The sequence below is a fragment of the Melitaea cinxia genome, chromosome 9, assembly GCF_905220565.1.
Source record: "Melitaea cinxia chromosome 9, ilMelCinx1.1, whole genome shotgun sequence".
Taxonomy (NCBI): domain Eukaryota; kingdom Metazoa; phylum Arthropoda; class Insecta; order Lepidoptera; family Nymphalidae; genus Melitaea; species Melitaea cinxia.
The window spans coordinates 8112889-8184977 of NC_059402.1; the positions used below are offsets into that span (position 1 = coordinate 8112889).

At 31.2% G+C, this 72089-nt stretch overlaps 1 long non-coding RNA gene across 1 annotated transcript; it reads left to right on the plus strand.

Moving 5' to 3' along the window:
- Nucleotides 1-13949: 13949 nt before the first annotated feature.
- On the plus strand, nt 13950-18809 carry LOC123656450. The gene is made up of 2 exons (XR_006743543.1): nt 13950-13992; nt 18447-18809. It is a non-coding gene; the product is annotated as an uncharacterized LOC123656450 (long non-coding RNA).
- Nucleotides 18810-72089: the final 53280 nt, after the last annotated feature.

The following is a 72089-nucleotide window of genomic DNA, read 5'->3' on the forward strand; positions in this document are numbered from 1 at the left end:
CCAATAAGTTATGTAAAGTGCGAGTGCATCGCGTTACTACAACCCCTACATGGTTTGTTGGGGTTGGGGCGCATGCGCGTGCACCGTCGGCCGCGCACGGCATATGCGGAATATTAAAGGAGGAAAGAGAAAAAAATTAACTTGTGAAGCCATTTTCGTCTATCGGTACCCCCTCGCCCGCCACGGGCTTCTCCGATGCAGGCAGAGCGCCTCGCGCGGCTGTGGACGGTAAACGTCGCTTTGTGACGGTCCGCGCTCTCATTCACTCGCACGAACCGGTCTCCTCGGTACATGTGATTACGCTATCCCGTTAAAAATATTATTGTGCAGTGTTTTGTATTATTAACTTTTTGAGGATTGTAATGTAAACAGAGTGCTCCGATCGATACCTAAACTTTTTTAGTGCTTACGTTTAGTTTTATACTATCGGGTGAAGTGTAAGTTTGAAAAAGTTTTTTTTTTGTGGTCGCATCTGCTTAAGTGACGTAAACTTTTTGTCAAAGGGAATTATCATGATTTATGTGCCGCGTTGAATCGTTTGGATTTGATAACACAGCCGTATACAAGTTTAGCGAAAGAAGTTAAACTTTAAAAGTTTTTGCCTGCTTGCGCAAAAGAACAACGACAGAAGCATCATTGGAGGTCAAAGTTAAGAAGGTAGGTACGAAAAAGTAATAAAAGTGCAGTTGAGCTATGTATAATTGCTTTTTTTGGATCTGAAAGCTAAACTACTAGCCATCATTTCTTCGAATCCCTTTATTTGGATCTTTCGTTACCTTATAAATCAGTTTTGTTTATAGCTTCTTTTTATTACTGTTTATTATCACATGCATCTTCCTCCAACTTGTTTTATTGTCTGTTTATGTTATAACTATCATTGTTGTATAGATACCATATTCATGTTTTTTTATTTATTTTGTAACACTCAATATTAAATTTTAATTTATAGTTATATAACTTTAGCTCATCCAAATTTTTAATAATAATAATCATTTATTTGCAAAAACATGGTATTGTAGTTGTGCAAGGTTAACATTAGTATAATCCAAACATATTCTACTTAACGGTGTGCAAATATTAAATATAAATGAGGCTCAATGCAATATTTTTAACATTATTAACAACATAAATTTAACAAAACATTTGTAACATTACTTATTTTCAGTTTGCTTATTAAATCTTTGGTTTAGTATTTATTACGTATTTTTAATTTAATAAACTATTTTAACAACATTAAATTTGAGACTCAATTAAAAAGGTGTTATGAAAATTAAAAAAAATAAATAAATCGGTTGCACAATGTAGGTAACTAAATTTTTAGGCCTGTCATAAATAATTTTCGTTATTTATGATTTAATAACGGCGGCGGTGAGCACTCTAAAATAGACAGACGTAATAAAATTCCATACTGCTTCTAATAAATTATCGGAAGACGTTCTTTTTATTGGAGTAACGAATGGTGAGATGAGTAATGGCACAAGTTTTACCGATAAATCATGCTTTCCCCGTTCGAGTGCAGCTTCCGCCCTGGGGCTGGTAAGTATTTGGCAAGAGATATCCTTACTTGTTAGTTTTGTCGGACACTTTTATCTAATGTCTGCAATCGATGACGAAAAAAATATCGTCTTAGCAAGCTTTCAAGTTAGGTGTGAAACGACTTTTTATTTAGCGTTTGCTATGTCAATATTAGCACGAAGTTAGTTAGTTTTATTAAAAAATAACATTTAATTAAAAAAATAGAAATATTTACTAAAACGGCAAAATATTGTTTTGTATTTTTTATAGAAAACGAATAGCAAAAAAGAGAAACGTTGATCCAAAATCGAACACCACTTTCTACTTCGTACTTCGCATTCCGTCAAGAAAATTGAAGTGCTAAATAGACCAGAAGCCGATGGGCCGTGAAATGACGTGTCGGACCCGAGGTAGTTGATGAACTATTGTTTAGAAATGTGGAGATGTAGTGGTGTTCTCCCGAGTCTTATTGATATTGGATCTATCGGATTTGGGAAATCTATTCGGCTTTAGGTACAAGAGTTTAATTAAATATGTTCTATTTGAATGTTCATGGTACGTTTCATGGGGTCTCTGCTGTTTAATTTCGATCAAATAAATGAGTTAGTTGGAGTTGCGTGGGTTTCAGTTCACGACTGATTAAAGTTCATACCTTTATAACGAACCTATTAAGATAAAGTAAATTCGTTCGACGTTAATAAACCTATTTATTTAGATACTTTCTAATCAGACAAGTAATGTGATATAAAGTATTTGAAAAAGTACTTAATTAACAATTCTTTAGGGTGTAATAAGTGGCGAGGGTGCTAAGATATCATGGAAAATATTATCGGTTATAAAAAAGGCGTTCCCACGTTAAAGGAAGCAGGCGCTGGATCGCCACGCTTCGATACTCCGCTCTTTAACTATTGTCCCTTTGTTCCTACTTAGCTTCGTCAGGCTCTCAAAAGAGCGGCGCTTTATTCAATGGATCTAGTTTGCCGCACTTAATTCGTATTGCATCATTCGTTCTACACCATTTTCTTTTTTCATTTTATCGATGGTATTTGTATACTCTCATTTTTGGAAACTTTGGGACAGAAAAACTAATTTAAAACAGGTCTTCCTGTGGATGAAAAGAACAATATATTATCAAAATAAATAAAAAATATAATATCTGATTCTTTAGATCTTTTTATAAATTACACAATCTTTAAAATTCATTTACCGTCTCCTTTTCGCATTACCTAGTAAATCAATATTAAAAATCAAATCTAAATTTACCCGGAGGCTGTATAATTTTTTGTCAGAATTAATTAGTGGTTCTTGTAGCATACTTCGTTTCAGAATACAAATAAAATTTGCATTCTTGTTCCTGTTTTACTTCAACAGTCAGCTCGTCTTAGACCACCCGCGAAGCCTCATACCTACAATTTAATACGAACTTTATTTCAAGGAGGTAGAATTTCGTATAGTTTTTAAAGTAATGCGCAGCAGCGCCTATTTGCTTGCAATTCTTTATAATCATCTCACTCGCACAAATCATTTTAAAAAGTGTGTTTATCTGAATTATATGCTGCGAAATATTCCTTGTTGGATAATCTTTGAAATTATTTTAAAAGAAGAAGACCAAGAAAAACGAAGTTAAATTACAAAGCTCCCAATAATCTTTCGATAAGATTTTTAATCTTTTTCCAAAATCTCGAATAACAGTTGCAGCATTCGAATTTCATTAGTGAAGAAAACAAAGAATAAAAACTCGAAGTAATAAATTTAGCGAGGCTCAAGTCGAAACGCTTACGGTTCCTTTTAATTTGGTTGCCATTGTTGAGACGTCCCGCTGGGCGCCGCCCGTTGGATTCCTTGCTGGAACTCCAGCTGATTCAAACATTAGTTACTTCTTATTAGTCCATTATGAATAGAAAGTAATTTTATGTCCCAATATTTTCAACATGTTTAGAGAAATAAATGACAACAAGATTTTTATCTAAATAAATCGAGTGATTAAACCTCAGGTATCTATTAATCAAAATAGTTCGTTCGGTCGGTCAAAAGAAAAAACAATCTGCTACCGCAAAAAGGATTTCCAAGAAACGATATTTATTTAAACGATCAAAGTTGCTGGGGGCCTAGCCGCTGGTGCCACATGAGCAGATCCAATGACTTCGCATTATTAAATTGACGCGGCGAGCCTACGCTCTCTGATAAAATTAATAGTTGTCCGGCTATCGATGGCAGCGATAAATTTGTTCGTGTATGGAAAACACTAGATACATCAATCATACAGGTGGACGTAATTGAAAACATACAGCTGTAATTTAACGATATAATGACTTATGATAAACAGGCTCTGTGAGAGCGTTTTTTCTGTAATGTATCTTACATATTCCTGTTAAACATAATCATATTTCAACACATGTCAACGTTAAAACAAAAAGATATACTCGTCTACTTTTATGACTCGGACTACGAATAAAGGCATTTAAAAGGAGTATGTCTAAAAACAAATTGATCCCCAAAAAGTGTTATAACCAATGCTTTAACTAAACAACACGTGTTCTGCCAATAGGCACCAAATGTGGCACATCTGCGGATGAAAGAACGTGCCGTTTTAGGTTCATATTAAAATTCCCACACGTAAAATTGAATAAAAAATGGTTTCCTACGGCCCCTTCGCGACGTACAACAAACAAACAGGTAAGCGAATCTTTACGATCCTCGAAGAATGAAATATGTACTTAATGCTAGAGAATTTTACGTCTTATTATGAGACACACCATAAACTCGGTATGAGATCTTGAGACTCCCGAAACAGTGTCTCAAAATAAAAAGATATCTACATTCTTTTTTGTATGTTGGTAGTTTGGGATTTTTTACGAATTAATTGGCACTAGAATATAGTGCTAAAAACACGTTCTGTTACTTACTTTTTAAATTGAAATCAGTCATTCTGTACTTTAAAACTTATCAGACAAAACGTTCATGTTTACGTATCAAGGATGTTTTCTTGATAATATCACATCTATTCTTTTATTTCGATTCGATGCTTTGACAGGATTTGATCCGCCGTGATCGCGTACGCGTCTACGTGTATTCATCGCTAAAATATCTATATTTTTTATTTCAATGAAACAAAGATAATAGTTATTAATTCTAACAACTTTTTAGTTATACGAATCATTATCGTACAACTTTCTAAAATAATGAAAATTTTGTAAATACACGGAATCTTTAGTAGAAGACTAATTTATTTTACATTTTAAAGTATGTAAATATGTATAGATATAGATTTATCTTATATCTAATCAGTCCTTTCTAATATATAATACAAAAATATCGTTTCAGGTTAGTTGATTACAAGTATAAATACATATGAAAGTAATAAACTTAAAATTTAAAATGTAAATTTATGTAGAATTGTCACCGACAGCGCAACGCTATCGCTACGTGTAAATAGTTTACCGACAGAGTCTAACACTTCATAAATATCGATGTAAATATTTGATCTCATCTCATTGTAACCTTCGAGTGAAACCGCCTGGGTAACATTCCAGTCATCGGTCAATAAAGGACCAGTATCAATGAGCTTGGGAAAGTGTCATGATGCGGAGTGTCTATAATTGTGTGATATTTAGTGAGTAAATGTTGGACGATATTTATATTACAAAAATCATCCATGTAAAATTTGTTTGTAAAATTACTATGACATTAAGTTTAAATTGTGTATATGTTGTAAGTAAGTGTTAATAGTCATGTGAAAATGTAGCGTGATTTTATACTATGAAATACGATGACTTTTTGATGACAGATTCTCCTTAAGTAAAATTAGACATGTTCGATGTAAAACGTGTTTCAAATTTTATATTTATTTAAAAATGGAATGTATAAATATGCGTCAAATGATGTGTATATACATAATACATTAGTAAAGTTTACGTAAGGTTACTTCTCCAGGCGTATAATTACTCTTTGTTATGGAATCCTGTTCAGGCTAGCGTAAGTTAAAGTTTACATAATAACCCAGCTATCGTCCAGAGTGGTCGCAGTCAAAACAATAATGTTTTGATAGGAGTCCGTCCCACCGCCGCGCCGTTTAGAATAAACACTCCGTGTATGACGACCCGATGAGGGCAGGTGTGACAGCAGCGCTCTGAAATATCATAACTTAATAGTTGACAGGTACTTTAAACGATTTTAAACCAAAATTTGTTGAATATTGACCTTGTATTACTTTACAACTAACTTTAACCATACTTTTTTAATTCACAGAATTATATAAAATGGAAAAAACTTTTAATATAATTTCATTAATTATAAATTACAATTTCAATAATTTAAAATAAAAGACGCGATTTTCTACATAACTGTTTACAATATATATATATATATATATATATATATATATATATATATATATATATATAAATATAGTGTGTAGTAAGTTAACATACACAAATCCTTTCCCATGTACTCTACGTAGCCTCTAGCTGTATGTTTTACTTCGTTGTTTTTGTTTAACGACCCTGTCCTAACCAAAAGCGTCCATATAAACAAATCTATAAAATATTTGATAATAATATTACAGTTTGTGGTAGAATTTTTTAAATGATTAATCTAAAATATTCCTTTAAAAAAATTCATGTAAATATAAAACAAATTCAATTATATTTAGCGTATATAATTTTACTTTACCTTATATTGCTAACCGTCTATTTACTTTTATAGGTATTTCAAAAGTTTTCGTTAAATTAAAAGGCACTTAAATCAATACCAGTAACTCAACATTCCAAACAATACATTCCTTTTACTAATGAAATCTAAAATATCGATATATTAATAGAAAATATAGTTTCGATTAGTCAATTAATTTGAAGCGTTTCAACTATAAAATACTATTTGTTATAGCGATGCCAATAAATATATTCAAATAATATGCTAATGGCCTGATCACACAGTGACGGCACCGTTTTTTAAATAATTCCCAGATTTCTGTAACCTATCATTCAAACTATATAAATAAATTTGGATTGTCTGTTTGTAATATTAAAATAACAGCTTTTTACTAATATTCATATGGATGTGTACACGGTACATATACCAAAATAACATTTTTTACAATTTTTGTCTGCCCGTCTGTCTGTCTGTCTGTCTGTTTGCTCCAGCTAATTTCTGAAATGGCTGGACTGATTTTGACGAGATTTTCACTGGCAGATAGTTGATGTAATAAGGAATAACTTAGGCTACTTTTATTTTAGAAAATTTATTTTATAACTGCGAACTGAACATATACCTTATTAACCAACTACCCCTTTTAACCGACTTCAAAAAAGGAGGAGGTTACTCAATTCGACCGTATACGAAGTTATCCCCGAACATACATTAAAAAATATGTATTTATTTTTTAATGTATGTTCGGGAATAACATCGTCGTTTATGAACCCATTTTGATAATTCTTTTTTTGTTGGAAAGGAGATATCCTAAGCGTGGTACCATTATAAGGAAACCAGGATCTGATGATGGGATCTCAGAGAAATAGAGGGAAACCCTCGAAAATTTGCATAACTTTTTACTGGGTGTACCGATTTTGATGATTTTTAATTTAATCGAAAGCCGATGTTTAATTTTAGTTAAATTTCGTCGAGATCTGATTACAACTTTTGGAGTAATCTTTGATAATGCGTATTTACTTGACTATTTTTACGTCTACTTACGTTGTATAACTTGTTGATGTAATTGAAGTTGTTTTTTTTCGTTTGCCAGCAAACACAATTCATCATTACAGCCTATACAGTCCACTGCTGGACATAGGCCTCCACAAGTTTACGCCAAAAATAACGTGAACTCGTGTGTTTTGCTCATAGTCGCCACGCTGGACAGGCGGGTTGGTGACCGCACCTGCTTTGTCGCACCGAAGACACTGCTGCCCGTCTTCGGCCTGTGTATTGCAAAGCCAGCAGTTGGATGGTTATCCTGCCACCGGTCGGCTTTTTAAGTTCCAAGGTGGTAGTGGAAACTCTGTTATCCCTTAGTCGCCTCTTACAACACCCACGGGAAGAGAGGGGGTGGCTATATTCTTTAGTACCGTAGCCACACAGTACAAAACACAATTATTATTTGTTAAATTCCACGTTGACGAAGTCGCGGGCACAGCTAGTCTACCAAATAAAATTATTATTTTCTGCCGCTTTAAAACTTCAACGTTGACTACTTCAACGTTTGCTGCTTTAAAACCTAAACGTTTACTTAACAAATATTTTGATTATTATTAATACGTGAAGTAAAAACTTTTTACCCCATTTTATGAAAATCGCGTGGACGGCAGAGTATGAAATTTCGCACACTTATAGTTTATATCGAAAAGAAATGCAGAATGCTAATAGTTTTTTAAAATTATGCATAAAAATATATTAAATCAATAAAAAGGAAAAACATTACACACACTACCATGTATTTGACACACACACGCATATTTGTACTCTTTTGATGATTGTCAGTGAAGTCAAATTATTTTTTTTTAAAAAGGTTCTTTATTCTCATAATTTTTTTGTTTTCTTTAATTCAAATTTTTAATTATGGCCGAATTTCGACCTCTGGGCGACAACTAGTTTTCATCATTATTCAAGTGTGGCAACAAAAGATGTCGCTAGTAGTAGTATACATAATATGTGCACGGTATAAAATTTAAACATAATTTTAACTAAAATTAAGATAGCAAATAAAAAAAAAACTATAAAGATAGTTTGTATTATGCGGAGACACATTGTAAATCTTAAACAACTGTATTGCACTTGTAAACAATTTAACGATTTCACGGAAATTGTATAGCTGTTTTAATTTAATATGTTTTTATGTGGGGAGTAGCTAGCAAAGAAGCAGGTGGTTTACCAAATGTTAAGTGGCAACTACCGCCCATAAGCTTGTTAGGAGTAAGGACGGAGATAGGTGTCTTACGTTCTCTCATTCACTCTTTGAAATGCAACAATGGTCTTCATGTTAATTTCATATAAAGTGTATGTAACCTAACTCAAATATTTTTTCTTCAAAGTGATTATATTTGGAACGAAGTTCCTTACGGCCGGCTTGGAGGAAATAGGGATTTTGCTGAGCGACAGAACTGTTTTAGTATAATTAGTCAGCCATGATATATTTCAATGTATTTACCGTTATAGACATTATCAAAGCAATATATATAAAATAATTACAGTAAAAGTGTTCTTAAATGTGTATGTGTATCGTAATAACAATCTAATTTGCATATGTTATTATGTTACAGCAGGAAAATGCATTTTCTTGTCTATATAAGTGCCGAACTGTTCTCGAGGCACACTAAACATAACGGTAAACGGCAGTTAATATTCGCTTTATGTCTTTATTATCTGTTACCTGGGACAATAAAACCTTATAATTAATTTTATATCTGTAATATTGTGACATAAAGACGTGACACCGTTTCATGTGTATGCCTTAAATATTTTTATCGTTTTTATTAAGGAAAGTTGTGAATGCATTTTTGAATTGCTAACGTTAGTTTCTTTTTAGTTCTATATAAAAAACAAATGAAAAAAACTTCAGTAAAAAAATATATATAGCATATTATTAATGAAAGCTAAATTATCGTTAACTAAAACGAAAAATAGCTACAGTATCATTGCAGTATATATTTATATATATATGTCTATATATTTCTTAAAAGTATTCGTTAAATAATTCTCGGAGGTGTGCAGTTGACTCCTGGGCGACGTGCCGCAAGATCGAAGTTTACTGCCTATAAAGCCTTTATTGCCCATTGTCAACCATTATTACTTAACCCTCATGACTTATGAAGTAATAAATTTGATCCATAGCTAGCGTGATACGATTCCATCTGTTTTAGTTTCGATCGGAATTTCGAAAAACTCGTATTCTAAGGTATTTACAAATTTAGGTACATAAAACTTGCGACTAGTATTAAAAAGAAAATTGCAGAATGGTAATAAGCTAAAAATGAATGTAAAACAAGATTCTTGTATGTCAAGATTACCCATTCCGGCAAAAATAGGTATAGAATCTAGACAGACAGACAAATAGACAATTATATTTTACTAATAAGGACTTCTGTTTACTGAAAAAAATTTTATTAAGAATTTTAAAACAATATTTTTTCAACAAACTATTAATAAAAAAAAAAAAAACAAGATTCGCGGGGGAAAAATCATTATCCTAATATGGCGAATATAATTAAGGAACTTATGAGCTTACTGTTTTATATAAGGCTGTTTCATTTGTACTATTTGCGCCATATTTATACTCCACTCCGTAAGAACAATAAGTAGTTACAAATCGCTTGTTTGTAGAATCAAGCTTTCACCTTTAGAAATTAATATAAGGTATGTACTATGATTTTTCGTTATAATGTGTAAAAGAATTTTACATTTTAAAATAAAGTAATAATAAAATCGAGATGGCAATTTATACCAAATAAAAGAAAGTACATTTGAGATTGATATAAATAATGAAAAAATATATTCAGAATATTTATAAAAGATTCTTGAAGATTGAGTATCGAGTTTAATCAAGACAGTTTTATACATTGGTATAATGTCGAATTTTTACAATTATCTTTTAATATTAAAAATAAAATAATATTACTCAATAGTTATTTTTAACACATTACTTAAGAACGATAAGCCGTTATTTTTAACCGACTTCAAAAAAGGAGGACGTTACTGAATTCGACCGTATATATATATTTAAAGTATGTTCGGGGATAACTCCGTCGTTTATGAACCGATTTTGATAATTCTTTTTTTTTTTTGTTGGAAAGGAGATATCCCTAGTTTGGTATCATGATAAGGAAACCAGGCGATCTGATGATGGGATGCTAGAGAAATCGAGGGAAACTCGAAAATCCGCACAACTTTTTACTGGGTGTACCGATATTGATGATTTTTTAATTTAATCGAAAGCCGATGTTTATCATGTGGTCACATTTAAATTTTATCGAGATCTAATTACAACTTTTGGAGTAATCTTTGATAATGCGTATTAACTTGACTATTTTTTTCGTCTACCTACGTTGTATTACTTGTCGATATAATTGAAGTCGATTTTTCTTCGTTTGCCTGCAAACACAATTATTAAGTTTTCGAATTCAATAGCGAGTTTTATTAGAAATAATAATTTGGAAAGTTGACAAGATTGAAAAAAAAAATTCGACGTTTGTTTATCTATTACTCTTCTTAATATGTAAAGTCAAACCAAATTGAAAATTTAAATTTGTTTTTTTCCAGTAGTACGTTTTTAAAAGCAATTTACGGTTACAATTTTTTGTTGTATGCACTCGTGCGTCGCTTCTTTCAGTTGCTAAAAAATGGAAAAATTATTATTTTTAAGAAATATAATAATAGTGAACAAATGACTTTAATATTAATTTATTTTTTAACTGGCAATAACAATGCAAAAAATGATGCGTTCGACTATTGAAAAGTTATCTTATTTTTTTTCAGTGCTTTGAAATAAAACCTTGTTCTTAAAAATATTTTTTAATATTTATTTGTTTGTAGATATTATGTAGGTATTTTATAAATAAATAATGTAATCATTTGCTAACACACATGTAATTCTATATTACACTTATTTAGACAATTGTATTTTTCGTTTAAATTGAAATTTGTAATAAATTGAATCTAAGTAAATTTTTTCTGCATTTTCTAAAGCATAATGATTATGTAATTTGAGTTTTAAACACATTGCAAACTAATTATCATCAAAATTGCTTATCAGTGATTTGGCATTGTTAATTAAATCCTTTGTTATATGAAATTAATGCGTAATACCAAGCTAGCGCAAGTCAGGGCATTATTTTATACGGTATAAATTATTAAGCCATCCACATGATCGCGCGTCTAAAATCGCTGAATACTCTCTATTTCAATTTAATTGGAAATTCCTCATTCGGTCGTGTTCAGAATTTAATATATTAAAACAAATAACTATATAATTAATAGCAAAATTTAAATTCTGTATAATTGTTATTATAAAAACAGATTCATAAAGTTCGTTAATTTTGGTGTAGATAATTATGAACTATGGACAGCTTTATGAGTTTATTGGTTATTAACTGTTATTGATATTTATATTATATTTTTTAAATTCGATATAAAAATAAATATTATATAGGAGTCTGCAAAATTGTTTATTGCACAGATAATAAATAGTGAACAAAAAAATACTAAATCACCAGTAAATCCCTAAACGACAAAATTAAAAACCAAAGAAACTTACTTATTAATGAAGTCATATGAAAGTTAAAGGAGCATCTTCTTTCGATTTTTTAAATTAAAGCTTATTAATTATACGTTGGTTTCAATACGCTTCTATATTTCTTTTATTACTTACCTGTAACTTGATCCGTCGGTGACTCGCTTAGTCAACTTGCTACATTCGCTTTAAATCTACTTACTACATATTCACTTTAATAGTCCATAATTATTGCAACTGTAAATATAAAGAAAGGTATTTACAAAATCGAGTCTTTGCTAGATGTTTACCAAGCCAGCAGTCTAAAAGACGCTGTCTAAATGTATATAATTCTAATATTTATTTAGTGATTAAGGGTCAAGCATTCAATTTTCGCGTCTATAATATGAAGTAAAATTTATTTTTCTGCTAGTTAATATAAAACTTACAGTAATTTAATTTTATCGTTTATCATTATGATACAATTTTTTTTGGCCATGATAATTTTGAAGGAGTATCAATTTACAAGAAAAAAGGGGGATTTGTGTGATTGGGACTTTTTAAATTTATATTATATAAATACATTAGGACTTTGGTAGCTACAGTGCTCTTGATGATATATTACTCTGAAATACTTTATTCAAGTATGTACCTAGTAGTAGTCCAATGAAATAACGCTATTATAAATAATTTAAAACGACAGTAAATGTTGGGCAGCTAATTTAGTTGGGTATGCTAATGAAGTTTGCAATACGTATTACACATTAAACACAGAAACAGTGCCTATACTAAGGGTAGCGTGTGACATGTAGAGGCACATTTACAAAAAAATATTATCGGAATCATATATAACTAACGTAAATATATATTCGGTAATCTTCGGTGCAAAAAGCCAGCCCTGCGGTCACCAACCCGCCTGCCCAGCGTGGTGACTATGGGCAAAACACATGAGTTCACGTTATTTTTGGCGTAAAACTGTGGAGGCCTATTTCCAGCAGTGGACTGTATAGGCTGTAATGATGATGATGAAATATATAATTACGTTAAATTAAACATGAATGTTATCAAGTATTCAATAGTCGCTCAACGATTATGACGTAGTTAATATTAATTGTTATGATATAGCTTAGTAATTACATATTGTATTAATTTCTTAAATCAATAATTATTATTCTTATTTATAATTATATTCGTTTAACATTATAAATGTAAGTTAATCAATAATTAGCTTTGATTTGACACATCGATAAAATTGTATAAAAAGGGTAGATAATCATTTTAAGCATTCATTATTATCCGACTTGTTAACAACGTTACGCTGTTCAAAAATATAGACAGATTGTGGTAATCGCCTTGGCTATTTAATTTAGAAACCCACCAGTGTTTTACATCTCAGAAGTGGGATTGTGCTCAAAAAATGTCTGGACCTTACTTAGATGGTTTGGGCCAACGCAAACGAAAAAATAATGAATCAAGCAGCTCGGAAGATGAAAACAGTGATTTTTTTTTTCTCTGACGGTGGTTGTAAAAAGAAACTGTACAAAAAACGACACGTTGCTCCCAGTGATGCGGTAGTGATCCCTAAATTTCGACCGGAGGACACTAATAGCAATATTATAGGTTGGCTGCACAAAATAGATCAATTGGGCGACGTTTATGGCTGGGATCACACCGATCGAACATTTATTATGCAATTACGGCTACGTGGCTCCGCCCGAGAATGGTACGACGATCTCGATAATTATGACCTGACATGGGATGAATGGAAGGAGATGCTGCAGACTGCCTTTCCACGATCGACTGATTACGTGGACAAATTAGAACGGATGTTGGCGAGGACAAAAGAAGACAAAGAGACTATGACGAAGTATTATCATGAGAAATTGTCTTTAGTTAAGAGATGTAACATCACCGACGAAGATGCTATCTCGTGTATAATTCGTGGACTACCTTATGAACTGAGAGCTAACGCTAAAGCATATACTTGTAATACTCCTGAACAATTATATTATGGCTATTTATCATCATTAGAAAATTTCAAACGAATGGAAACACAAACTGTGCGGAAATCAACGTGGAAAAGAGGAACCAATAATGATGCGCTAGGTTCAACATCAAGCCATCAGCTCCAGCCGAAGATATGCTACATGTGTCGGCGGCCGGGTCACGAAGCACGAGACTGTAGACAACAACAGCACTGCGGAAAATGTCGCCGTAACGGACATACTACCGCAGCCTGTTGGTTTGGTGCTGGGACATCGCGACCGCAATTAAATCAGGTTAGTCAGGTGTTACATATTACTTACGATATTTATGCTGATATTTACAAACGAATAGTGATAGTAAATGGACGACAGTTAAGAGCATTCATAGACACTGGCAGTAAAATTAATTTGCTTTGTATGTCACAAGCTAAGAACTTACAAATTAAAATTAATCCAAGCACCACTGTTATGAAAGGTTTCGGAGGAGCCTGTGTAAACTCACTCGGTTCGTGTTACTTAAGTATTTTAATAGATAATGTCCAATTGAATGGAATTGTTGAATTAACTAATTATATAACATCGGATATTGATTTATTAATTGGACAAACAATGATTAATAGTAAAAACGTTAGTTTAGTCACTTCTGATTCATCTATATGTTTTGTTCAAAGTAACTTTGTGCAGGATCTGTTTACGAACATTAATCTACAGGCATCTGATTTTGTTGTAAAGTTTCCAGTTTATTTGAAAGATAAAGTTGTAATACCAAAACATAATCAATTATATGTAGAAGTTTACGTTGACTGCTTTAAGAATATTGGAAAAGAGCACACATTTTTAACAAATACAGTATGGATGCAGTTAGGAAATGTTTCTTATATGATATCATCAGCTGTTATTAAACAATTTAGTTCTCATTTGAAAGTTGTCAATTTAGGAAATACAGATATAGTATGGGAGGCTCATAGACTGATAGCTAGAGCGGAGTTGGTAACGATACCAATTTGCGATGAGGGGTCTAGAATACTGGCTATAGAAAGTTCAGAAACTACCGACATGCGAATTAACTTATCTGACATTAAGAAAGGTCAGCTTAGTGATTTGGAAAACAAACAATTATTATCACTTTTAAATAGGTATAGTCACTCATTTGCTAGAAGTACAAAATATTTAGGTTGCACCGATCTTATTAAGATGCACATCCATACAATTAGTAACAAACCTGTTTGTCGTAAGCCCTATAGATTATCGCATAAAGAAAACGAAATTGTTAACGGAAAAATCAAGGATTTATTAGAGGCAGGTATCATAAGGGAGTCAATCTCAGATTATGCTAGCCCCGTAGTCCTGGTTAAGAAGAAGGGTGGGGATTATAGACTTTGTGTTGACTATAGAGCGTTAAATGCTAATACTATTAAAGATCGATATCCCTTACCACATATCGAAGATCAGGTCAATAAGCTGTCCGGTAAATTGTTTTTCACAACCCTTGACCTTGCTCAAGGGTATTACCAAATCAGCCTACACGAAGATTCTATACCGAAGACTGCATTTGTCACTTCATCGGGTCAGTATGAATTTTTGAAGATGCCCTTCGGTTTAGCCAATGCCCCAGCTGTATTCTCTCGATTAATACAAATGACACTAGGCAGAGTGGATCAAAATATAGCTCTTTATCTTGATGACGTGATGTTGCCAACAAGTACTGTACAGGAAGGCTTAGTACTATTAGAAAAGGTTCTTCAATTATTAACACAGGCAAATTTAAAATTAAATCTTGGTAAATGTTCTTTTCTAAAGCGTACAGCAACGTACTTAGGTCACGAAATCTCAGCCGGAACTATACAGCCAGGGCAAGCTAAAATAAAATGTGTAGCAGATTATAACAGGCCACGTAACGTACATGAAATTAGATAGTTTGTGGGTTTAACGTCATATTTTAGGAAATTCGTTCAAAATTTTGCCCAAATTGCTCGCCCTCTTACTTTACTTACGAAAAAGGATGCTAAATGGTATTGGGGTCCAAACCAAGAAAATGCATTTCAAACTCTTAAGCAACGGTTGATTGAAAAGCCAGTTCTAGCTATTTATAACTCTGATGCAAAGACAGAATTACATACCGACGCTAGCAAAGTAGGTTTAGGCGGGATTTTAATGCAGTATCAAACTGATAATAGTCTAAAACCAATAGCTTATTTTAGTAGGGTAACAAGTAACGAAGAGAAACTCTATCATAGCTATGAACTCGAAACACTCGCTGTTGTTGAATCTCTTAAAAGGTTTCGAATTTATTTAACAGGTATTAAAGTTAAAGTTGTAACAGATTGCTCAGCTTTGAGAACGACTCTTGTAAAACGTGATTTGATTCCACGAATAGCTCGTTGGTGTCTTACGATACAAGAATTTGATCTTGAAATTGAATATAGGCCAGGCGAGCGCATGAGGCACGTGGATGCGCTGAGTAGAAATCCCGTGACTTATACGATATGTATGATTGATAACTCCGACTGGTTGATGACTTTACAATTGCAAGATGATAATATTAAAAGCATTATTTCTAGACTTCATGATAATTCTGATACAAAGTTATCTGCAAATTACATTGTTAAAGACGATATACTATATAGAAAAACTGTTGCAGGTGAGCGATTTGTGATCCCTAAACTAGCCAAATACGGTCTGCTACAAAAACTTCACGATCAAATAGGTCATCCCGGTTTCGAAAAATGTGAAAGTGCCATTAAAGCTCAGTTTTGGTTTGAAGGTATGACAAGATTTATAAGAAAATATGTAAACTCTTGTTTACAATGCGCGTTTAATAAGGGTAACTATGGTAGATTAGAGGGTGAATTACACCCAATTAACAAGCCAGCCATACCTATGCATACGTTGCATGCGGATCACTTAGGTCCTTTTGCTAAAACTCGTAAGGGTAACACTTATATTCTAGTAGTTATCGACGCTTTTACTAAATTTGTATTCGCCCGACCTGCCAAAAATTGTAGTTCAGTAGAGACGATTAGGTTATTAAAAGATATTATTATGCAGTTTGGTTATCCAGTTCGAATAATTACAGATAGGGGCAAAGCTTTTACGAGTAGATATTTTAAGCAATTCTCCGAAGAAAATCAATTTAAACACGTTTTAAATGCGATTGCCAGTCCTCGCTCAAATGGACAAGTTGAACGAGTTAATCGCACATTGCTTAATGGTCTCAATACTATGTCAGAAAGCGAATGCACATGGGACAATAAGTTAAACGATATTGTCTGGGGAATAAATAATACACCAAATGAGACAACTAATTTTTCGCCATTCAATCTTATGTTTGGTCACAAAAACTCTAGATATCCATCCTTTCCTTCAAATGCACCCACAAACTCTGAAACCCAACAAAATGAACTTCAGGCTAATAGAGAAACTGCTAAGCTTCGTATCGACAGAAACATGACTACTATGAAAAGACAATTCGATAAAAATCATAAGAAGTGTCTCAAGTATACCGTAGGCCAATTAGTTCTCTGGAAAGGTGGTGTAACTAGGGATGTAGCTACTGGCGTTACTAAAAAGTTAAACGGGCTTTACACAGGCCCCTATAAAGTATATAAAGCGGAGAGCTCATTAGACCGATACACGATTTCGAGTATTAAGGGCATGAAAGGTTACAAAAAATTCAGTGCTGTTGTTCGTGGAGATACCTTAAGACCATACAAACCAACCATGTCCGAAGATGATAGTTCAGGCAGTGACCGAGAAGTAGATAGAGACGATTTGATTGATCTTCTTGAAAGTTAATTAAGATTTAGAATAATATAATTTTCTTTCTACTATATTAGATTAGTTACCGGTTGTTACAAATGTGTGCCTCTTCATTAGTTGTACTATAATTACAGTAAAAAAAAAAATACACGTGTTTAGCGTTACGGTTTATTAGTTGATTAAGTTGCAAGAGTATGTACAGTATATAATTGTTTTCATATATTATTTACCACTCAATATACATAATTACAAATGATGAGACTTCTTTTTCAAAACAATTACCTTATGATGATTGCTATTTGACGAGTCCATATACGATTTAGTAAAGACTGCTGTGTGATCAAGTCTAAATAAATAGAGACGGCTATGTGATCAAGTCTACATATTTTATGACAGCTTTGTAATCAAGTCAATATAAGTTATACTACTGTGTGATCAAGATTAAATAAACTGAGACGGCTATGTGATCAAGTCTATATGTATGTTATATATACTGACAGCTTTGTGATCAAGTCAATATAAGTTTATAGTACTGTGTGATCAAGATTAAATAAACTGAGACGGCTATGTGATCAAGTCTATATGTATGTTATATATACTGACAGCTTTGTGATCAAGTCAATATAAGTTTATAGTACTGTGTGATCAAGATTAAATAAACTGAGACGGCTATGTGATCAAGTCTATACGTATATTATATATAATGACAGCTTTGTGATCAAGTCAATATAAATAATATATACTAATGTGTGATCAGTTCTACATTAATAATGACGGGTATATGATCGATATCAATCCATATAAATAGAGATAACTTATACGAGTATGATCAAGTCTAATTAAGGAAAATATGTTATCTTAACATATATAAACCGACTACAAGCTGTGTGACGCAATAATTTATTAGATAATACATTCAAAAATAAATACGTTTAAAACTGTGGTTATTACAAACGACATATTACTGCTGTACAATATTTTCGTTCCAGAATTTGGGGATCAGCACTGGAGAACAGCAAAACAAGGACCGTGGGACACGGCCTACACAGGATGGCCGAGTGTTATCAAGTATTCAATAGTCGCTCAACGATTATGACGTAGTTAATATTAATTGTTATGATATAGCTTAGTAATTACATATTGTATTAATTTCTTAAATCAATAATTATTATTCTTATTTATAATTATATTCGTTTAACATTATAAATGTAAGTTAATCAATAATTAGCTTTGATTTGACACATCGATAAAATTGTATAAAAAGGGTAGATAATCATTTTAAGCATTCATTATTATCCGACTTGTTAACAACGTTACGCTGTTCAAAAATATAGACAGATTGTGGTAATCGCCTTGGCTATTTAATTTAGAAACCCACCAGTGTTTTACATGAATTATGATAAAGAAAAACAAATTTTTTAACATACACAATAATTGTTTATAAGTCTGACAAGTTAATGCCTGTGTAGTAGCCGATTTAAAAACAAAATATAATATATATTTAAAATAAATACCTAATACATAGTTATGTAAATATTATATATCCAGACATGAGGTGGGAAACTAGCCATAAAGCGGCAAGTAGAATCACTGGTAAGTTTGCTAATTGGTTAGTTTTATATACCTATGACATAAAAAACTGACTGTATAACAGAATAAAAATGACAGAATCTAACCAAATCAGTAAAACATCCTGAATTTCGACTGAGTACTGATTTAGATCTAGTAGTTAAATCAAGTAGGTACCATGACAGCAACACTCCGCAATTAGGTTGATATATCGAAATTTGGATAGAATCAACCGGAAGGTTAATTCAAATGTCAGTCTATGGCATCCGTGCTGGTAAATGGTTTCCGTGAGGGCTCAAAAATCAAACGCCTAACGGTGGACGAAGCCCTCATGAACCATTTCGGAGCCATAGTAATGGCCGCCCGACTATCGGGAGCAGAGAAGGTAGTCCTCATTGGAGATATAAATCAGCTGCCGTACATCGACAGGGACAACCTGTTCGAAATGCGATACCACAGACCAACCCTGTTAACAACCATCTCATGTGAGTTGTCATGCACGCATCGTAACCCCAAAGACGTCGCCTTTGCCATCAGTGAGGTTTACAAGACCGTGTACAGCTCAAGCACAAAGATCCGATCTTTGCGAGTGGAGAGCCTCACGGGCGCGCGCATTCCTGTAGGAAGGGACCGGACCTTGTACCTGGTCTTTACGCAAGAGGAGAAGAGATTGCTGACTGACCAGGGATACGGGTCCGGTGAGGGATCGCGCGTCTTAACCATCCATGAGGCGCAGGGCCAGACCTATGAGGACGTCATTGTCCTCCAGACGGAAGACAAGGAGGCTCAAGATTCACGACAGCGTCTCGCACGCTGTAGTCGCGGTGACTAGGCACACCAACACCTGTGTCTATTACACCGACGATCGTGACGACGCAATTGGTCGCTTTGTGGCGAAGGCAGCGGAAACTTCTGAAAAAGACATCCTCGAGCACAGCCCCAGGATGGCGATTCACCACAGGGATGCCGCCGTCATTGAGGGTGTGCTCGAAATGTTAAAATTGTAGCACACCTTATTCGTAGGAATAAATTGTAATTTAATGTAAGTAAAAAACTTAGGAGTAAGAAAAAAAAAAACTAATAATAACATAGGTTAAGTGTATATTGTAAGTAGGCCAAGTAGGCCATAAGTGTACATATACGTTAGCTAGACAATAAGTGTACATATATTATAGATAGCAAGTAAGTGTATATATAAACATAGATAATAATAATTATTATAATAGTGACAACAATAATTAAAGTAAGGCGCAATATAATTCTATGTCTTTTTGCATGTAAGATATCAATTAAGTTTAGCATAATTTTGGTCGGTGGACTCACGTCTGCATTAGGGATACTAAGATAGAATAATTAGGTCTCTTAATGTAAGCTGCAGTAGTGTAACAAGTAAACGATCAGTAATAAAACTAAAAATCGGAATAACAAAAGCATGGGCACTTTAAGCCTGTGGACATAACTTTATTTATAAAAAAAAAAAAAAAAAATACAAATGTCAGTTACAATACGAGTAAATTGTATGTATCATTAAATTGCCACATTACTCGTTGATTCTTATTTTCAATGATACTTCAGATGAAAAGCAAATGCTACGGTGATTTCTTTGTTTTGTATTTTCATGATCATTCTCTTGTTTCGTGCTTTTTAAAATTCATTTTAAAGTATATAGTAGTCTGCGGATAAAAAAAATCATACGAAGGGTTAAACTAACAAATAAAGATACCCCAAGCCAACATAATTGGGACGCAAAAGGTTATTGTTGAAGAAGTAGGTAACTAAAAATATAAATTACCTACAATTGAAATATGTGCAAGTCTAGCGTTAACAAAGGTAATTAATCTCTAAAAATATGGATGTAAAGCTTAATTATAAGATATTTATTGTATTCGACCAATTGAAGTCTTTATTAAGATAATGTAATCGTTTTCTCATGTGAAATACAATAGGCTTTATAACAATAGAAAGCAAATAGAATATTCTACTCAAAAACGTATAGAATTGCATTATTCGACAAAGGATATGAATGACAAAAGTATAAAATCCGTAAGGGCCAATGGCTTATTGAATCCCATGTACCATGGCCTCAGCATAAAGTTATTTTCACAACAAAGCAAGCGAGCCTCTGAGCTCCTTATATTGGAGCTCTCTTGAACCGAGCTATTGTCATCTTAATGTCGTATTATATTAATGCGATAAACATCTCTTAGGCGGGATCTTAGCTTTTTTGTGAATTACTCGAGTCCAATATTGGCGTAGTGATAGTTTGAGATACTCGACAAAATTGTTGATAAGGTTCTCATGGGTTTAAAACTCGATCTAAATTTGACATTAACAGGAAAATTAACGTGACGAATAGGTTTCATTTCCTTAATGACCTTGAATTTTCAATGTTTATAATACTTAAAGCTGAGTAGGTATCTTTGTTCGTTGGTTATTATAGAAGGGGTCATTCAATATTGGTCTCTTGGTACAGCTTTTTTTTTTTCATTAATTTATAAAATAAATTAATTTGTATACATTTATTTCGAAATTTTGCAATATTAAACATATTTACAATTCACAGCTTAAGAACTAAATATTTACAGATAGTTCCGGTATAAATCAAGTCCGCGAGGAATGGTGCCAAGATTCTGGCAGCATTTCCCCGTTGAATCGCTTAATGCTGATTGATTCTCTGGGCAAAAAATGCACCAGCACTCTTGTCACTAGTGGAAGCAATAAGACGAGGAGTTCATCAGTTATTATTGAGCTCATGTAATAAAAAGCTCATGAGGATGCGCTATGTTCTATGGTATCTATATGTCTCTGTATCTGTATAGGTCGGCAAGGTGCCTGTGATGCTCCTGATGTTGCTGAACTCTGGTAAACATTATTTTAACACGAGAAAATAAAATAAGTTTTTACAGCAACATAAAATAGTATCATTTATATAAAAAACTGATTCAATGTAAAGGAAAGACAAAATACAAGTGTTTATCGGTAAGCACAAAGCTGTAGAGCAAACTAATAAAATCATGTTAAAAGTGCGCGGCTTATCTTCGGCAATTCTGAAAAGTATTCATTTGCCTTTAAGAAACTCCGTAATGTCTCTGGTTACGGAGTTTTTATCTCGTCAACCGATCAAAGGAACTATCCAATTCAGTTGAGAAATCTTTTCAAATTACATCCCGTAATATTGTAATGTCTGTGGTTTCATATCGATTTTCATCAATTACGAGCGAAGATACTCTATTGAGTTTATTATATTACGTTAAAAAGGTTTTTGCGAATACGATACTTTCAATGTCTTTGTAGCTTTTTTTCCTGTCATTTGTTTGCTTTGCTTTGTGAATTATTTCATTATTGATAAACAGTAGCAATATATAATGTTTTATAATACATTTGATTAAAATGTTAACCACTAATTATTACAAATCCATCCGGTTGTACGAATGACATCGTTAGCGGATTCGGCTTATACTTAACAGCCTTTTATGTTCATTTGTGTATCATAAACATAGTGAAGGCAAGAGTCATATTTGTATAATTATAGCTAAGAGGTAAATTTTAGTGTTGAAAACAAAGTAATAAAAACTCAACGGAGAATACTTGTGCACCTTCTCTATTGTTTTGTTGTGGTTAAAAAAAGTCTCTATATAAAACTAGATCAATTTTTTTTATAACACAATATAAATAAGGTAAGGCTACATAACACATCTTTTCTAAGGTATTGCCCCCAAGACATCAATTAATGCCTAGCTAAGATGATGGTGTAAGTATTAAAATATTTGGGTTGGATGACACGGCATGAATCTTCATATTTACTAAGCGTTTGTAGAGCGACCATACTGCCGGGCACGTACAATGAAACTTGTGCCTTCCTCGAATAATTGCCGTATTTAACTTTGAAGATTTACTGTACCCGTCACACAATAGGTTATTTAAAGCGAAAATTTAAAAGTAAAACATATTTCAAGACACTAAATTGTTGCATTTGATTTATGCTTGACTCAAATTGAACATTATCGACGTTTATTATGCTTTGCGTAATTTGTTTGTGCAATGTGTATCTTTATATATATATTTCTTGTGCGTGTGTACCTATGCTTTTTTGCGTGTGTACCTATGTCACTGAACTCCTCCTAGACGGCTGGACGGATTTTGATGAAATTTTTTGTGTGAGTTCAAGGGGATTCGAGGATGGTTTAGATTCACAATTTGGTCCACTGGAAAATGTCCATTTAACTAATTTTTCATTTATAAGTAGTTGTTAATTTTGGAATGTTTTACATTGGATCCGGTAGACTGCGCTACCATCGCAGCATCAAACATTAAATATTATTCTATTTTAATTTCAGTTTGTCCCGACAGTCGGTGCTGCGATCAAATTAAGAAAAATATTTGAAATTTTGTGTTATGGCAAAACAACGTTTGCGGGGTCAGCTAGTATTTACATACAATAGCTATGCAATATAACCTAAGTTTACATAAATATTTAACACTTTAATCGGTAATGAAACAAATAAACCACTGTTTATAATGAGTGTCATATATGAATTTTAAAAATGTCTGACAAATGTACACAATTATATAAATCCAGAGACATTGTCCACAGCTTTACGTCGCGATGAGTAATCGGCGCTCGAGTTATTTTCTTTTATATACATTTCAACTTAAGCTACAATGGGATATTAAGGTGGGAGAAGGGAGTAAAATTTCGATTTTCTTTGCAATATATTATTTCCACGTGACACGTGAATGGCTTTCTCAGGACATCGTAGCTTCGGATAGTCGGTAGATTTTAAGAACTTCAACGTCTCGAACCACTGTTCAGACTTAAAACTTGGGAACTGGAATAAAACGAAAGTTTCCCTTTATTTCTGACTGGAGACATTGGGGTCAACGTCAAACTTATATAGCAGGAATATAAAAAGAGTGGAACTTGTTATGTACTCCTTTGTTTGTTAAAAGGATTCTTTTATTATATATTAAAGGTACATAAGGACTGATGAGTTTCTAGTTTAAGCACCTTCCGTAGTTTTCTAATTTTTTTTTTTGCTTCAGCTGAATGAAATAATTCTGGGTAGTTGCAACATTTTTTTTAATCAAATATAAAAGTCTTCAAATAAACTTATTTAAAAAAATTTAACAATATTGTAAACAAAAAATCACCATTTTTCTTTTAACTCAAATATGAAGTGAAAAGTTTTTCAGTAAGCGATAGGTACATATTTAGAAATATATTTTACAAAGGATGGAATTAATAATTAAATGGAAAAGAAGACATTCGATATTTGTGGAGCGCTCAATTTTCGATTTATTTCATTATAGAAATACATTGAATTTTATAAGAAAATTACGAAACTATGCTATTAAACTTTCTTCTATTAACGATGTAAATTTAAGTTTAACTTTGAATAATAGTCGTATCAATCATTAGGTATTAAATTACATTCTGTGATGTCCCCCATGCGTCATACATACACGTAGGTACATATGTTTAAGAATGCTACTTCTGCATCCGTTTTTAAATGTACAGTAACATATACTGCATTGTTCACAATTCAAAATTTACCAATATTAAAGTCGAGAAAAAGTGAATATCTATACAAATAAATAAAATTGGAGTGTCTCTTTGTAGTATTAAAATAACCGCTTTTTACTATATGGATATATACACGGTACATATGTATACCAAAATAACATTTTTTAACATTTTTTGTCTGTCTGTCTATTTGTTCCGGCTAATCTCTAAAACGGCTGTACCGATTTTGACAGGACTATCACTGGCAGTTAGCTGATGTAATAAGGAGTAAGTTGGCTATTTTTATTTTAAAAATTTATTTATTTTATAACTCTGTGAACTGAATAATAACTTTTTCGTTAAATTCCATGCGGACGAAGTCGCGGGAACTAACTTGTTTCTCTATATGCACCTTAAAAATCATTAAAATGTTAGAAAACAAATATCTGCTTATATGCTTATTTATTGTTCATTGCTAGCAATATTTAATGATAATCTGCTATCAACAAGTAAAGTACTGTGGATTCTTACATAAAATTTAATTGATTTGATAATATAGTTTAAAATTTTCGATTTGGAATGTAGATTAGAATGAAAAATAAAAGAGCCTAAAATTCTTAAAAACTGTTAAATCTAATAGTTAATAAATAACTGTTAATTAAAAAATATCTAGCGGAGTCACGGGCACGCACTAACATGCTGAGTGTTTTCACTCGTGCCACACGCCTTCTGAATCAGCTGTCAGATCAGTTGGGCCTATTTTGTTCTACTCTGAATGAATTCACGAGGGCTCTTTTATTTTTTTATGTTATGGTTAGTGATTATTTACTATCGCATTAGGAAAAAACATCTAATGGTAGTATTTTTATGGCAATAAATAATAATAAAAAACTCAACTACTTTGAAACAAATTAAATAAAAATTTATCGCTTAAATGATTAACTCATATTATATAGGTACATATTTGAAATGAATCATAACATACTATTTATGAATTACTCATGTCACAAGGATGTCACTGTTATGCAATACATGTAGCAGTAAAGGCTATGTGTAGTTCTATTTATCCTTCCTTATACATACAAGATTACTAGTAATTCTCAATTAGGCTGCGTCGATCGACCGAGGTTTGTCTGTGAATAATAACGAAGGTGAAGTAGGGCGTTATGTCCATCGATTATTGTCTATCCAACTTGCATTATCATTACTAGAAAACATGCGTGGCTTTACTCGCGTTTATGTTTATAACTGCAATATATAGCTAATAAGATTCTGAGATAGATAGGCTTTGTAATGTAACGTATAAATATGCTAAAACCGGTTTAGTAAATCCTTAAGTGAGGTAGGGCACAGCAGGAATTTCTTGCCCAAAATATGGAGCAGCCCGACTGGAGAAGTACCTCGGCCTTACAGAAGATCACAGCTTCAAGTAGTATTGTGTTCCTGTTGATGAGTAAGGTGACCAGAGCTCCTGGGGGGAATTGGGGATTGGGTCGCCAACGCGCTTGTGATGCTTCCGGTGTTGCAGGCGTCTATAAGCTACGGTAATCTCTTACCATCAGGTGAGCCGTACGCTTGTTTGCCGAACTAGTGATATAAAAAAAATCCTAGAATTATAAAGACACAAGAAACAGTATCGCAGAGATTGCTCCGCGGTAAAAATAACGCAGAGCAGTAATATTAAAGCTCGTTTGAAACAAAACTTTTGAAAAACGAACTTTTATTTTAAATGCGCTAAAAATAATAAAATTAAGTTTTCTTTTCAAACTTTTTCTATCAATATAATACGTCACTATACATTTTGACGTGACAAAGCTTGTCGCGAGATTCAAATACTCGTATTTACTCAGTTTGGAAATTATAATAATTAAAATCAATTCAATTAAGTTATTTCATTTATTTGTTTATCTACATAGGAAAATTCCGCTGTGATAACGTTATATGTTGGTAGTAAAAGTTTTAAAGTAAAAGTTATTTTTATTATATTTAGTGCATTTAAAATAGAAGCTTGGTTGCTTTAATTTGATACCCATAATCTATAAAAACTGAGTCCAGCATCTTTGGAAGTCTGCTATATTTGATTTTGAGTAGCGTCACTTTATTGTTCAAGTAATTTTACGCAAGCTCTATCATTTGGTACCAATATTGTAGGAGTGCATTAAAAATAACTAATGCTCTATCTTTAGAAGTCCGCCATGGTGGATTTAGAATTACGTCACATATCTAAACATACATTGTCATCTAAACTAAACGTGTATACAAAATTTCAGCTCAATTGGTTCAAGATATATTCTTAAAATTTGAATTGCAAAATTCTACAGGATGGAACATACATACATACATACATACATATATACATACATACTATAATTAATAATTCTCAAAGGTATGTATTGACAGTTTGTAACCCATATTGTTATTTTGTTTTAAAAATGAATTTATACTAATTCTTGTAACCATTATATCAATAAAATATAAAAAAAAAAAATTAACGAGAGTACATTTGTAGAGAGAATTATGCTAGTGGTACACAAAAATATGCATTAATAAGTAAAATAAAAGAATATTTTTAAACAATAATATATTTTAAAAGCTTTTGCTTCAAAACTAGCCTGTAAATTGAGTAAATAAAACGCATTTAAACCTGGGTGTGCACTTATGGCTTATCTCTGCAACAACACGCCAACATTCAGTGTTGCCAATTAAATTGATCGTTTGACTTCTATTTTAAAATATTGCATTTTCACAATACCCAACATTACAAAAACATTTTTTATATAGATTCAGAACGCAACCTTTTTTATATTATACCTATTTTTATATATACTTTTTGTATTTATAATTTTTGTATTGATTCTTTTACGATTTAAAAAAAATGTTAATAAATTACTTAATTTTTTTAAATAAAATAACAACCAAAAGGTCATGTACACTCTACGATCTTTGATCAACGTGATCACGTATTCGAATTTGTTGTTCTTATCTCACATGCAAGACACGCAGCTGTCAATTAACGATGCGTTTCCTCCAAGTAACAGACCGCTTTTAACACAAACATTTACCATTTTAATCCTTTCAAGCTTTATTAGTATGCAATTGACCCGTAAGCCGTTTCAAACCTCACTCATGAATCGCTTATATTAAGATTTATTTGGAGATGAAAAATTAAAACATAATATGACTCTTAATTCACTGGAATATGGACTATAGTCCTTTGCGAAAGGTTTAGACTGGTAGCCTACTGTATATCGCGTGTTTATCTGCACACGCTATGCACTGCCAATTAACTGAGCTTACCTCGCAGAAAAATAACATTTTGCGAATTGATATAAATACTTTCGTATTTTACTTCCGTTACTATATTTATATATTCCCAATCGTCGAGTAATTGAGTTTTATAGTTGTGTAAATTTGAATTATTAAATAAACGATTTATATGTTTCAAAGTTAAAAATATTAAAATAATTTTATAAATATAAATATGTTAACGTGTTTCTTTTTTTTATATTTATTTTATACAGGTGCTTGATTAATAATTCCGATTGTACAGAAATGAATCACACACTCAATCAATTTGAATCAAAGGTTCACAATCAAAGAATTAATGTCAGCATTAATTTTTAAAACGTGGTTTTTGCCAAGTACTTACCAAGTATTACCTTTAAACATATTTTTTAAAGTAGTACATTTTTATCTTTGGGTGTAATTTTACGTATGTTTGTAAGGGTGAAAGATCGATGGTTTGGTACGTTACGGCTGCATTTACGTTAATGTTTAATATGTTATGCATAAACCATATAGTACAATATTTAATAAGTAAATGTATGTATATATAGGGAAATGATTATCGATAGAAAATGTCTGATAAAGTATGTTGTCATAAATTGTCATAATAAGCTGTTTCGATAGTCTATTAATAATGTCAACCCCAACTTTTGTGTCACCGTAGCATTACTTCTTCACGTTTAACCTACTGGATTGTTTGCGACAAAGCAAGGTACGTAGGTTGTACTTAATATCGCGGAATTTAATGACATCGTGGGCTAAACGTTTGAAATCAAACATAGCTACTAATATAATTTCTCAAAGTTTTTTTAAAAATGTATTTTTAATATATTGTTCGTGGTTATTTTTGAAGATTTATTATATTCTATTGAAATGAGGGCCTGGAACTTGATGCTGTCTGAGTTCTTTTCGACACTCGAAGTTCTTTTGTACGAATAACAAGCAATTTGTGAATATGTTCAAAAGTTTTGTACTTCAAACTTATGTTTGTTGGAAAATTTTTAATTGTCTTTTGTTCTTGACAATAATTCTTTATTTTTCGGTGAACAAAAGAGAATATGTACTTAAACTCGACAATAACTGAAGAATTTTTTGCAGACAGTTAATACACATTTTTTGTTGTTGTTTAAAAACATAAAAAATACATTGATTATTTGATATCAGAGCTTAATTTAAGATAATTTAAAACTTGACCTATTATAACACAAATAGAAGAACGCGTATAAGCCTTTCTCTCTTACAGTATGCCTCTAAACATCTATAATGCTTTCAATAGGTCGGAATAGTTCACGATGCGGTTGGTTAAGCTCTGACACCGGTTAGATCAGGTAGTCGATAGTGTCTGAACGCTAGACTGGGACGAATTATTCTGGGAACTTCCGCACTAGTAACGTGCTTTGTAAATGTTTCGATTAGATTTATGAGAATCAAAATTTTCATTGATATTTTTTCGGGCTTAGTGACTTTGATAGAGCTAATATTTAAAAGATAAACTGAAATGTAAATATTTGTATATAAAAGTTAATACATACTTTATTTACGACGAATAACATTTTAGTAATAAAAAAAAATTGTAATATTATTTTTGGTAAAAATTTTATAATTTTTTAAACCCAGATTCGATTTTATATTAAGTCAGAGACGTATATCTCAAGGAACTGTTTTTTGATTATCATAAAAATCATATCTTTTATGTCCCCGCCGATTTATAAAAAAGCGAAAATTGTATATAAAAAAAAAAACCACTCATTTATTTTAATGAATCTTCAACTTTATACAACTAATTCAGTAGACCATGAATTATAAAGAAGTTCTTCGAGTCTTCAAAGGCAAGACAGAACATGAGAAAAAAGCACAAGACGAGATCTGAATAACTGAAAATACATTGTTATTTAGTAGACTGTTAAATTAAGCAGATCGGCCTAAAGCCCAGACGCTTAGAGCTTTCAATTTAGAAAATTAAATTCTATAAAGAAAAAGGTGTAAACTGTATTTACCATTAAATGGTATGTCTCGTTGCGTGCAAGCCGAAGATCCATTAATGTAGTCAGTCCTGTGCTGCCGCTAACAAACAAATTACTGATGCAAACACATCGCAACACGCGAGCCAGCCTTGAAAGCCTTTTGCTTGCTTTGTCAATTTCGCTTCACCACCGCCATAAAGCACTGAGCCGCTTCAACGAGTAATTTGATAAATGTTTATTATTATTGCCAATGCTAACAAAGTAAGTGACTCACGCTACGCTATAATTCTGTTAAGTTCAGCTTGCCTTTGAAATGATAAATGCAGGTCAGGCGGTCGGGTCGAAACCGATAAGGGCTCTGCGTCACGAATAGGGTACAAAAACACGCACATATGATCACATGTGTGGTAGGTTTGTTTACGTGTGTGGCTGTCACTTTTATTGTGACAAATTGAATTTACAACTTATGAGAATATTATATAAATCATATGCAATGTCCATATTCGAATTGCGTCGTAAATGTTTTATTAAAACATTTCGACCTGAAAATAACGTTTCTACGTAATATATACCGCCATAAAACCGATTATAAATTCAGATGGAAACCAACTAAAAGCAAGTATAAGTCGCATGTATTTTATACGCGCATTTAAATAAATGAATGCTTAGCGTACTCTTATAAATATTTAATTCGGTGTGAGATGCAGGTTCGTTGTTGCAGATTGTTTAACCACCTTGAATGTAAACGAAGGAATTGTGTGTGAGGTGGCAAGGGGGGAGGGAGTTATGTATCTGCACTAATTTACTGTACACTTTAATTTGAAACTCTTTATTTACTTGCATGTAATAAATAACGTAAATGTATACAAAACGTATACGGTTTAAACTGATTAATTATTTACTTTGCTCACACAAGCAACCGTTTCGTGTCTTTTAATGTGTCATGAATTCAAATATAATTAAATCTTTACAAATTTAAATGGTAATTCATCGATGTCAGATTGAAGAACCTTTTTAATATTCATTGATAGCGGAATCGAACCTTATCAAATTTTCAAATCCATGTTGACATAGATATCCTTTTTCAAAGGGCCCTTCGAATTTCCCTTCGATAAAATATAACCGAACCGCAGAAAAGGTTTCTGCCGCAAATATAAAATAATACTTTCGGTATGTTCTGGTTCCTTTATTTTTTTTTAAATCCAAAGTATACAATAATTATGTTTATGTATATTTCGGAACGACGTGATTGAATTGTCTTTAGGTTTAATTTTATTCCATTTTCATCTAGCTTATTTCCTGTCCTCTTCTGATTAAAACAGTAATTGAAAACACGTGAAAAAACGTCAACGAAAATATTCCATTTATATGCAAGGATATATTCTGTTTAAAGTGCTCTATTCCTGATTATTTGACGAAGATAGTAATATGATTTTATGAAGGCGAGTGCTGTATCGTATAGCTGTCAATTAGTAAGTGATGTCTCAGGCAGACGGCAAATACAAGCTGCACACTATCCGTTTCTGTCATAACCACACCAAAAATAGTATAAACGTAGGTATATATAGCATCATTAGTGAGACCTATTAGGAACAGTCGCTATTTGTATTAATTAAAAGTAAATGGTAATATTCGCGAGCATATTTATCCCTGATGTAAATGCGACTGAAATAATCATTTTTTATTTTATTTTTTTGAGGAAGAGATGTAGCTCTCTTTATGTCAAGTAGAACCTAACTTCATTTTTTGTATTGCTGTCTGTGGTTATTACTTTCGAAAGATTATATATACTGGGGATTTATTTGATTTTAATATCGATTGAAATTTATAAATATGATGATTTTTTAATTAATTATACTTAATATACGAATTCAATATGTAATTAAAGTGAAGTCATAAATTTTCAAACAACATCAATCGGTTAAAAATATGGTATATTGATATTTTTTGAAGTCTCAAAGCCAATTAAATTTTGTCGCGTGTAAAGTCTTTTGTGAATTTGTTCGAATATATTGCATTTAACGTGCAACTGTCAATTAGCGGCGGGGTGACTGCATAGACAGCCAATATCGCTACAAATATACACTAAACTATGTTAACACTATAAGTGATCAAGCAATTTTATTGTAAAAACATGTCGATTTCCTTTTGTTTACATCCATTTTCAGCTCTAATATTTTTATAATATATACTAACTGCTGAACCCGCAAACGTTGTTTTGCCATATATGTTATTAACCCCCTTAATCCTCCTCCCCTTATAACTACAGGGTATGAAAAATAGATATTGGCCTATTCTCAGACATACCCGATATGCACAAAAAAATTCATAATAATTGGTCCAGCCGTTTCGTAGGAGTTTTTTAACTAACATTGTGACACGAGAAATTTATATATAAGATATATTGGTGTTTTGTCGTACTGGCCACTTTGATCTCAAATACTTCCTCTTTGGTTAAGAATTCCAAATTCAAATTTATACACTATTTACTCACATATTTGCGTTTCGAAAACCTTAATTCATTTGTAATTTCCTCTTTTAGTTTTCATTTTCACGTCATTAACTTTAAAAAATGGAAAACTAGTGCCAATGTCGCTCATGACAGCTTTCTTAAATCTGGCCAGACGATTACGGGAGGTGTTTATTGTCAGCACTGCAAACCATGATTGAAAAGCTAGCTGCTAAACAATCGAGGCTAATCAATCGCTCTAGGCTATTGCTGCTTCTGAACAACGCTAGACCACACATTGCACAACAGACGGTTACCAAATTAGAGGAGCTTTAATTTTACGTAATGTCTAAGACATCCACCGTACTCGCCGGACCTAGCTCCAATAGACCATTTTTTTTTTTCGTGGATAACTTCTTGCAAGGGAAAAATTCAACGGCGATGGGGTAGTCCAAACCGCCTTCAAACATTTTATTGATTCCTGTCCGAATAGTTTTTTTTTAGTAAATGTATCAATGAACTACTTATTAAATAGCAAAATTGCATAGATAGCAATGGTACATACATTGATTAATTAAATATATTATATATAAAAAAATCGACTTTCTGTTCTGACCATACAAAACGCCAATTTCATATATAAGGACCTAATATAATTTAGTTACTATGTAAAAGTATGGTGTACAACAAGTGCAAAAACAACAAAATTGTGAAAAAATAGTTTCCAGATACGTAATAAGATACAATAACGAGATAAAACAAGTACTATCTGCGCGAGGATGTATTTTATTATATTAGTGTTCAGGAGGCTAATTTATGTTTGTAGCTCACTTTATACTTTGCGGTATAGCCAACTTGCAAGTCTTGAAGTAATTCTATAAACTTATACACAGCATAATAAAGGCAGGATTAAGTTTCGTATCCTTAACTTGATATAACAGAAAATGTGAGACATTTATTATCTTTTATTTAACAGTAAAAATATTTAATCTTCGAGAAGATAAATAATAAATGTTTTGTCAGATTTATAGAGGTAATGTTTAATGTTTATACTCTTTTATTTGTTCAGGATAGTTTTGTCTACCATCATTTTCGTTTGTTTACATTTAGTTTAGAATGTATGAAAGAGGTTAATGGATACCAGACCGTCGCAAAGTTTTAATCTCAGCTAGGACAATTGAGTTTTCAATTTTTTTTTCTATAGTGGAAGCGGTCTCTGCCCAGCAACTGTGTTAGGTCTGTTACAGTTGACAATGTCTATTTTCTAATAGTTTTCTGAAAATGCCTTTGTATTGCAATAAGTCTATTTAAAAAATCATGTAATGTACTCTTCTTTCTAATATACTAGTTAAGTCATTGGCCTTAGTCCGTCTATTAGACTCTTAGACATTATCTCTTAGACGGTGTCAGACAGACACTGTGTCGCCAAGGACACTCTTCAGGAAAAAGCAGAGTTGCCTAAGCTCTGCGCCACCCTCTCGACCTCACTGGCTAGGCCCACAGGAACGACGAGTCGATAGGTGTGGAGCCAGTTCAGCTGCAGGAGTCTTGCGCATTTTAGAGCTATGCCACGAATGTTTAACGGAGACACCATTCCGGGTTTCAAATGAAGTTTTCTTTCTCCAGGGCCATGATGATTTTGAGCTAGGTTTATCCCTCGGTCACCTTTTACGACCCCCACGGGAAGAAAGGAGGTGGCGCTATTCTACTCGGCCGACACCACACGGCATCTACTAAGCACAATTAGTAATGGCAATGAATTATATCATTATAGTCTAAATCATTATACACATATATAATTATTTAGACTATAATAATATAATTCATTGCATAATAATGTATCTGCATAAATTTGCTACCATTCATATCTGAGAATTGTGACACTACATTTATTTGCATCGATAAATAATAATAATTAGTAGGCAGGGCGATGAAACAATAATTAATTGATATAGGCTATTAAGCTTACGTCATTACCATAAATTTCATACTGATGTCAATAATAATATGTTAATAGTTATAAAGGCAGTGTAATAAAAATCTACGCGTGCATTAGTTGCTCATAATAATAATTTAAATATGCATTTTAATAAACATTTTGTCAAAGCATTTTATATTATATCGTCTTCATAGTGATTTGAATATATTTGGTAACCCACAAATAATAATTAACATATGTTGTAGACAATGTTTTAATGAGCGGTTTGTGTCTCATTCATGTCATGTATGTAATCGTTAAGTGTGAAAATGTAATATCACTACTATTATTGCTTTCGATACTTGTTTCATCAATATCTTCTAAAATATGTGGTAATTCGTATTTCTTCATACGTACTTGTATATATCAACAATTTAAAAGTTTAAATATTTTTTGTACATTAGCAGACATTAGAAGATAATATTTTACCAGCATGTGAAAGGCAAGACGTCTGACTTGAGAAATTTAAGATGATTCATCACAAGATTGCTCTATTTCCTTAATATTCTCGTTGCCTGTTCAGCGAGCCGAGCCACCTGTTGCCTGCTGCCTAAATACGTCGTAACGTTACTCCCCGCTGGTTTCATCCTATGTATTACATTATCTAATTATGCAGGAAAAGCTTGCACTAATTTACGTGCTGTGACAGTAAAACCGTTTCATTACGGTTTAAAACTACAACTTATACCAAAATTGTCGTGCAAGTGTAGAATATAAATCTTAAACTCGTTTTTGAATAAAAATAAATAAAATAAATTTTGTTGGTAACAAAACGCTGCTTATGTAAGATAAAATTCATCAAAATTCAATTCTCATATTAATATACAAGGCTTTACACCAAAAAAAAAAAAATTATAAAAATGAATTTGTGATGTCACCAATCGGACGCCCGTCCACTCAGTATGGTTGATTTGTGTTATATTATGGTTAATTGTTGACCCAACACTGATTTTCAGTGCGCACCGTTTATCTGTAGACAGCAAAAACCTAACTTATTGTTACCTAGATACCGACACATCAGTTGAGAGGTTTTAATCTAAATGAGATTAATGCCGCAGGTTCTTAGTACTCCCCTACTTTAAACTGTTCTAACATCTCTTATTGCGCTCTCTTACTTTCATAACGCGCTCGTTAAATTATGCACTTTTAATGCGGTAATATAAGGTAACAAATAGTGACTGGGGAATAAAACTGTATAAAAATACTACGGTCATAAGTTAGAACTAATGTTATACGGTCTCCGCAATAAAGCCAAGAAAATTGCATGTTTGCAGTAAAATATTTGGCAGCTACGCCGCTTGATAAAACTAAGGTGTTGAAGTGGGTAATGTCTCAAGACGGCAAATTTTAGCAAATTTATGCTACCTTTTATTTTCGTTCTATATATTTCCAACCAAATTACGTTACTAAGAATCCTGTTATCGTTGAATCTATTAAAATAACTTTGGCTAAAAGCCACGCCAGGTAAGTTCGCAAAACCGCAAACATGACGAAATCAATGACTAACCATTACTTGGCATGCCGATTGTAAGGCACGAGTTCACATATGTACATCGCATAGAGCTGCGCCAATCCACTCACGTAACGCAGACACAAACGAACAGACAGACTGATGTGTCACGTTCTGGTGTACTCTTTGCCCGGTAACTTCAATTTAGTTAAAAGTGGAGCTCAGTGCAACGTACATGCTGATTTAACTTTTCTCTGCGATTCGGTTTCGCTTTTTGGAAAACCCGAGAAACTTTATACCGCAGTAATGCGGCTTGAAGTGCAGCAGCGATGTGTTATTCGTATTTTATTTTAAAAAAAATGTATCAAAAATATCTTTTTCAACGGGAAAATAAGTCGATGAATGTGACTTTGAACTGGATCCCGCAGTATTTTAAAATATCATTTGAATTGAAGATAGTTTTGATAATATAGCGTTAAATCTATTTACTTAAATGGTTTCAGAATATTTCGCAATAATGTTCCAAAGATAACATTTATTTTGATAATAAAAACATAATTTCTTCAAAAAGATATTAATAGATGTGTAATAGTTACTTAATTATAATCCATAATGTGCCTTATTAACTGCATTCCAAGTCAATTAAAGTCAAAGTAAAAAAGTATTTAATTTAAACGTAATCCAATTAGAAAATTAACATCAACTGAAAGTAAACAAGACTAAAACATTAAATCGTTATATACACAATACTGACAGGGTTATTTTTTTTGTTACCTAGCTATGCCTGCGACTTCATCCGCGTGGAATTTTACAAAATAGTTGAGTTCGCAGTTATAAAAAGAAACTAATATAAAAGTAGCCTGAGTTACTCCTTACTACATCAGCTATCAGTCAGTGAAAGTCCCGTCAAAATCGGTCCAGCCGTTTCAGAGATTAGCCGGAACAAACAGAGAGATAGAAAAAAATTATAAAAAATGTTATTTTAGTATATGTACCGTGTATACATACGTATCAATTTATTAAACAGTGGTTATTTTAATATTACAAACAGACACTCCAATTTTATTTATTGGTATATATTTTACTAACAATAGTAGTCAGATAAATTTATTTTTCTCCCTTAAAAAGTTTAACTTTTTAACTAAATACTACATCTAAAACACTAGCAATTAATATTAAAAAAATAAAGTTTTATTAAATCACAAAAGTTCTCTCTTGCTAAAACTATATTATTTAAAGTCTGTAAAATATACAAGATTTAATGCAATGAAAATGAAGTACGCGAAGTAATGTTTGAAATTTTGCACTAAAGCAAAAGCGGTCGAAAGCTGTAAAGAAATAAAATTTTAACAGAACTAAATTCAACATTTCTCTATAAATTAAACATTTTATTACTTACTCTTAATATTTAATTCAATCCCTTCTAGACGTTTCCTTCCAAACGTTTCTAATCTTTTAATTTATAGGTATTACCAATTTCATAGTTAGATATAAAAACACGATTTTTAACATTTATCTTAATTAATGATGTAATGAATTCGAGATATACATTATACATATTTATTAGTAATTAGTACGATACGTATTCAATCCCTTATTGCGGATGCAGCGAAATTACGGTTATTTCAAATTATGTTATAGAAATTTTATTTGAATGATATACATAAGTAAATCGGCAAGGTATACGGCCTAATGTATTCAAAAAAACAGTCAGTTAATCAATTCAACATGTCAGTTTTGTATAATATCAACATATTTTTTTTGAACAATAGCCGCACCGACAACATGTGTTTTGTCAGCTATACCTTGTATAACACACAGTTAGTGTTTTAAATTTTTTTACATATTGGAATGATAGCGTTACGTTTGTATAATAACAATGACATCGGTAAAACGACAATAGATGTTCGTTTAAATAATCTATCAATTTAATCAAAATAAAATTAAATAAAAAAAAAACATAAAAATAAAAAAAATAAAAAAAATAAAATTTAAAAAAATTAAAATTAATTCAATAAAGTCCGTAATACCAATAATAGCCGAATAGCCAAAAAAGGACTAATCGCGGCAATTACGATCTTGGAGTTCGAGTAGAAGACTCAAGTTTTTTTTCATAAGGTAGAATTTGCATTGCAACAATTTTGTCGAATTATACAGATAGCAATATAATATATGTATATTGACATTAATATTGTTGTTTAATTTATTGTGATAATAATTAATAGTAATAATCTTGGTATAAACACGAGGAGGAACAAAAATGGTAACTCCAAAAAAATTTTTTTTAAATATATCAAAAATCGACCGTTCCAGCGGGGATCGAACCTGTAGTATCTCTAGACCGAATATAAAATCATCATATCAAAAATTTCGATCTAGCGAGTACATCGTTCCATAGCTTAATTGACTAGAGCACCGACACGGTCAGTCGGAGATGCAGGTTCGATCCCCGCTGGAACATTCGATTTTTGATATCATATTAAAAAATGTTTAGAATTTCCTAATGTGTGGGTAACACAAAAATAAAATCGTACAAAATGGTGACTCCCAAGTTTTCGACTGCGCAAAGTAAACGTCCCCTTTCCGGGTTATGGTATTCACATGTATAATAAAATCCTACAAACGATTTTGCAATTATTTTAACAAAAAAATCAAAAATCAAAATCAAAAATAGCTATATTCAAGTAGGCTCCAAGAGCACTTTCGAATCGTCATTTTACAAACCAAAATTTTATTTTTTGAAGCTTATTATTTTTATTTGATTTCATTTGTTTAGTAATCATGTACTTGTAAAATGTGGTACAACTTCATTGAATCAAGGCTATAAATAACAATTATAATCAAAAGAATTTATTTCGTTTTATAACTTATTTAAAATCATAAATTTATTTAATACTATTTGTCAATTACATCATTACAAAGTATAAAACAAAGTCGCTTCCCGCTGTCTGTATGCTTAGATCTTTAAAACAACGCAACGGATTTTGATGCGGTTTTTTTAGTAAATAGAGTGATTCCAGAGGAAAGTTTGTATGTATAATGCATGCATAATATAGTAGAGGAACACTGATAGTTTTTGCATGCGTGAGAAGCCGGAGCGGGTCGCTAGTATAGCATAAATTTAATTTAAAAAGACCTTTATAATAGTTATTATCTGTCACTTTATTTTAATATTATTGTTAAATTTTTATTAGAAATCCTTTAACAAGCCTGTAAATAGAAAAGATTGCTATCAGTTGATGAGATCAGTGAGAACTACATGTTAGAAGTTTTTGATGTATAACAAAACTATCAAGGATTAATTAATGTTACCCTACCGTATAACTAGTTTTTTATGATCATTGAGTTTTATATTTCCATAATGAATACCTAATATCCAAACCTAACGTACGTCACCTGTAACGAACTAACGAATCGATAAGCATCTCATTTGTCAAAATACGTAGAGTAATTTCGAGGCTTCGTTGAACTATTCATTCAAATATAGACATAGAAAAACCAGTTAGTTGAAACTATTTATGTGAAATTAATTTACCAAATATAAGATGTTTATGTAAATTTTGATTAGTATTAAATATAATAAATAATTATAAATATACTTAAGTATACTTTATTTAAGATAAATTATTGAATTTGTAGTAATACAACCGTAGAAACTATAGGTATAAAATCTTGTGCAATAGTTTTTGCATTATATAGGAAAAACGATACAGGCACTACAAAATTCACTTAATACTGGTTTTTATTAAGTGTATATAATATTATGAATAAGCAATTTCATAATTAGACATTATCTTTGCCTTCCATCGATCAACATTGTGACCAGCCCTATGTGCTTAAAAATAAAATTTATTTTTTCTTAAATAGCTCATTTTTATGGACATTGGCAACAATTTTATTTCATTAATTGTATTAAAGTTGCTAATAAAAATTAAAAACAAAAAAATTGAACGTATTTCATATAGTATTTTTAATGTATTTGAGTAAAATAACGTAGAAGAACAAAATGTTTCTATTTGTTTAGCGTCCAACATTCGGAGTAAGATTAATGACAAGAGAAAGCAAAGCTTTTTGTATTTATCCGAGTAAATTAATTATCTTTTCAAGTGTCAAACGCCTACGTACGAACCGACAAACTATTTACGGAGTGGCATGAGGCATGCAAGTTATAATTTATTAAAATGCAGCCAGCCTATTAAAAAGCATTCAGTCTCGACACGGCTACATTGGAGTGCATTAACTACGGCAAAGGGAACGGCAAGTCAACGTTAACAGCTATAGTGCCATTGTCAATCCACGCGGCCATTTTCACCCAACATCATAAATATACTTTTATTTTATTTGTGCACGTATATTTGTTACCATGTAGAGTCTAAACGAATACTAGTGTTGGTTATTAGAATGAACTATTTCGATTGTCACGGGCTGCACAATATCTCTAAAAAAATTGTTTTTTGAATATGTTTTTCAATATTTCACTCGATATTTTGTACATTCATAAACAAATATTAATGATTATCGTTTGTCTGTAGTACGTAAAACTACAGCGACCTATATAAAATTTTGTGAAAATAAAAAGCTTTCTTCTAAAGTAAAAAATGAGAATGAGTGTCATTGGAGTCTGGTTTTATTATGAAAACAATTTTATGTTATGGAAATTTAATTATAAGGGTCGATTTTAATTGTTAAGCCTTTAAATGTTTACCTTTACAGAACGCTTTTGTCATACCATTACTGAAAGCTTTTAATTTGTGTATGTATCAACTACTTTGATAAAAGCAATACTATACAACATTTTCGAATGAAATATGTTCCAAAGTTAACTTTATATACGGGTCATAAATTACCGTAAAATTACGCCGTGAACGAAACTCGTTTTCTAAAAAATCTTAAACGTTATTTAAATGCCTCTAAATGTCTTATAGAGTTTGAATTGCAGTAGTTATATCATAAATTAATTTTTATTTAAAATCATAGAAGATACACGAATAATTTTAACGAATTGAAGGAAATATAACTCTTAATTCATTATGCCTGAAGTAGATATTTATGTTCGGTATCGTCATAACATCATGATAGGTAATATCAATTTCAAAGCATCTAATTTGATATCTTAGAACCTGTTTAGGAAGCTTTCCTACAAATCACCATTACGAGTAATAGAATGTAGCGTAAAGTCGTTTTTATCAACTTTTTTTATACATTATTAAAGATTTACCTTGTCTTAATATATTTTATTATGAAGACCTACCGCAGATATCGAGATGATTGGATTTTAAAATCGAAATTAAAAAGCAATAAAGTATTTATAAGTCTTAGTACACGATAAAGTACTTCCATTATTATTTTATTATTACATAAAAAGCGAGAGCTACTTCGGTTGCACGTTATTATCGAAGTAATAATTTCAAGGACAGATTTTTTATCTTTCTATTAAAACCTTGTGCACGTTGCTTTATGAAAGCGGCTGTCATCATTACCTACAAATATAATAAACAGCCAGCAATACCTGAATATAATAACAGTGCCCGTCGGTTCACTGCACTAGGAAATTAATTTAAAGTGCATGGGTGTGGTAATCACAAGGCAAGTAGCGATTATAGCAACAAACATATGAATCATCCGGCAATTTGCATTTTATCTTGAGATGTTTATACCTATAAGTTTTTTATATCTAACAATATTTTAAACAGTTGCTTGGGAGGGTGATTAAATTGATTTGTATTCGAGCCTTCTTTAATCTAGTATGTAATATCGGAACGCGTAAAGGGATATGAAAGACCGGAATGTATCGTCAAAGGCTTGCTCAAACAAAAGGGAATTTACTGCTTAAAATTGAATGCGTTAATTATTTTTCGTTCCATCGCAAATTGTATGGGGTTTTGTTTCTGCTTATAGTAAGAGAAGTGGCCCCGCCCAACACTAGCTGCTGAATCTGATTGGTCCGACGTTCTCTTTGTTTTTACCGCACAAGCATTATTTAAACAACCATTGAAATTAGCGTTTACGAGTTTTTATGCTGCTTTTAAAAACGTTCAATGTAAAATGATAAGAATCATAATTTTTTAACTAATGCGGGTTATCGCGTTACGACATACAAGATAGGTTGTACAGTGATTTTATTATAGAAAATTGCGTGTTAATTCTTTTAATACACATTTTCAATTAAATATACGGAAAAATTACAATTTTGTATTGGTCTAAAAATTTTTTCTGTTTTACACATTTATTATAATGATTCATTTAAATACTTGACATAATAGTTTACATCTCCTCAATAATAAAGACCTAACTTAATACCAGGAAACCTACTTTAATGCAAAATAAGTTATACCTAGTAACGATGCAAGTTAAATATAAGTCACAAAACAAATACTTTGCACTCTGGGATCAGAAGTCGATTCAAAATCGAAAACTACATGCAGTGCAACCAGACAGTAATCCGATTGTAATGGCCACACTTTGTTTGTTTCATGTTTTCGAACAGTTCAATCAGAAAAGTATTTTGAACTTTTATGCACGAGGTTGTGATCTAAAGATAAAAAATGTTATGTAAGGAGATTAAAATTATGGTTTTAGATAAAAATAGTATCTCTATGTACTCCTAATTGTCAAGCTATGACTTCAATTAGCCTTCTCATATATAACAAATATTTGAACCATTCCGAAATGTTTTTAGGTAGTCTTAATTTTAAATATCTTATCCATCAACTGTTACATTGAAGCGATGAAGTATGATTTCACTGTGTGCCTATTGAAATGAGAGTTTTATCTGCAGTTCCACTAGTTTCTTTTTAATGGTTTGACGCAGTGTTCATTTTTTGCCAACGTGAAAAGAGTCTGTAGACTAAATCTTTTCGTAATAGATATGCAACTATTAGAACATACATATCCAACTATTTGCTCAAAATAGGTCCAATAATCTGTTAGGCATAATTTTGAATTTTTCTGGTATCGGTGACGGTATCTTCCAAGTCATTGACTATTATTTGCCGTCAGAGTGAAAGGCGAATTTGTGTTTCAGCCGACCGAGACAAAAAATATCCAGGTCAGGACAGAAATATTTAAAAGAATGGGATTTAGAACACCAACTTCGTTTCTTTTTTTTTCAATAAATACTATTAGAGACAATCTTCATAAATAGTTCGTAAGAAAGAATTAGTTTCAGAATTTTTTTTTTCTAATCAAATCTCTGTATTTTCGCTTACGTATCTTAGTTCAAGATATAGTATTAGCGTAGTATGTGTAATGCTATGCTAATACTATAACATTGAACTTATTCAAAATTATTTATCTACTACAATCCATCTTTGTCACATGGTTCTCACGTTTGGTAGATTTTGATTGCACCTTTGTTGGTTCTACCTTTCTTTGACAAACTTGTGAAAATATGTACGTTAAAACCTCTTTTTATTTTAAACTAGCTGACCCGGCAAACGTTGTCTTGCCGCTAAACGCTATTTAAAAATAGGGGTTGATGGTAGAGGGTTGAAAATTTAGGGTTGTATGTATTTTTTAATGTTGTATCATAAAAAAATAGAAATTAAAAATTTTATCTAAAAAAAAAAATTTAGGGGTGGACTACCCCTAACATTTAGGGGGATGAAAAATAGATGTTGGCCGATTCTCATAGATACCGGATAAGCACAAAAAATTTCATTAAAATCGGTCAAGCCGTTTCGGAGGAGTATGGCAACGAAAACTGTGACACGAGAATTTTATATATTAGATATTAAATTAATTTAAATTAAGTTTATGTTTCGGCTTTTGATTCGGTATCTGCCATCCAAACTAATATATACTTTAGATAATAGAAATATATTGATGCTACTTTTTTGATTTATTGCTGCATTACATAATTCTAATTTTAATCTCTACAGACTACAAAAGTTGCGTACCATGCGATTTTTCTGATGAAATTTTTATTTGGTATTTTTTTTTTGTTTGACAATAAGGTTGAATAGGACTAAACGCTACTAAGCATTAAGTCCACATTTAGTTTTTCTTTACATTTTTTGGTCAATAGTATTTATATGTATAAGTGAACAAAAAATGTTTTATACTCATATATATGTTGTGTATATGTATACATTTATTGTATTAATTATATCTGCGCGTGACAAAATATATTATTACTATAAATGCTTTTAGTGCTGTGTGGGCTACGGCACTAAAGAATTTAGCCACCCCCTCTCTTCCCGTGGGTGTCGTAAGAGGCGACTAAGGGATAACAAGGTTCCACAACCACCTTGGAACTTAAGAAGCCGACCGATGGCGGGATAACCATCCAACTGCTGGCTTTGAAATACACAGGCCGAAGACGGGCAGCAGCGTCTTCGGTGCGACAAAGCCAGTACTGCGGTCACCAACCCGCCTGCCCAGCGTGGTGACTATGGGTAAAACTCATGAGTTTACGTTATTTTTGGCGTAAACTTGTGGAGGCCTATGTCCAGCAGTGGACTGTATAGGCTGTAATGATTGAAATGCTTTTATTTAATTTTATACTATAATTTGCACCCAAAATTTGAACAAAACACACTGGTAAAAAATTTAGCAGACGCTTATCTCAGTCAAGGTCAAGTGTCTTTTATTTTCAAGTGCTTAAGCTTGAAGCTTTAGTTTATCTCAAGCTAGCTTGAGAAAGAAAACATTTTTACTCTGTATATCTTTAGACACTTTTAAAACAACTTGCAATTGAATGGGTACATATTTTTTGTATAAAAGAGGACCTTAAATCATATATTAAATGACATAGGTATACCTACATTTATTCAAAACTATCTAGTGGTCACTACGCGGTTCCGAGACTTGATACCTATATTGTTACAAGTAACATTTGTATCATTTTCATTTATTCATTACAATAACTTTATAATTACCTAAACATATAGCTACGCTATCTCGCTACATGAAAAGTAAATAGATATCCAATAGAAGTGAAGAGCCATCTAGCATATCAACACAAACATTACTGCAAGTTTAGGCTCCATAATCATCTCGTTAGAGTTTAGATATTAGTTAAACAAATGAACTACTTTTATTTTTTTATATCATTTATGTATTATTTGGAATTTTGATAACACAAATCATGTATATTAGTGAAAAGTACAAAGAAATTTAATATAAAATATCTACTATGAAAATATGTTAGCGTATAAAATATCGCTTTGAACGCGGCCTATTATGCCATGTTCCTGGACATACTCCAAAACGTCTCCGGTTTTTGTTTTTACATCGTGATGTGAATTTTTACTACCTATATCTTTTTGCTGATATCTTTTTGATATATGTCTTAGCTTAAGATTTTTAATACAAGAAAATTTATTTGTAAATTTTATCGTAAAAAGAGCTAATGAACGTTACTCATTCGTATTTTCACACTTTCTAAAGTTATCTTGTATCACTTCACACACTCACACAATAAAATTATAAATAAAATATACTGTTAAGCGTATTTTTATTTCTTTACAAAAGAAAAACACATTCGTTTTATATATATAACCTTGGAAGCTTCAGGCAAGTAAGTTATAGTTTCTTTTCTAACTAAATGCGTATTATTTATACTTACATTTTTGAACGTGGCCTGAGAATAACAGTATGTGTTTAATAAAGACTTATAATGAAACTGTGCTCAATTAGAGTAATTGTTACCATTCAAGTTTATTTTAAACATCGAAATGTTTATATAAATTATAACGGTACCGTAATTTAGTGTATTGTTGCTCTCACGATCTGAAATCGTTCGGTAATGGAGCGTAATGAGTATCGCCACGCATCGTCACTTACAAAGCTTAGGTGTGTCTTTGTGATGTTTCTTACTTGCATACGTACACTAATTTACGATTGCGACATCGTTAACTTTGATCTTATTCTCCTAATGATACCGAAAATTTATTTTATGTTAAAAGTCAAAATCATTTTCAATATATTTGACATGACATTACTTTTAAAACAGAGGTTCAAGAAATGCGTGCTGATGGCATTTTTAGGACTGACTTCATTTTGGAATATTACATATTTGACATCACAACAGAAGCTTATACGTTAAAATGTACCATTATTAAGATATTACTATTATTATTATTAAATATGGTTCACATAATAAAAAATATGTATTTGTAGTTCAAATTAAGTTCACAAAAAGTACGTAATTTATTTAACTATTACAATAAATTGTACAAGTTCATATTTTAAGACATGTTGAGATACGGTTGGTGGCTATAAAAATTCGATATGAAAGGAATATTCAATGGTACTATTTAAATAATTCATACGTTGCCATCGTCTATTCACGGCGACACAGCCCGGCGCCTAATACATATTTAATAAACCTTTACCGCCCGGTAATAAAGACAATCACTGGTCTCGAGATGTAATAAAATCAATTCAAATTTCTTTAAACCATTGCGATTATCCGATTGTACGTGAATCGCAATATTTCGATTTTAAACAATTTCGATTATTTGGTAGAGCTCGACCTTTATATCCTTCAAAACATGGTCAGAGCTATAAAAAGCTCGTTGGATAATGGATCCGGCCGTCACAATAATAATAGCTAATTTGTTACAAATAAAAAAACTTGCAAATGGGCCTTGGAGCTATAATAAAAAGAGATTTGGCCCCGGTGGGTCGGATCGAGAAATGAATTTAGATTACAGGTTAACGCCGGCTAAGTGTGGGTTGCCTCTTCACCTGTGCTAGGAAAAAAAAACATCGAGTAAAAACAGTGGAGCGTTTGCCTCTTCAAACTGTCACGTTACGATCAGTCGCTTGAGGATACCAAACCGTGGGCTTATTATTAGAGTATACGTATCACAAAAACACGATTGCTTTTAAAGGAAAATTCAGTGACGTTTTAGAAACGATACTTCAAGTTTGTAAAAACGGAAGGGTTTAATGTTTTGTTTTTGTAGCAAACATTGTTGTTTTGTTTTCTTTATATTTGTTATGGTATATTAATTATAGGCGTTTATAGTAATCAAAAGTTTAGTATTTCTAACCCATATCTATAATCTTTTTATTAGTTAATATTTGTCAAATTTAAGGCTAATAGAATAACATTAATTTAATACTTATTTTATTACACTATAATTAGGTATTAAATTAAATTGTCTCATTAACAACTTGTTTGTAAACTTAAAACTGCGGGGAGTCTTAACTCAGGCCAATTACTGTAAGAATATAGATAAAAAAATAATAAATTTTAATTGCACGAACGTTGAACGTTATTCAACAGATGCCTACGATACTACCATTTACACGATGTGAGAACAAATAACAAGGGAAATACGAAACAAGAGATAAATAAAGTGAAGATAAACAAAAAATAAAATAAATATTCCATGAAATTGCCGATGTTGAACTGGAGACTCGATTTTAACGAATAAATTGCCCAACATACAAAGATACGTATTTTTAGTGGCATAGCCATAAAGCGATCGTTTCGATAATGAGATCTGTTAAGTAAATTGCTATTTACGTTCACATTCCATGACCTGTGACTTATTTCTATGTGTGTGAAAAATTAACATTAGGTTACATTTTTAATAGTAGATCAGAGCGTTGTTCGAAGCGAATCAAATAAAAACTAAAAAGAGTTTTAATTAACTTAGCATAAAGCCCAATATTCAACGAAGTTTATCTCATTACGGCACCCCTTACTAAAAACCGGTTACACAAGAGGAATAGTTTAGTCCACTAGAGCCTACAGTAATGGGAAGGGCCAGGTTTTTGACTAAGCATGCCCACGCGCATTACACGACGACGCTTTGAATAATTTCATACTACATCGTTACACGATGAAATCTTGACGGAACCATGATTGTTATTTAATTTCGTACTACTATCGATTGAAGCTATGACTTACTGTTTATGATATTTCAAAATAAAATAAAAGCGAAGCGATTCTATAAAATACGTTCTTAAGAGATGTTAACATAATTCATTGGATACGAAAGAAAAAAAACTAAATAATGTTTATGTAACAGTGGAGATACATTTTCCTTTTTATCTTACTTCTGGTAGATCAAGGATCTTATAAATATTAAGTAGACTACAAACTTTTAAGTTATCGAACTTCATTTTTTTCACAATTATATATGGTCTGAGAAACAATATTTATGACGTAATTACAGTTTGATTATTATATTACTACTCATTCTTACGGACAAGAGCCGAGAGTAGTATCGTATTAAAAATAAGTAAAACTTTACTGTGTTATATACAACTCACCAATCACTTACCAAGTTATCAACATCTATTTAGTACTTTTTTTTTCTTATAGTGAAATACGTAAATACGTATCAATCTTTATAATCTCATAAATTTTCGCATTTCTATTGTCATAAACTTGCATACAGCTCATAAATCAAAAATATAATTGTATTTTTGATAGAGATTACATGTACTTCAAACAGGGGTGAATTGAGTCTTTGACTTTCATTAGTTTCATGAAATCTCCCTCGTATAGAATTAAGCTCGTTAAAATTATTCGCAATTCGACCCTGAATAAAAGTTTTTGGAGTATTTTAAGTACTTTTTAAGGGAAGTGAGGGGTATTTAATTTTTACACGCTCATCATTTCTTATCCATTGAACCATTTAATTCCGATTCTATTTGCATAATGAATCGGTGAATTCAGTAAACTAAAGCAACCTGTCGAGATCAGAAGCTCTGTGATATATACTTTGACTTCAAAAGGTTAAAGGAGATTTGTTTTCCGAGGCTAAGACTTTGAGCGCCATTTTGTTAATTTATTTAAGGCTTGTACTTAATGTAAATACTTTGACTCTTAACAAAACATTGTTGTATGATATTTGAACGCTCCAACCTAAATATTGGCTTATAAATTTAAGCTCCGGACAGCCTAATAAATAAAATTTCCATATATTTTATTGAGATTACATACCTTTATGCGAATACGGTTATTATATGAATGTAAAAAATAAATTCTAGTACTCGTAAAATCGATTTCGATGCGACAATATTCCATTTATACCATTCATGCATCGGATAGCCGGTTTCATCGTTTCGGTTTAACGATTGTTGCGGGCCTTTGTAATCCTTCACCGTTTTTGTAATGGCCCAGCAAAAACTAATAGTGTGACGAGCGAACAATGGCCGTTTTAATGAAGTTTGTATGTGAGAACCTACATCCGTCGTCTTGTCATCGTCTTGAACAATTTACATAACAGTACAACGCTATCCGAAAATTTATATACCCGTAAATGTAATTTAGATAAACTCGCGGTAAACACTGATATGCAGCATTTCATTTTTAACTTTCAAATTTCAAGACATTGGAAGTATTTAAAGAGAATTACTAATACCTTGTTGTAGTAGAAGATACGGTTTTATCGAAATATTTAAATTTATTCGATAGCGACATTTAGTGAAAAGCTCTTAATAATTTCATTGTGTAATGAAACTAATTAAACAGCTTTAAAATGAAATGACAAAAAAAAAATCTAACTATATTTATTAATTGGCATTTAGTGATAAGGTACAGAGTAAAAATACATAATTCAACCAAATGTTCTTGAATACAGGCTGTGTTGTGGCCTAAATGCTTTTAAATAGGGTTCCGTAGTGTGAAACTTGTTTGACCACAGCTGCTTGCGAGCACTCACGAGTTTTACCTTTCACGTTTTTTACCTACTTATGGTATGTTCACTAATATCTAGTCTATGCTTGACTTGACTTATGGTATGGAGCTGTATGTGAAAGATTACATAGTCGTGTTAAAAGAGTTACAAAAAACATTTCTTATTATTAATCGCATATCTTCCAATTTACTGCACGAAAATAGATAATTCCCCTTTTTTTGTTAGTTATTGTCAGGACGATATTAGTTTAAGAGGAAATTTAGAACAAAATGCTATATTCACGTAAAAAATGTCGATATGATGTTCGCAAGTCACCTATTTTTTTTATATAAATCGAAATTTCGCATCCCATTTAACTATAATATACAAAACCTATTTATAGGAACATATATGCGCTATCAGTATATCGATAAAAGTCATTGCATAGAAAATATACTAACAAACTTGTACCTTGTTATCTGTGATACGGAAAACCAATCATATGGTACAAGGCAGCAAGAGCTTTTGTTCCTTTTTAGAATATATCTTGGTATCTTGCATACATCACACGAATTCATCGAATTAGCATTTTTATGTTAAACGTAGTAAGGGTCACAATCGTATACGTTTACGAGTTCATTGTACCACAATTCTGATTTGTAGTCTCGATAGGCATGAGATGGGAGTTCTCGGAGGCAAAGACACGAGTAAAATATCAAAAGTAAAATAAAAAAACAATATAATTTGTTACGATAAGCGAACAATACTTGTTATTGCTGTTATTTCGTCGGATCCATTTGAGTTTATTTTATCTAAGATTTCTACACTTGTAGTGTAATAAATGTGTCGCTTTACTATTCAACGTAATATTCGCTATTTTTATTTAAAAACTTTTGATCTCAGACTTTTGATATTTTACCGTCAAAGAGATAAACAGAAACATTTTACATGATTGTGTTTTACTAATACAACTGATATTTCTTTTAATTACAAGACATTATATTTTCTTTGCTTCTTAATTTGAACGTACATAATTATATGTGTATTTGCTGGAACAATTAAAAAATGTATTTACGTCTATTTCATCGACTGCGCTAAAGATTTTGTTTTGCTAAACTGAACATGAAGAAACCGTTGAAAAGCCATTTCCTTGCTACACCTACAGTAGAGGGACAGTAATTTATATTAAGAGCGTGTTAGCCGTACGAAAGCACCTTTGGTATGTTATTTCTTAACCGACTTTAAAAAAAAGGAGGAAGTTACTCGATTCGACCGTATACATATGTTTATTTTTTTATGTATGTTCGGGGATAATTTCGTCGCTTATGAACCGATTTTGGTCATTTTTTTTTCTGTTGGAAAGGAGACCAAGTGTGGTACCTTGATAAGGAAACTAGGATCTAATGATGGATTCCCAGATAAGTCGAAGGTAGCCCTCGAAAATCGTAGTGACGACTAGTTCGTTTGTTAATTTTTTTCGTCTACTTACCTTGTATTACTTGTCGATGTAATTGAAGTCGGTTTTTTTCGTTTGCGAGCAAACACAATTATTACTTTAAATTATTCTCGATATAATTTGCATTTCTTTTCTTATTGTGATTCTAATTTGAAATAAGTTTTATTTACATTCATAATACGAAGATGAAAGATCAAATTTTTTGTTTGTTTGTAATGGATGAAATCACAAACTACCGACCCGATTTTAAAAATTCTTTCACCTAACTAACGCCGTAAAACGCCGAGGTAGCATTGAGTGCAATCGTGCAATCCACGCGGGTGAAGCCGTGGCGGTAATATAAAATATATTTGAATAACTTTCTATAAACTTGTAAGCTAGTGTTTTTGATCACATGTAAGTAATGTACCTATTTGTCTCTACCTAATTGTCTAAAATGTTTGTTTACTAGCTATTATTAGAAGTGTATAAAAGTGGTTTTACTTAATGTATACCTAAGTGAAAATAAAAATAAATATTACCGAATCAGTATTGGGTCTTATTTTTAATACGAATTTACCAAATTAACGTTTCAACATGTTTTTATAATATAAAATAAAATTACACGTTTGACAAAAACACCCCAAGAATTTTTAAATCCGGCTTCAGTAACAGAAACGCATGCGTTGAAATCTCCTTTTTTACATTCATTATTTTACTTTACGACTATTGTTCTGCCTTTACAAATCTCTGTTTTCTTATAACGTAAAACCGTACCTCCTTAGAAAATTAAAAAAAAAAAACTAAGTTTATACCTTTATAATTTTGTTAAAGATAAACGGCAAAAGGTTTTAAGTATATATATTAATTGATGGTAACAGTCGAGAGATGACGGGCAATCGTGTCACGTACTGCCATATTGGATCAGTTTTCAATGAATTTTAATGCGGACATCTAAGATTGACAATAAAGTCTAGTGAATGGAAATGATGGATCGTATTTGTCGTTGAAGCCTTATTTGTAGATGCTTGTGACACATACTTGTCCGATGTACAAAAATTGATATTATTTATAGATTTTTTGCATGTCGGCGTAATGTTTAACTAGTCATACATATACCTAATGAAGAATTAAATATAGGAGCATACTCATTTAAAGCGATTGCTTGAAAAATTAAAACTCGACATTATAATTTAGAAATAAACAATTATAATTTAATTTCTCAATATTAATTATATTGCTAGCTAGGATAAAAATAAAACATAATTATGAAATCTTTAAAAAAATTATATACATACATACATATATATATCATCATTTCAGCCTATTACAGTCCACTGGTGGACATAGGCCTCCACAAGTTCGTGCCAATAAATGGCGCGAATTCATGTGTTTTGCCCATAGTCACCACGCTGGGCAGGCGGGTTGGTGACCGCAGGGCTGGCTTTGTCGCACCGAAGACGCTGCTGCCCGTCATCGGCCTGTGTATTTTAAAGCCAGCAGTTGGATGGTTATCCCGCCATCGGTTGGCTTTGTAAGTTCAAAGGTCGTAGTGGAACTGTGTTATCCCTTAGTCGCCTCTTACGACACCCACGGGAAGAGAGGGGGTGGCTATATTTTTTTGCTACCGTAGCCACACAGTCATATATATATATATAATACTATCTGTCGATATTTATCTTAATATACAATACAATAACATAATAATATAAAAATACAATAATAATATAAAAATTAAGTTCCCAATATAATTAGGATATAATTAATAATGTATTAAATACTTCTTAAAGCATACATACAATATTTCCCTCAATGTATTCAGACCACAGTAAAAAACGCAACCCATCAAAGCAAATAAGAACGCAATATATGGTCAATAATTTTAGCAAGACATATTTATTTAGCAGACACGTGTTAAATTGTCGCCATTATTGCCGAGAGCCATTTTTTTAGAGCAAAGAATTTCTTCTTTGAAAGGAATGAAGGGGCTTGTTAACTGTCGAATCTTCAAGAGAGCTCATTTTACATGAATACTATTCGACGCTCCATGTTTTATATATGACACAAAATGTACCTAAACTATGTAAAAATGTACGTTTATTTTTGTTAAAATTGTATTGTTTATTAGTACCATATATATTAATAAAAGTATATAATACATAACAATAATTACAATATTTATATTAATCAAATGTATCATTTCATCGACCAGTCACGCACATGTTTCGTTAAATACCACCACCGAAATGTATATGTATCAGTTACTGTGTATAATTATTGTTCTATCACTGGATTTGACTAGCTCGTCGGAGCAATTTATATTGACTGCTCTGTTTCACGGGATGTAGATACGATTCCTACCCTAAGTCTGGACGTTATGATATTGATTAATATTTGTACCTATATGAATAAAAATAAAAACAATAGTTTATTAAAAATTATACATATTTACAATTCACCACTTAAGAGCTAAATATTTAGAGATAGTTTTGCTATAAATCATTTATGATTTATTTTCATGTACATCGATTTAAAAAAAATTACTATATCAGCCAACTGTTTCCTTGGTATTACATTACCTTAGGAACAGGCGAACGTGTGTTGAAATGCATAATTATACTAAAATTATCTTTCATAAATGCTAGTACAATTGAATTATGTTTTTGTAAAGTTTATCGATGGGCTTATAACATGCTCAATAGTTAAATACCTAAATATGTTTTATAATATATTTATTGGATTTTTTTTTATTGGATTGCGTTAATATATTTATTGGATTTTAAAATATATTTATTGGATTGGGTTGGAATATCTTTAATTTATGAATAATAAATTGTTTTACTTTTAAATTACATAATCCATTTCAATTTATGACAAGATCATTACGAAATTTATTCACTCATATGCAACAGATGCACGTAATTAAAAAAAAATTGAGAACGTAAATACTGCTATTAAATCAGCCATGCTACGTATAACATCTAGTAAAAAATAAAATTTAAAACGCATAAACGTATACAAAGGGTAACTGTAAAAAGAGCAGCGGTTGTAAAATAGTTAAACAATATTTAGCCACTTATATGAGTGAAGCCTTTATCATAAAACAGAGAAATGTCTCAACCAAGCTCGTTTGTTTTTAGTGACATATTGTTCTGAACGGACCATTGTTGTAATGTGTAAACAAAAGCTTGAATAGTTGGGTTGAGTTTAGCTTAATCTATTTTATAACTTTTGACGCAAATTCTGAACTGAATGTATAAGTTTAGTTTTAACTTTAAATTGTGACAATAGATGGAGGGTTTCAAATATTATTTTATTTTACGAATTGTTTATATAATTGTAATATTATCACAATTAATCGAAAAAATGAAATTATCCAATGTTATCAAATACTTGTTTTTTGTTTAAAATTAGTAGATAAAAGCTGAATAGATTTAAATATAACAAATTGTTCTGCATTCATTACGTAGTAATAAATTACACTTGTTTAATATGTAATTGATATCTGGTTCATGTTTTGTAAGGCGCTCGCTGCCCAGTAAAATATGCATTTTTAGTTGATGATTGTTTTAGTCAATTATAATACAGTCAAAATGATGATTTTTAATGTGCTTTTAATCAAGTAGGATTCCTTGAGTAAGTTACTTTTTTTAGCATTAAATCGATTTTGCAGCCAGGTTCCTTTGTTTGTTTAAAATGGTTTAATTTCCCGCCATCTGCTACACTTCACAATAAATAAATCAAGTTCGTAAAAAAGATAAAAACAGTCTCAAAAGACGTAGCCCAGTCGCGTGCGAAACGAAATATGTGTGCGTGATACCATCCACGGAGACTAATTTCGTTCTGCGACGTCAGCGTTTAACATTTCGGACCGGCCGCGAGTTTTAATTTGTGATCAATTATGCGTGAGCACTGTTATTTATAGTTGTTTTATTTTATTTGCCTTCTCAGAGCGCTGGTGGGTGGTCTGCTCACGATTTACGAACGGTGTTCACCAATACGTTCCACTGATTGTACCATAGAGCTAACGAACCGACGGATCGATTACTTTAAATATTATTGGTGTTACAATGTTTAATGTAATTTGATTGATTTCATAACCCGTATCTGTTAGCCATGGTGTTTTTCGATCATTGTGTTTTGATCATAATTTTAGAGATGTTTGAAACTATTTCTATCTTATTATTATTATATTATTATATTATTATCTATTTTCTTATTGAATGTTAATTGTACAATATTTGATTTTGTTTATACGTATCTCAACGCGATCGACATCTAGGTTTCAGTTTTGTTCTAAAATAAAATATAAACATTTTTTTGACTTAAAGCGATAAAAGTGTCAAAAATTATGTGGTAAAATGGCCATGTCATCTCTGTAACTCAAATATTCAAAGCTGTATGACCATTTCGTTATTCCGAGCGCATCGAGCGCCCTCGAATGGTTAGCGGTAAATTGTTCCACGTAATGTGATTCTAATTGAGCAGCTAATTCCTACCGAGCATACTTCGTTAATTAACCATACCACAGTTTACCGAACACATCTTTTACCTACAACGATATAAGTCTATTACAATGCTGGAAGAAATAAGTTAAGATTGTAAAAGACTATACTTAAAAAACGTCTTTTCATGGTTATTGTATATTATTACTTTTCGAGTTATTTTAGTATTAAAATGTAGATCTATACTAATATTATAAAACTGAAAAGCTATTGTTGAACGCGGTAATCCCAAGAACTATACTGGTTCAAAATAGTAAAATTATTTTTGTGTCGGATTGGATTATAATCCATTTATCGAGAAAGGATATATACATATATTATATATCGGAGATAGTTTACCTACCTATTCGTATTAATAAGAAAAATTGTTTATTATTAATTTATGTTTTTAAGTAGTAAAACGGTTGATGATTTTAAAAATATTTAGTATAATTATGTATGTACAATAAGAGTTATTTACGTATTTCTGTTCTTCGTAAATTTCAAAGTGCGTACATCCGTAACAAGCTCATTTTATTAAAACATTTTAAAAAAGTTTTGTTGCCGAGAATTCGAATTAAACAAGATAGCAGTTTAATATATAAAATATTCTTCTCCAGAGAATACAAATGCAAAAATAAAATTAAACGCTCTTTTAAATGCCAGACCGACGATGAAATAATAAACAGTAAACTTAGTCAAGACATTTTCAAGACGTAGCTAGAGGCTGTGAAAACTTATGCGGCTTAATAAGTTTATATTGCTTCGTTGTTTATGCTGTATCTTAAGAAGTTATACAAACGCTACAATTAAAATCTTTATTAATTTTTCAACAAATTTTGTTAAGAGAATTCCTTTATGATTTTTCACATTTTCTGCGACAAAGCAAATATTTGCAGGAATTGTTTTTCGTAACAACGTCTGCTACGTTGTATTTAGAGCCAAGGAAAATGTTTGTTATATAAATTCTTAATTAATTTTATTTTTTAATTATTTTAATGATTATAAAAATATGGTCAAAACATACTATATATAAATACGTAGGACATGCCCTACATATGTAGGTTTATTTGATTGAAAAGGTTCTTTAATATGTCAACTCATATAATTAATTTATATCCTTTGTAAAAGATTTTGTAGAGTAGAGAGTATAAGCTAACGAATCTATGTGCTTTATAATATATTTATAAATGATAAAGAAAACAGATTTCTTCAAAAAAATTATACCAACAATACAACTTTTAAAAATCTTTCACAAACCATACCTACCGATATTATATAGAACGATATTGTATAGAATAGGGAACAAAATTATGAGAAGCTAATAAATAGGAGGTCAGAGTCTATAGAATACTCAAAGACTCTTGACCTCAAGACAGGCTCTTAGGCACGACCAATTAAGCAAGGGAGCGTAACATTGAGTTCCAGACTCTACTCGAAAAATTGATTTATAGATAAATAAAATTCAGCATTATTTAATATGATCTTTATATTGTCAATGTAAATTAACTAAAGAAAATACCCCACATTCTTAAAAAAAACTTTTAAGACTTCATTAAAACAAGTTAATCAAAAATTAATTATTTATAAGCTTAAATGAAATGACAAAATAAAATATTAATTTACAATAGAACCACCTAAATGAAAGTTTATCCAATCTGCTCAGTCAACCCTTTTTTAAGAGACCTGTCACAGCTTTAATTCGATATTAAATTTATTTTGATATGATGAACAAGATTGAACATGACGGGTCATGTAAACAGTAAAAAACAAAACCTAATCTACATTAATATGACAAAGGTTAAGTCCCAACTGAGATTAGTCACTTACAATTTTTATATACGTAGCCTAAAAACTATTGTAGAGATTATATCTATCGATTCATTGTTTCAAAGTGCTCCCTTATTTAAATTTAATACAGTATTTGTTTCTGATTAATATAATTTAATATCAATTTACTATACTGAATAAAATAAATTATTTTTAAAGAAAAGTCTTATAATATCAAAAAACATATTTTAAAGTGACAAACTAAACTAGCAATAAGTTTAGTTTAATAGTTTGACCTTGTCAAACGTTACTACCTATTCTCGTGAATAATTCATGAATGACTTATGGAAGTAGTTTAAATTTTTTCTAATTCCATCAAAAATTGTAATACGCATCACTCGTAAATTCTAAAAGTATTGAATGGAAAGTTAAAGCTATTAACATAGATCATTTTTACTTTCAATATAGTAGACCGTAAACAGATAGGTTCGATTACATTTAATATAGCTTTTTCATTGACGAAATATATTTTGCCCCGAGGAATACGAAGCTTCGCAATAAATCTGGGTTGGAGGCTGGTTAGCAATTATTACCCGAGATAATTGTCTAGGTTTCCCCTCATAATAAGTTTAATAGCTGTCTGATAATCTCAGTTGTTTTAATAGAGGCCATGCAAACAAAGTTAATCAAGTAATCCTTTAAAATTTTATCCCCGTTTTAATTTTTATATAGTGTTATTACTTTACTATCTGTGGTTGCAATTTTTTGCTCTTTTTTGTGAAACATTTTTCAAAATATGCAATATTTTAACGCGTATAGAACAATACATATTTCTCATGCTATTATAATTATAGAATTTGTTTTCGTGTTTAGAGTTTAATATTAATATTTATAGCTGATCCGGTGAACCTCGTAACACTATATTTTCTGTGCATATATAATTTTTTTAATAAAAACCTTGACCTAACAATAAGGGACAAATTTTTTTCTAATTTGAAGCAGTAGTTCGGTAATTAGTTGCAATATAAAATGTAGCCTAAACAATTTGTAGCTGCCGAATGATTTTCTGTTGCTCCGATAAATTCTAGATAATCCTATTAAGGGGAAACGCTCATTACAGTTGCCACTATCTTAGGACTCACAGACGTCTGTCGCTTCAGGCTTTAAGGGCAATGTATGAGGATGAAGTAGAAAAGCCGCCACGTAGTCATTGATTGGAATTCACACCTTATATCTTTAATAATAAAGCTTAATATGATGTAGTTTAGTAATGTTCGTTCAAGTCAGTGCAAAGGTATATATAATCTTATATCTTATATATAAAATTCTCGTAATACAAATGTTACAATGTTAGTTACAATACTCCTCCAAAACGGCTGGACCGATTTTAACGAAATATTGTGTGCATATCGGGTAGGTCTGAGAATCGGCCAACATCTATTTTTCATAACGCTAAGTTATAAGTGGGGGGGGGGACTGAGGGGATTAATAACATATATGAAAAACAGCGTTTGCGGGGTCAGCTAGTATTGTATATAGATAAATCCCTACTTCCCTTGGTCACGCCATCGTGCGTAAACGCGTGGACCGATTTCGCTAATTCTTTTTTTGTTGTGTTTGTTATTGTCAGGAAAAGGTTCTTATGAAAGAAAAAAATTAAAAAAATTGCGCGGGAAATAAGAAAATTTAAGAATACTTAATCACTATATAAAATTATTTCTAATCTAACCTTAGCGCTTTGGACAATATAAACTTTTTTAATGTAACGGTATGACGTTTGACATAGAATTGACAGATGTTTGATTAAAACACGTATTAAAAAAAATTACACCACCGTTCGAATTCAATATTCATAGTTAAGACAGGACAACGTCTGTCAGCTCAGATAGTATTAAATTAAATTTAATTCTAAAGACATTCGATTTCTGGGGCTCATTTGTATTATAATTAATTTTATAACGCTACGTTGTTTTACTATTTATAATTAATTTTTTTTTCAGGTAATGGCCACAATTTATGGTTGAATATCACAAAATGGGTGTTGAAAGTGAGTTATTAAATTATATCATGTATACTATAATAAATTCTTAGGTTTTTTCTAATAACAAAGGATTTTATTTATTTATTTATCTTATACACAGTCGTCTGTTCCTATGTTAAGCAACTTAATGCTTGTGTTGTAGGTAACAGTCGACTGATATAGCTAAAAACTTTTTTTGATAAATATACATAGAAATATTACATACATATACAAATATATAAATACAAATCTTACACCTAGACACAGGCGGGATTTGAATATTATTATTATATGTATAAGAATAGCATATAAAGAATTCCACCTTACTAAAACCTTTTTTGAAACACTCACTCAGGCACCTGTCAAATGTCAAAAGACAGCGTTAAATTCTTATCGGTTCAGTTAGCAAAAGAGAATATTTATACAGTAAAGACATCTATGACATATAAAACACCAAACTACACTTGTCATTGCAATATAAATAGAGTTGTTAACCGTTATTATTTGTATGACTTCAATTGCATCATATGTATTAGTTACTAGCTGGCCTGGTGAACTTCGTACCGCCTTATTTTTTTTGTCAATATCATAAATATTTAAATCGAAATAAAATATAGCCTATCTATCTTTCAAGTTGGGTCAAACTGCACACGGTGTGCAAATTTGATTAAAATCGGTTAAGTAGTTTATGAGTCCATCGCAGACAAACAACGTGACGCCTAATTTATATATATATTAAGATAAGTAGGTACCTATAAGCGTACAAAAATTTATACTTAAAAAAACTTAATTGTCAAGAACTGTCAAAAACAAATAAATAATAATAAAATATTTCAAAACATATAAAAATACAATTACGTTCCAATTTAAAAAAAAGTTTCTCTTTTTTATTGATGGCACAAACAAATTGCTCATGTGCCTAAGTCGAATATTTACCAAATGATTTTATGTAAAAAAAACTTCAGTGAATATGTTGGTTGTCACTGAACGCCCACACTTGCCTCTAATTAGTACAGAAATAACGCGTGATATTTGTCAACTGCCGGGCTTTATAGCATTCTTTGGAAACCGTCGATGATGTCTCAGTTTAACGATCGTTTCACACGTCCGACAAGACTGTCGTGGTATTAATTATGAACTATTCTAATAAAGCACAACCATATATTATAATCTATTTCATTTTGTATTGTCATATATAAGGTGAAAGAAATTTAGTACTAACGTAGACGACTTAGTGTTTTAATTTTTTTTATGACATTGAATAATTCAAATAGAAATAAAAGGATATCTCATGTGCAAAATCTGTCTTTAACTCAATTTAATTTTAATTGACTCGCGTTAAAAAAGAAAGTAATGCGTAATTCGTGAAATTTGAAATGTCACCCAGGAACGAAACTATAAAAGAGCAATCAGTAAAATTAATCAAATCAAAACGTTTTTTTTTTTTTATAGTTCTTTTTGTCTTGATATTTTCATAGTAACTATTCTCAAGTTCATATTCTCAACATATTCTCAATTTAAAATAAAGTATGAGGTGTTCTTAAGTCCTTTAAAAGCTTTTGCCGTTGATAGCGCTTCCTCTATAAATACGTCGTTAAGGAACTGAAATATGTTGTGAATCAGGGTGGTCTGTGAATATTATTTAGAATATTTCGTTAGTCATATTAATAAATTAATTATTTTGTAAACTTGAAACAGTCTCGATTTTCACAGAAATTTAACCCTGCTGTGGGCGCGTACCAAAAGGTACGCGATTGGTTGCGTGGATTAAATATGTATCCATTTTGAAATTGAAAGTAATCAAATATTGAAAAATAATGTTTTTTTTTAATTATATAGTATTTATCAAAGTATAATCACTACATATTTATTAACTAAATCACTTCAGCCTATCGTAGTGCACTGCTGGACATAGGCCTCCTCAAGTCCTCTCTCAAAAATTGCGCGAACTCATGTGTTTTATCCATAGCAGTTGGATGGTTATCCCGCCATCAGTCGCCATTTTAAGTTCCAAGGTGGTAATGTAACTATGTCAGCCCTTAGTCGCCTCTTACGACACCCACGGTAAAAGAGGGAATGGCTTTATTCTTCACTGCCGTTATCACACAGCAGATATTGGTACGATCTCAAAAAACATTTAATGTAAAAATTATCATTGCCTTAAACGAGTAAGTCATATTTTTAATTTGGGTCTAAAATACCGACTTTAATTAATTAATGTTTAGTTTGAATTTATTGTGTTCAAGAGTGAATATTTTCGTATTTGAATGAGTTAAATTTCTAAGAATTCGCGTCAAGATTTTGGGTATATTCGAATATTTTGACCAGATATTATCGTGGGAAATTAATTTGAAGTTAAAAGAGGCGATCCTCGAAACTTATCTAGAGCCGGAGCGGGCACGACCTTACAATCAAATGTCAAACAAAGTTTTATCAGAGCAAAGCAGACAAATAAATCCCTCGTCCCGCAGTAACTTTTTTAACTTTAGTCTACGCGTGACATGTTCAGCCTACAACGGTGTGTAATATATATTATGTTTGGCTGAAAATCTATTAGTTACGCGTAAGGAAATTACAATAACATATATAGGCTGAAATACAGATACATGGATGAAAAAAAAAAATTATATACACAAAATTTTATGCAGCATGGTGGATTAAGCCCCGATTATTCTCTTTTTCCTACTAGGGGAAAGACGACTACGCCTAGCAGTCGAATGTTACATGCTGAATGGATACAGTATTTTAAAGCTTATATGTCTAAAAAAATCGATACATTGTTATACATTACGTTTTATTTTTAATAGTTTATATATTTAATTACATCCACAAGGTCTATTTAAGTACATGAAGCGATTTCGACTATTCGCATCAATAATTAACAATTAAATCTAGCGAAGTGTTTATACATTAAAAGATTTCCATAACAATTTGAATAACGAATAAGCTTTTCAAATGATAATAATACACATATATATTATGTAAAGCTAACAGAGTATAGCCCTTTTAAAGTCTATTTAAGAATCATAATTATATAATAGTAATTTTAATTTTTTTTATGAAATTATAAAAAAAACATATAATAATACGTAGAATAGTAGAGCGCAGACGTCCTACAAGGTCAGAGTTACACAGTACACAATCTAAGTATCCTGGAGGAAATCCGTGCGAATGAAGAACGACAGGGACGCCGCGGAATTATCTCTTCTAAGCGTCGATTTAAGATTAGCCTTTTGACAAGTTCCGTTTATATCTCTATATTAAACCGCTATCTTAAATAAACTTTTTCGTTTCGGCTTTTATATTCATGTTAAATTATAAGTTTTTTTATTGATATTGCACGAAATTAAATACTCGTATATATTAGAATTATAATATTGGAAATCTGTTGCTAATATGGTGGTATAATTTATTATAAAAAATTGAAAAATCTAGAGATTTATTTATGTAATCCATCGTTAAATGCAAACATAAACATTAATTTTCCGTATAATAAGCAGCATAACATTGTTAAGACTATTTGGTCTGCATTAATTTATAATACATTGTTAACGAGCAGTTTTCCTAGTTACAAGTTATTTATGGCTTATACTAGATAGCTCTATCGATTCGCCCTGTAAGATCCCACCGCTGGGCACTACAGGTTAGCGGTCAGATAGTTCTATAAATATGACAAATTGTAATTAACTCCCCACACTCATACCCCTCAACCCTGGTATTATTTGATCCTGTATGATAATGTCAAAACAGCTCAATAGTAATTATATTGTCAATACAAACATTACAAGCAACAACCGTAGATGTAACTTACCATTTTAATTTTTATTACCCACATATAATTAGTTTATGTACATAGGAAAATAAGAAGCAAAAGGATAATTGCCAAGAGTTATCCTGGGACTACAGCGATAAATCGTGATGTCACTGGCGTTGTATGTACGAATATAGAATACTATTGTTGCAAAATCAACAATGCCTTTTTTTAACATAAAAAGGAGAACCTTGGGATTAATCATTACATAGTATAAAACAAAGTCGCTTCAAGCTGTCTGTATGCTTAGATCTTTAAACTACGTAACGGATTTTGATGTGGTTTTCTTTAGTAAATAGAGTGATTCTTGAGGAAGGCTGATACTTTTAGAGGTTTCTAATGTGATGTAAATAAACACAAAGTTTCGCGCTTACATTGCAAATATTTATTTTATATTTAGTATCAGCATTGCACCCCTGTGAAGCCGGGGCGGGTCGCTAGCTTCTAAATTATATCGTATCATATTATTGTAAATACCCTAGTTAGAGTACTTTCTGTATCCAGTAGTTTTCCAACCGCAAGTATCAAATCCACTGGAGTTTAAAAGTATAAAGTTGCGTATATTTTGTTTTTTAATCCATTATATTATTGTATTTACTTGTCATTTTTTGGGCAGATGATTCATTATTTTAGCGTAAACGAGTAAAAAAGACATTAATATAAGATAATGTAGGTATATGTACGTATAAATACTTACATTATGAAGTTACAGTTAAACTAAACCATCAGTTATAATTTTGAATAAAAATGATTGTAGTAAATTGTTCCTTTTATAAATATTTATATCCGATTAAATGTCTTATTAAATTATATCGCATACTAATAAGTAATATAAAACGTAACCTAATTTAAAATGCAATAAAAAGCGAATGCTAGACCATAAATCTTTCTTCCTAATATTCTTATACGCAGTGTGAAATATTCTGAAAACTTACACTTGAACTTCTGACAGGGGTGACGGGTTTATTAACTCTAATTTACAGATTTGAACAGAAATAACACTTAACATTTGGTCCGTAGAGAACTGTATCTCAATATACAAATCGTTAAGGATGTTATTCCCAAATCACGCTACAAAATTGACGGATAGCTCGCATTTCCGTTTGAGTTTAAAAACTCGAGACTCGGTAACGGGTCGGTATTGTTATTTCAGTCGTCGGAAACGTAACGAATGGGGAAGGTTCAAAGTGACGGCGCACATATATTTTATAAGCGGCCATTTGTCTCAAGCGCATGTGTGTCCGCTCCCGCTGAAATATTTACGAGCTATTAGCGCAACAAGAACAAATATTAGGCGCAGCTTGCATTTCTCTTTCCCCTAAAATCGGATGAGAGAAATCTCTTAGTGGATGACTGATTTACGAAATCCCGTCTGCTCTGATTAACTGCGCTTAATATATCAACTCGCTCCTTTGACGTATGAGTGTGACAGTCGCGTTTCGTGCATACCATTCATTTTATACGTGTTTTAAATTAACAAATCATTTTATCCTTTACACAAATTGATAGAATGCCGTAATATAATAAGTTAATTAATTAATGAGATTTTTATAAATGAGGGCTTAGAAGCGACCCTACCGTTCCCTTGTGTAAATATGGGTGTAGTGCAGAGTTGACAAATTGCTTAATTTTATTAAGTGGCCATACACATGAGCTGCCTGACATGTTTGTGTTGCGTGAAAGTGTTTCATGACATTAGTCGCCTGTCCCCTCTGCAGGTTGTAATACGTAAACTCACTCGAGTGTTATATTAGCCAACCGCGACAAAGAAACATTAATGGCCACTCATATATATGCAAATAAACTTTCAAAATGCATTTTAAATTAAAATAATCCCGAATTTATATGTAAATTTGTGACCGCACTTTGTCCTTCGCGGCTTCTCGTTTCTAAATCGATTACGTTACACGAATTCGGGCTTAGATCCGACTCGGATAAGTTTAATGAAGGGTTTTAAATGGAGATCCTTTAGAAGAATCAACTTGATTGGTGATTCTATTACACCGCACCTCCATTCTAATACCTACGCGAGTATTAAATAGTATTATATCCAATGTTAGAAGTTTATTAAGATTCAAATGTGAGCTTAAACTGTGATATCAATACATATAATAAAAATGTAACGGGTCGCTGTCTGTACATTTAAGATATATGAGAAAAAATATTATTGGAACGTTTATCAACGCAGATAACACCCAAAACAATGATTGTCAGAATTTTTGTCAGTTTGCCTGTGCGTTTGTGCACGCTAATCTCAGAAACGGCTTATCCGATTTATATGTGGTTTTTACTACATTTTACATAATGCAAAATGTGGTATCACTAAATACAAAAAAAAAATTGTGGCAATCTGAGCTTAGTATTTAGTGTTTGTTTCATGTCAATCGGTTCAAATAAAAAAGTTAGGCCAATTTAAAGAATCACGTTGAACATGTAAAGTCACAATTCCACGCGGACGAAGTCGCGAGCATAGCTAGTATCTAAATAAATCCTATTAAAATTTAAATAGGTTTACACTTCTTCGTATTTTAAATATAATCTTAAAACAATTTTTAAATTTTTAGTCGTAACTACGTTTCAATGTGAATTTATCTAAAATTGTTAAGGTGCGCTTTAATGCATACGATAAAAACGTTCAAACTACGTAGCTAAGTTTCTATTGATAATTCCATCTTATTTTAACTCTCTTGTTAGTTACAATTCTCTGTATATTATCAAGTTAAAAGCCACGATCCGTAGACCACCCGGACATTTAAAACTAAAACTGATATATGCGTTCCCTGTATGCCACTTCAATTAGTCATGATTAAGTTAAATTTATAGGTTCGTTTAATGGCCCATTAACTATCTCCCCTTTGTGTAATGACTTCTTATTTTGAAATCCTTTGTCTCATAAAACACTTCCAGTCAATAAACAATACATTGAAATTTGATCTCACAGATCGAAGTTATCAGAGTTCGAAGTTGTTTTCTGAAGTTTTCTAAAAACTTCGCTGAATCCGAAGACGCATCCATTGAACTAAATCGCTCCGGATGTACGAGATATCTATTGCTCTTTGACTTTGTAAACATTAATTATTACATAATTTTTTTTTATTTTGTTTTGTTAAAAAATATAACAGAGATTTATTTTTAAGTTTCGTACAAAATTTCCAAAATGTTATAATTTTAACAAGTAAATACTTTATTAAGTTAGACTTTGCTTAGATTTTGCTGATTAATAAAATACAAAAATCAAAATAATATATAAAACCTTTTTTGGTAATTAAAAATATTATTTTAAAAATACGGAAGTTGGTACTAGGTAAGTTTAAATTATTTACATCAAATTTATTTAGTAAACTACATCCAATATACGATATTTTTATAGCACACTGGGATTGTTCGATGTTGATATCTACGATCGGAATGCGGTCGGCTACTACTCCAGCATAAAACAATAAACCAACAATACATTATCAATTACTATTATTAACAATATCGTTTGCTACAATATAAATTAATGTTTTTAAATTTAAATATAGTTACGATTGCAATGGATTGCAGGATCGTTTCGGTACTCAAAGATATTCTTGACTTTTTATTTGAAATTACGAAAGTTTTATAGTTTTATATTAGATTTATTTAAAATGTTTTCAGCTATTTCTGAAAATAAATATTTGCCTAAAATATTTCAGGACACTTATTTTATTCGTTGTTTTTCCAGTCATGTTAAAAAGGTGAAAATATTATCATACGTTTCGTTTAGAAAAGCAATCTAAGATGTTACTAAAGCACGAGATCCCGTGTGTCAAGGATAGCAATTCTACTTGCTCACTGTCACGCCAAGCTCGGGTACACGTTCGTCCTTCGCAATGTCACTGTTGTACTGACCCCTACAATTAAGTAGAATTGTTATTTATAGTATTTACCCTCAACCCGAGCGTGTATACATGAGACAGTATTGTATCCATTTCTGATATTATTTGTAATTACATATAAGGAGCTTCAAATTTGTGTTATAAAGCAAAGTAGCACAATCCATTCCGCTACCGAGTGTTTATAACTACTCAGCGAAAAGACTGAGCCACTTTTTATTGTACAAGATTTATAAATTATATTTACTAATTATATTTATTAATTTTATTAATACTAGTAGATACAGTAAAACTTGTAGCTAAAATACCACGACAAAGGTAAATTCAGTTTTTTATAAAATTTGTTTATTGTCAGCATTTTGCGTAATTATACGAATTAAGACAATCAGACAGCTTTAAATTTTTTCAAATTATATAAATCACAAGTACATTGGTGTAGTAGTAGTATATTCGTGTATTGAAATGGACGTCGGATCGATATAAAACTAGCGAATTCAAATCAACAACCAAAATCAATAGTATACATACTATTAAGAGCCATTTCACAAAAATCGGTAACAATCCGCGAAATTGTAATATTTTGACGTCGTTAATCTCAGTGTTGGATGCAATAATGTAATTTATATTCTTGAAATATAATAGAGCAACCTTTGTTGTAGTCCATAGTCAGATCAGAATTTTGATTTATATTATGTGTATAAAATTATTAACCTTTTCATCAGCCTCCTCCCTGGGTAAACGGTCGCAATGTATACTTTGAAGTCCTACTTTTCAATAACCTCTACGTTGAAACCATTTTCAAAAAATATCATAATATGTGGAATATAATTTTGTTGTCCACTATCATAGATTTTTATTCCATTTGTATCTCTATTAAACGATAAAAAAAATTTAAAGTTACGAATATTTTCCAAATAAGTACAATTTTAAAAGCGATATTTCTCTTAGAAAACTAAGAAATTTTAACGAACTATCTTCATCAAAGTAAACTTACATCATTAAGGAATACAAAAAAAATAATTAAAAGATGTAATTATTTTTAATACATTTTATATTAAATAATAAAAAGATAGTATATATTGCCACGCATCAAGCCCGGTAAATCAGTCGAGCGCTAGCGCTCTTAGAGGTAAGGTCCACGCCAAATTCTGCGCAGCCGTCTCTTTCGCACACACGCGCCAAGCGCCTGTTGTTATAGCGGATAAAACGCATTTGATACTTTCATAATAAAATATAAATAAAATAAACATATTACGAAAATGACTGTAAAATAACATAATGATAATTTCTGTAAACAAATGGATAATTTAATTTTCTTTTCTCACACTATCAATACAAATAGGCATTTCAATCTGTTTGTCTTGTTATTTGTTAATTAATATGTTTGTCGGTGTCGATGTCATTAAATGCTTTTTTATTCATATCGTAAATATTAGATTCATTCGTAAACTGAAAAAACTAAATCAATTTAAAAAAATTGTTTCATAAAATTGATTTTTTTAATTTTATTTTAAATTTATTGACTGTTGTTATATAACATACTTGAAATTTTTAACAAATTAATTATGTAAAAAACATTTTATACCATAGTTATAATTTTTATTATACATCAGAAAATGATCACGATGGTCTTTTGGTTGTCACACTATACGTACTAGCACAAAGATCGCGCGGCTCGTACGACTCGCGCGATGCGACCAAATTTACCTAAACTTGCAGAGCGTAAAATTGTGAAATGGCTCTTAAAAACGATTTTTAGTTTGATAAAACATTGTTTCCTAAGAATAATCCCTCCATGCTGCTTTCAATAGCAGTTGTAAAATATATTTTCTTCCATCAACAGTCACTGCGGACTTATACCAAACTTATATGATATGCAATAATTAAGTTTGTTTTAATTTTAGTGCTTGTGTAATTTTGTACAATGAAATATATCTTCAAAAGTGGTGCTTGTCTACTGTTCTAGGTGAGCTACACGTAATCGTGATAGGTACATCCTGGCGGTAAGAAAAAAAAAGTAGTCATAGCAACAATCACGGTGTTAAGTTGTCACATTAATTTTCGTCACGAGAAGTATTCATCATATTTTATTACATACAGCATTATTTTTCGCTTTTGATCTCTCGCCTAGAAGGACTAATTAGTTGTTCTGATCTGTATCAAAATAGACAGTTTACAATACTTGTATTACTTTCAAAGTGTTCACTGTCTGTCAATGAGCTACTTGTTAAATTGAAACTTTTATTCTATCGCCTCAAAAAATTTTGCTTATCTATCGTATGTCGCACCGTGTCGCGTTACAACTGGTCGCGGAGTAGGGATAAAGTAAAAGCGAATGGCAGAACAGCCAAGGCCAATAAGGCAGCGCCCATAGCTCGCATCAGCTGACCGTGTAGAATTTATATTCTCACTTATTCGTGCAAGTGTTCGACGGTATATGTGTGTTTTAATCTGTCTATTAATGTAAAAAAAATATTCACTAAAGTTTCACTCGCATCGTGGTTTCATAAAACCACACAATTCATTTTTTTATTTTTCTCTACCATTTAATAAAGTTCATAAACTAAATAATTAATTATAAGATATTATCTTTAATGAATCTAGTAAGTTCTTAATATCATTACCACCAACCAAAACTAAATGCGTGTTCGACACATTTGACATTCGATTTGATCGTGTTCGATAAAAACGAAAAATGTTTGACCAACAATTTTGTCAAACAGATTTAATCATTTATATATATTACGTTTAAACAATTTCCCTTCTATTCATAATAACTGAAAAGGTTTGCGTGTATCAAAATAACTGAATATACATAATATACAAAGGCAATTTTGAACATTCTATTGTTTAAAAGTCAGTTTAAAAAAGGTATATGTTTTGGTAAAACACAAAATTTTCTCTACTTTCTGTTCATATTACAATCTTACCATTTAATCAAAGTTCATTGACATCGAAACTATATTTAAATGTTTCCCAGAATAATAAGATATTTCTTAGTAATAGTTTATATTCTGTATTGTATTCGTACAAAGTAATATAGATGTACGTATTTATGTATGTTGTAAAATTTCCATAGTGCTTGTGTATGTTTCACGAAAATATCACTCCGTTCAACTCTTTTATGTATTGCATGATAAATTGTATTCAATTTGCAAGCCGACAGCCACCGAGTAAAAGCGTTCGTGTAACAAATGCTTACGAGTATGCTTAGAATGCAAGCGATACCATTTTTTATAACGCTATTAATAACGTTGATATTAATATTAATCGTTCTGTTATTTTGTTTTACTTACAATTCGTTTAGATTTTCTCCCCCTTTTTGTCTCTACGTACGTAATAAATAATAACGTAAATTAAAATATATATATATCAATATTTTTAGGGATGAATTAGTATAATGTAATATTATAGTTCGATTAACGAATAATACTAAGCTGTGATCGAAAATATACTAGAATATACTCGTATGGTATACTAGAATATACTGGTATGGTCGATAATAAATTTACTATAGGTTATGATAATATGTACAACAACATTTTCTTTGTTTCTTAGAACGTCCTAATCTTTATTGATCTAACTCAACATTTCACTCTCACATTAAATACATTTGTGTGTTAAATACACATACACACTTTTTGTATATTAGATATTTGTTCTAGAAAGAATAATAAGTCATTTGTATAAAATACATACACAAATATATTGGTAGTAATTAAAACATTTGAAACCGAAGCTATTTTGTTAGCTAGACAGTTAATTACTTAGTTGAAGAACTTTCCAGTTTAATTACACTTAGAAAACTATTACAAATATTCGTGAACCTAATACAATCATAAAGCGTCCAAATATACAAAGATTATATTTACGGCAGTATATTATAACTACGTGTATCTTGTTTGAATTTGTAGCTCATTAGTTCGACAAGTTTTAGTTTTTGTTATAGAACTATTTTTGCTTAGTTAGTTGCGTAGTATTTTTGTTAGTAGTTTTAGTTTAGTTACTATTGAGTAAACTAAGCCCATACACTAATGTTTAAACATAAGCGGTACTATAGTTTAAATCCATCGAGAACTTCCTTCATTAGATGGATTGCGCAAGAAGAATGAGATAGATAGAACCAATAATACCTTCTCCCGTTTCCCATAATTTTCCCTTTTGGTCAAAGACGTCAGGAGAACCGCCTACTCATTTAATGGCTATTCCCATAAAAAAAAGAGTTAACCGTCGGTCTTGAGTGCAAACCTTTGTATTGTGGAAATGTAAATTGAAATTTGTTCAAGACACAAATAATACATGTAGATACATTTATATATATTGAAATGTATTTGCCAATTTTAAATTTTAAAATATAGGTAATCAAAATTTATTAGAAGCTCTGAAATGTGTCGTTATATGACGATTTATTATAAAAAAATATCTGATCAACTGTTTTATATCAGTGTCACTGTAACATTTTACAAATTTTGGTCGCATACGGTGTTTCATAATATTTTGATCGTCGATTTTCAGAAATTTATTAAACAATAAAAGTTTTTATTATTTTAAAGCAATATTAATATATTTTCGTATATTCTATATTGTTATCTTTCTTGATCTATTTGAACTTTATAATATTAATATATTATAAAGTTAAGAATATAGTTTCTTATATAAACATTGTCTCAGGAAGTCTTCTGGTCTTCTTCAATGATGACTATTAAAAACCATTGCTATAAGGTGGAATATTATGTTAATTTCTTTCTGAAACTGTTAATTATTTTGCAAAAAGTACAAAACCTCTGCCCCTGCCACATAATAATTAAAAAATTAAACATATTATGGCAAACACTTCTTAAAATTCTATAGATCAGATTGGTAGTTTTTACTATTTTGTCAAAGATTAATAAACAATATCTTTAATTTCATATACAATGAAAATTATGATTAATAGTATTTATACCGCTGTGCAATTTTTCATAAATATATATGGCATTTAATAGGGCAGATAACTAAGAAATAAATATACCTATTTGACTATTACACCAAAAATGTATAACAATATATGTAATGCATAATAATAAAAATAGCATCACTCGTCACTATTGCTGGGCACAACAAGATCAAGGCAGAACACGGTTCCCATAAAAGGTAATCTTTAAACTTGCCTTGATATCAGAAGACCGGTTTAACTTGCAAGCATCATTATAAGATTTTTTAATAGAATTCCTTTACACAAAACTTTATAAAACAAACAAATTGCAATTCCTTGAAAAAATATTTTTTTTTTTTAACTTGTGAAAAGTTCTTAACTTATATTATGTATCATCTATATATGTAGATAGTAATAAAATAATAATGATGAAACGTTTATTTCCCACAAGAAGTCCGAACAATTATATAATATTTTACAAGAAGCATAGAACAAGTACAGGGCAAGTAATCAAAAATAAATTTTTAAAACATTATAAAACAAGAAAGGGAAGAGAAAT